This window comes from Panthera pardus, unplaced genomic scaffold (genome assembly GCF_024362965.1).
Source record: "Panthera pardus isolate Hobbes unplaced genomic scaffold, ASM2436296v1 HiC_scaffold_4, whole genome shotgun sequence".
Classification (NCBI taxonomy): domain Eukaryota; kingdom Metazoa; phylum Chordata; class Mammalia; order Carnivora; family Felidae; genus Panthera; species Panthera pardus.
The window spans coordinates 3,887,943-3,960,031 of record NW_026526969.1 but is presented as its reverse complement, the minus strand read 5'-3'; the positions used below and the strand labels follow the sequence as shown (position 1 = coordinate 3,960,031).

Below are 72,089 nucleotides of genomic sequence, written 5' to 3'. Positions count from 1 at the left end.
ACATACATACACAGTACTATCTTTATAGTAACTCCTTCACACTAGGGCTCCTCCCTTAGCTACTACCCCATCTCTCTGCCGCCCTTTAGAGTAAAGGCCACGGAAAAAGATGTGCAATAACTTCTCCATATCCTCTCTCCGCACTCACTCTTCAACCCACAATGCCACCAAAACATCCTAGCAAACATCTCCACTGCCCTGTCTTTCGATAAAGCCAGTGAATGTCTTTTGGTCCTTGTTTGATTTGACCTCTCTTCTTAAACTCCACCCTTACTGTCTCGTGATCTCCTTCCCTGGCCTTCTCGACAGACCCCATGCCCTGCTGGTCATTTTCTCTTCCCTGTCACTCTACAGATGTGCATCCATTCTTGTTTGTTCACAGCTTTGAATTTTGCCACAATGTGACTGCAACATTCAAATGTGTCTCTGCAGCCCTACCTCTCCCTCAGCTCCAGACTCATACCTCCAACTGCCTGTCCCACATCGCCATTTGAATGATGAAGAGAAAGCTCAAATCTAACTTGGCAAAAGGCAAACCACTTGTTCCTGCGTCCCACAAAAAGAAAAGCCTGCTCCGTGCTCAAGCTTCACCTCTTTGCTATGTGTTTATTATGTCTTCCTCAGTATAAGCTCCTTGAGGACATCTATCACTCTCCCTGGCCAAGTGAAGATACTCGGTTAGATGGATGGATGGATGGATAAGTGGTTGGATGGATGGATGGATGGATGGATGGATGGATGAATGGATGGATAAGTGGATGGATAAGTGGATGGATGGATGGATGGATGGATGGATGGATGGATGGATGGATAAGTGGATGGATGGATGGATGGATGGATGGATGGATGGATGGATGGATAAGTGGATGGATAAGTGGATGGATAAGTGGATGGATGGATGGATGGATGGATGGATGGATGGATAAGTGGATGGATAAGTGGATGGATAAGTGGATGGATGGATGGATGGATGGATGGATGGATGGATAAGTGGATGGATGGATGGATGGATGGATGGATGGATGGATGGATGGATAAGTGGATGGATAAGTGGGTGGATGGATGGATGGATGGATGGATGGATGGATGGATGGATAAGTGGACAGATAAGTGGATGGATGGATGGATGGATGGATGGATAGATAGGCATATGGATGGATGCTGACCTCACAAGACTCTATGTCAGTTTTCTCTTTACATGCTCTCCCTGAACATTCTCATCCACTCCACATTCAACTCTTGCTCTGGGCTGAGGGTCTCCAAATCTGTATCTCCAGTCCAGCTCTCTCTGGACCACAGGGATGCCTTCCATGCTCTTCAGCTGCCTTCTGGACATCTCCAATCAGATGCCTCACAGTGGATCAACCTCAAATGCCCAACTAAAACTAGCCCTCTTCTTAATCTCTTATCCAAATAAAGATTGCCATTATGCATTCAGGTACCAAGGCTGGGATTCTGGACATCAACCTTCACTCTTTCCTCTCAAACACTACCATGACCTTTGATCCAATGCCAGATCTATATACTACCTATATGTCGACACCACCCCCATCAGTCCTCACCAGGGACACGGCAACTGCTCCAGTGCCCTCTCCACCTCTGGCTGTGCCTAGTGCTCTCCACCTCCACCCTGAGTGGTATTTCTTCAACTCATATCTATGGTGTTACACTGCCATGAGGATGAATGAGGATGAAGTTCAAAGCCCTCAGTCTTTCATGATCCGCCTCACTATTCCCACAGGACATTGTACTCCCACTGTTTGGACTGCTTTCAGGTTCTTCAATGCACCACGCTGTCTCTTGCCTCTGAGCCTTTACCTTCTGCCTGAACTGTCATGGATCCACTGTCTTCTTTCCGCTCTCTTGCTTTTTCATGCAGGATTTATTGAGGGCGCCACTCCTGCCAGAGAGCCTTCCCTCATGTTCCATGCCATCCTCCAGGTCTAGATTGGGGACTTCTACCTGCTACCATCAAATCCCATGCCTCTTTTATTACCCCCAAAGCATTGCATCCTATTTGCCTTTTTACACGTCTGTGAGCTCTCTGAAGGCAGTGACAGCGTCTCAAACATCTCTAAATCCTCAATACTGAGAACAGAGCTGACACAGAAAAGGCATTCAAATATGTGTAGATTGATGGGTGGAACCTTGTGGGAGTACAGCATATATTTTGGAAAACCTAATAAGGGCTCCAGGCATTTTTGACAGGATAGAGTGATGAACTGGGTTTAACAAGATAAAATTTAATTGGAACAAATGTAAGGTTCTGCCCTTGGGTCCAAAAGGCACGTGTGCAGGAAGAGGGAACGGTGTGTCGTTGCGGTTTATGCGAAAAGCCTAGGGAGTTAGAGTTGTCAGTAAGCTCAGTGCGGGTCAATAGTGTGATCTGACTGCCAAAAAAATTAACACCATCTGAGTTCACACTAGACGCGCAGCTTCTAGAGTGAGAGAGGTGATGGGCGTATTCCCATCGCACCATGCTGTGGATCTGGGTTCGTTCTGAACTTCACGTACCAGGAGCCTGGCTGTAGCAGGTGCCGAGGCACAAGGTCAGGTTGGTGAAGGGACCTCAAGCAAAAGCCCAGTGAGAATGGAGGGAGGATCAGGGTCTGGGAGGCCTCCAGGAAGCATGTAGGCTCAGACTAGTTACCTCTAAGCACCCAAAGCCGCACGGCCTATTTAAGGAATTACTTTCTGACCCCATAGGACTGTCCACAATGGACAGCTAGGGAGTCTCCTTCCGATGGACGCATTGAAAATCCCACAGAATCATCTTTTCAAAGCACAGGCGTGGTTATGTCACACACACACACGTTCACCCTCACGCTCCCTGTATCCCACACTTTTCTGCCCTACTACCCAACCCCTACTCAAACCCTGGCTTGAAACCCCTACAAGCTTCCCAGTGTCCTTGGGATACAAAAATACGATCCTCCGTGCGGCCTCCGATGCTCTGCTCGTTGCTGGGCTCCTCTCCTCTCCCTTCTCCCCCCTATCTTTCTCCTTGCTCCCTCTTCCCCCTTCATACCCTGTCACCCGAATCTCCTGCCTCAAGACCCTAATCCAGGCAGTTCCTTTTGCCTGGAATGCTCTCCCCTCCCTTCTTTCACCTAGTTCTTGCCTCCGATCTTCATAGGTACAGGCTCTGCCCCTTCAGAGAGCAGATCATTGCCTTTATTCCAGGCTGTCTCAGCACCAGGTGACTCCCTGCTTCCAGCACTCCGGGCAGCCTCAGAATCTTGCATCGTAACATGCGTTACGTTGCTTGACGTCTCCCTTACTAGACCGTGAGCACCAGGAGGGGAGGTGCTGCCTCTGGGTTTGCTCCTCCTCTCTTGGCCTCCTGGGCACTGAACACAGTGTCTGGTGAGCACAAGAGCTCAGTCAAATATGTGCTAAGCGAGCAAACTAACGAACAGACGAGACAAGCAATACATTAATTATTTGGACAAATGCTGGGCGGCCATGAAAAGCTTCAGGTGGGCGGTTGGACTGATGGACCTTCAAGGCTCTTTAGAAGGCCAAAGTGCCTGATCGGCTCGATCAAAAACCGCAGCCACACTTGAAGGGACCTTCAGATGTTAGCATTCATTTCAGTTTACCAAGTGTCTGCTTCCCGTGAGTCTACCCTTCTGTTTCTGTTTCTTTGTTTCCTAAAGTAGGCTCTATGCCCAGCGTGAGCCTTCAACTCATGACCCTTAGGTCAAGAGTCTCATGCTCTGTGGACTGAGCCGACCAGGCGCCTCTCATCTGCCCTTTTGTAAGCCACTTCTTTAAAATCTTTTTTGAAGTTTATTTATTTATTTGGCGAGAGAGAGCGCGCGCGCCAGTGGAGGAGGGGCAGAGAAAGAGAGAATCCCAAGCAGGCTCCACGATGTCAGCACAGAGCCCCACGTATGGGCTCAAAGTCACGAATCGTAAGATCACGAGCTGAGCCGAGATCAAGAGTCAGACGCTGAACTGACTGAGCCACGCAGGTGCCCCTGGAAACCGGCTTTGATGCACTTGCCTGACACCACCTAATCATAAAGACCTTTGTGGGTTTGTCTCAATCCCTCTATGCAAGGAACTTAGAATCCATCCGGGGAGATTTCACAGTCTCCTTTGCACCCGCCCCGCACACCCCAACCTACAACCAGGTACAACACATTTATTTATACGATTTACTTGGCACTTCATTATGCCGTGTCTCACTGAGTCTTGTCTTTCGATTAGGAAAGTGTGCACGCGTTGTCACATCATACAGGTCAAACCCTACCGTAAAGAACTGTACGGGTGCTTTTTATTATACGGGCATTCTGTTGCATCAGAGGCTTCAAAGTAGGGAGACGACAGAGGCTCGGGACCATGAGATCCTAGCTTATGAAGTCACCCTGTTTTGTGAATTTGACCCGCACACGCTTTAATGAATTTTGAAACTATCCTCCTTCGGGCTGCCAATTACAGTCAATTTTCACTCATCTAAAAATCATAAACAGCAAATTAAATTGAACATCATTCATGTAATACTCCCCTGTGGGCTTTCCATTTTTCCCCTCCCCAAGTTCAGACCCTATTGAATGAGTAAGTATAAATGCCCAGGAAATTGTAACTTTACTTTTCTAGGCTGAACTTCATTTCTATCCCGAGCCCCCGTTCTCCCCTGTAGCCGAAAACGTGATCTTGCTAATGCACAGTGAACTCAGTTAAGTTAGTGTTCACCCCACCCCAGTTCCCGGACACGGTACTTGGGCTCCAGCACGTCACTCTCATCAGATTTACGAAGCCAGCCTTCAAGATGAAGCATTCTGCCAAACTCTCACGTGTGGTCAACCTTCCGTGCTGACCTCGGTTGAGGTGTCCCTGACCGGTGTCAGATGTGGCCTGGGTTAGGGCTCTGTTCCCCGGCAAGTAATTGTGGTCCCGACTTGCCGCGAGTTACAGCCGTGCTTCTCAAAGTCTGGTCCCCACACCAGCAGCACCGGCGTCCCTTGGGGACTTTGCTAGAACTACAGACCCTCAGGCTCCACTCCAGCCTACTGCGTCGGAACCTGCAATCTGTGAGCCAGCAAGCCTCCCAGGTGGTTCTCCCGCATGCTCAAGTTTGAGAACCTCTCCAAGGGAGTTTCTTGTCCTCGTCAACCATGAAGTCTGGAGGCTGGCCACTGCCAGCCACACTGAAGAAACACCATTAACACTCTGGTCCCCTGTAGGTGGAGGTGGCAGGGGAGTGGGGACAGCAATGGCTGCCGGGTCAGCCAACCATCGGTTTCTGCCCCAGAGCTGTTGTGCTCCGCACGCAGGACCCCCTCTGGGTGTGCCACCTGCCTTTGGAGTCCCAAAGCTCCTGCTCTTCTCACCTTGCTGGCTCAGGGCCACCAGGAACTTGGATTCTCGTCCTCCAGCCCAGATGCTACCTGCCATTATCCTTGCACGACGCCCTGGTAAGCTGTTCCTGCGAAGCAGCCGCCCCCTGCGGGCTCAGGTCCTCAAAGTCATCAGGAATGCTGTCACCCCTCTCCCTTTGGCAACGGGGCACAAGGACGGTTGCGGAGGAGCAGGGTGCAGTGCCAGCTTACCCTCCTGGCTGCTTTACAAACCACCTCCGCCACCCCAGGGACCAGGCGTCCCCTCTTTCACAGTCTCATCTTAAATAGACGGAACGAACCCTGGTACAGCATGAATTCTCCCACATCTCTCTGACATTCGCCAGGATTGCATCTTAAAAGCCGTGCGTTGGAAGTCTTTTTTTCTCTGACTCTGTTCTTGAAGCAATGGAAGCCTCAGACACAGGGGTCTGTAGGAGCTGGGGGTGGAGGGAGTGGTTCAGAAGAGAAGAGAGAGGGGGAGGGAGGGCGGGAGGTATTGAACACTTGACAGCATCCTGTCAAATCCGGAATGGCTTCATAAACAGTAGCTGCTGTTTTCAAAAAAACATCTTTGGAAGGGAATATTGTACAAATGTTGGAGTGTGTCGGTGGGGGGTGTCTCCCCTAACGCTGCGTCTACAATGTTCAAAATAGCAGTCTGCAAAGAAATCTCTCCCAAACCCCGTTATTTTGAGAGGACTCTAGCGGAGCGGAAGAAATAGTGGGGTAAGAATTGAAAGAATTGCATTTTCTATCCCGATCTGTCACCTCCTCGCCGGGCGCTCGTAGCCGAGTCACTGCGTCTCTTTGGATCTTGGGTTACAAAACCTATAAAATAGAAGTGAAGACACCTGTTCTGCCTGCCCGGTGTGTATTCTCATGCCCATTTTACAGATGCTGGTGGTAAAGGGTCAAAGGAACGAAGGCACACAAAAAAAATGACTTACAATAAAGCAGCGGTTATGCAAAGGAACGTGTATAGAAATGCCACGATGTTCCATCTCATAAAACAAAGGGGAGGTCATTATTTGCTTTGATAGGACCCATTTTTTTTTAACCACATTAAACTCCAATAGCATTTCAGATTCCCCCTGAGGTTTCTCTTCAGACGTTTCAAAGAGGCCAAAGCAATAAAGACAACAAAATGAAGAGGTTAAGGAAATAAATGAAAGACCACGGAAAAGTTGGTTTCCCACGTAACTCAGCAGGTTATTTTAGGGCAGGTGTCCGTACTGATTTTCTGCCCGCTTGATCTACCAATTACTGAAAGAGGCACGTTGACGTCTCCAGCTGCAACGGTGGATTTGTCTACCTCTTGTAGTTCTGTCGGCTTTGCCTCACGAATTTTGACGGGTTATTTGGTACATACACTTTTAAGATTGTTACATCCTCTTGGAGAATTGACCTCTTCATTGTGATGCCACGGCCCCCTTTACCCCTGGTAATTTTCCTTCTTCTGAAGTCTGCTTTCGTCGGAAATTAACATAGCTGCACCCGCTTTCTGCCCACTGGTGTGTTAATTCCGTGTATCTTTCCCGGTGCCTTTTTTTTTCCATTTACCTTTTTTAATGGAACTATAATCGATATACAATGTTTCACAACTTTCAGGTGTACAACGCGGTGATTCAATGATCCTATACGTTGCTCAAAGCTCACCGGGGTAAGTGTGGTCACCATCTGTCACCGTACAATGTTATGACAGTATTATTGTATTATATACTTTTCATCTCCGTGACTTATTTATTTTATAACTGGAAGTTCACATCTCTTCATCTGCTTCTCTTACTTCCCCCACTCCCCTCACCCATCTCTCCTCTGGCAACCTCTTCTCTATATTTAAGACTCTGTTTCATTTTTCTGTTTGTGTGTTTTGTTTTTTATATTTCACATATAGGGGAAATCACATGCATTTCTCTTTCTCTGGCTTATTTCCCTTAGCATTATACCTTCAAGGTCCATTCACGTTGTCACAAACACCTTTGTTTTTAACCTACCTGAGCCTTTATATTTAAAGTAGATTTGTTTTAAACAACATAATTGAGTCTTGGGGGGGGGGGTTTGTCCACTCTGGCAAAACTGTCTCTTTCTTTTTAATTTTTTTGATGTTTATTTATTTTTGAGAAAGAGAAAGAGAGAGACAGAGTATGAGCAGGGGAGGGGCAGAGAGAGAGGGAGACACAGAATCCGAAGCAGGCTCCAGGCTCCAATCTGTCAGCACAGAGCCCTACACAGGGCTCAAACTCACGAACTTCGAGATCACGACCTGAGCTGAAGTCAGATGCTTAACCAACTGAGACACCCAGGGGCCCCAAAACTGCCTCTCAGTTGGTGTATTTAGACCACTCATATTTTTTTCCAGCCAATGGACATTTTTATTTTCAAGGTTCTTGGAATCCATTGCCACATTTTTCCCCCAAAGAGTTTCACCAATTAATACACGCATCCACAATTCAATATGATAAGTGCCTGCCACCAGCCGGTCCCTGGGAATAAATAAATGTCAGGTCCTCGTGTAAATTCCAGTTTCTCCGCATCCTTGCCAGCGTTGGGTTTGTCTTTTCTTCTTTTCTTTTCTTTTCTCTTCTTTTTTTTTTTTTTTTAACATTTATTTATATTTGAGAGTCAGAGAGAGACAGAGTATGAGCAGGGGAGGGGCAGAGAGAGAGGGAGACACAGAATCCGGAGAAGGCTCCAGGCTTTCCTTGGAAAAAGAGTCTTTGTAGACATAATTAAGTAAAGGTAGACCATTCACATTTAAAGCGGTTATTGATAGAGTTGGGTTACTGCCCCACTTATAACGATTTTAGTGTTTACTAATCATCACATCTGTTTGGAGTTTTTCTTCCTTTTTTCCTGCCTTCTCTGGTTCACTTGAGCATTTAATATGATTTCGTCTTATCTGACTCTTCAGCCTATCAATTCTACTCTAAAATAAAAATTAGAGTGGCTTCCCTAGAGTTTCCCATATACATTTTTAACTATTCTAAACACCCCTTCAAATCACACTATACCACTTCTCAGGTAGTACAGGCACCTTGTCACAGAGTGTGCCCCAACTTGTCCCTCACGTCCCTTATGACATCGCTGGCATTCGCCTCCCTCCCCTGCGTGCTGTGCTCATCCCAGTGCTGGACTTCCTCACTCAGGCAAGTACACACTCAGCCTCCAGGAACTCTTCAAAATTGCCATTTAAGTGTCCCCGTTCGTGGCTCGCGTGACTGGAGGTTCAGATGGACAGGTCTTGACAATGACCCTCTGGGCTTGCCTTTCTCTCCAGAGTTCAAGGGGACAGTGTGCAACCTCAGTTCTCCGAGGGGTCCGGGAAAGTCATTGATTTTCAGCTTGTGCCACTTTTTCTTGTGGTAATGGACAAGAGTGGTGACTTCCAAGCTCCTCCAGTGTCGGGGCTGAGCTACGAGAAGCCTAGCAGATGATTCCACATTACAGAGGTGATAGCTGTGTTTGCTGGGGTTTTTTTTAAATTTTTTTTAATGTTTATTTATTTTTGAGAGAGAGAGACAGAGTGTGAGCAGGGGCAGGGGAGGGGCAGAGAGAGAGAGAGAGAGAGAAAGACAGAAGTCGAAGTGGGTTCAGGCTCTGAGCCGTCAGCACAGAGCCAGAAGCGGGGCTCAAACCCACGAGCCGTGAGATCATGACCTGAGCTGAAGTCGGACGCTGATCCGACTGAGCCACCCAGGCGCCCCGAGTTTGCTGGGGTTTTTTTTACAGCATCCAGCACTTTTAGCTCAGTCACGTGCCATCCAGCTGGCCAGTTCTGTACTAAAGCCAAAAGGCGGTTCCTAACTCAGATCGCTCCATGTTCCAATCTGATCTGAGGAGCCCCTTGGGCACAGTGTTACTTGCACGAGGCAAGAACGAGCACGCCCCTGCCCCGTGCTGGCTTACAATCTTAGCGACACTGCTGTGATTGTTCCAGGATGTGGCTGATGCTTTTCCGCGCACAAACGTCAATCGCCTACCGTCCATACGCAAGCAGGGACTGCAATGCAGGAGCAGAGAATCCCAGAGAATCGCTATTAATTACACTCTCATCCACCCAACAGCTCACCAGAATGAACCCGCTCTGTCCAGGAAAAAAAAAAAAAAAAATTTAATCAAGGATTTGATTATAACACGGCCTTTTAAAACCCTTAGCAAATTGTTGGTTTAAAAAAAAAAAAAAAAAGAATTCTCATTTTTCCAGAACTCTCTCAGTCTGAGCTCCCCTGCCCGGCAGCACCACACAATGAGAATGATGCTTGTGCTGATGATCCCACAGCACTACAGGATTCTGGAGAGCTTTTGAATCATCCAAGAAAGATTAGATTATGTTCAGTAGCGATTTAGCATTAAGTGCATCTTACTTAGACTGTGTTCCACATCGATGGGATCTGACGGTTCACGTGAGGCACAAGGTGACTCTCTTCTTGCCCAGAAGCCAATTCATTTTAGTTCAACTTGAATTACAAAGGTTTACTAAACACCTAACCGCACACCCTGCACCAAGGGTACCCGGGAAAGGTATTTTCCATCTATTTGGGGAGCTCACAATTTCACCGTGAAGGAAAAACAAACAAGCAAATAAAGAAACAAATGAACAAAACAGACCACACACACCTTATAACCCCAGGGCTCAGCGCATGCAAAAAAGGGATTGAATGAATGTTTACTCAATGACCCGGAGACAAAGCCTGCCTACAGGCACCCAGACCTGAGCAATCGGGGACTGTGATTGAGCTCAGCCACGGAGGATTCTGAGGAATCTGGCTGTCAAGAAAGCAGTCAAGAAAGCAACTAGCCACAGGGAAGGAGATGAGAACTTTCAGGGAATGGAAAGAAGCTCGGTATTTCGGGAATACGTGGGTGGAAAATGCCAGGAGATGATGCCAGAAAAGCAAATCACAGAGGGCCTTGAATGTCATGCTGGGAAATCTGGGTGGTTTCCCCGTAGGCCATAGGACGGCGGCAAGAGCTCTGAGCACTTGTGTTTGGGTCGGCGTGCTTTCGAAAGATCGCTCCAGAAGCACCCGGGAAGGCGGACTGGGGGAGAAGGGGCGATCAGAGACAACGGAGTCCAGCCGGAAAGCTACCGCACAAGTTTAAGCAAGAGATAAGGGACCGGGGTAACGGAAAACGGAAATAGGTACGAGGTTTGGGAGACAGTCTGCAGCCAAGAGCCAGTAGTGCTTGGCAACTAATTGCACGTGACAGGGACAAGGAGTTGAAGACGGCTCAGAAGAGTGTGCAGAAAGAGCTGTGTTCCCCACCCCCACCCCTACGTCCACACCGGGTGACTTAGCAGCTCCCACCAGGATCGAGGGGTGGAGTCTATTCCTCTACCCCTTGAAACCGGTTCTGGCTCCGCCCTGCTTGGGCCCCGAGCCAGAGCCAGGCTGATGTGGGGGAAGAAGACGCTGAAACCGGGTAACTCAGTGTGGGTTCCCCCAGCAACAGGCCTGCCACAGAGATTCAAACGTACATAATCCCCTGAGGGGGTGATCTCAGGAAGCACAGGTAGGAGAGCAGGAAGCCCGCAAAGGAAACGTCATCAGGCAACTCAAGCTTAATCCTGCCGAGCCACTTCGGGAGACACCTCAAGTCCCCCTGCCCCCGGGGGTGAAGGTCTGTGGGTGTTGCTTGGGGATTGCTGGGGAGGGCGGCCAGAAGTTCCTACGGTCTGCCTGACACATGGGTGGGGGGCGGGCAGCCTAGATGGGCCCCCGATGGGAAAACTCTCAGACAGCCACCCAGGGTGCTTTCATTTAGGGCCACCCTGCCCAGAAACGCCGCAGGCCACGGGAACGCGGGCAACAGCCAACCGTGTCTCTGGCACCAGGAAAACGAGGACAGGAGTTCAGACGGGGGAGCGGAGCAAGGAGGAGGACAGAAGGGTGGCCGGAGGAAGAAGATACACGGTCCGAAGAAGTAAGGTTGAACTCTGGCTCCATCTGGGGAGCGCATGCTGGCGTGAGCAGAGGAACCCGAGGGGTGGGGGGCCGTGAACCCCTCAAGGGGTGTGAGGCACACGTGTCCACACACGCACGCAGCAGAGTGGAGTCTGCCATTGGTCTCAGTGTCCTGAGTCCGCAGGCGTGGGCTTACCCACCTGCCTCCCCAGGCGCGTTCTCCCTGACCCCCGCTGTCCCAGCCCAACCCACGACTTGCCCTCATTGCCGATGTGCTGATCCGCAACGTGCTTCCGCCATGAGGACCAGACTCGTCTTGGTCATTCGGGCTGATATCACAGAACACCTTACACCCAGGGGCTTCGACAATAATTCCACGTGTCTCTCAGTTCTGAAGAACTGGAGAGTCCAAGATCGAGGTGGCAGCAGACCCAGGGTCTGGAGAGAGCACTGCTTTTTCTTTGTTTTCGGACAGACGTCTCCTCCTCGCAGCCTCAGGAGGCAGAGGGACCGATTTCCTGTCTCTTTCTCTTCTTCTAAAGGCCTTAATCCCATGACCGGGGGGGGGGGGGGGGGGGGGGCCACCTTCGTGACCTCATCTAACCTGTTAAAAAAACAAGATCCAACCAAGTAAATTTGAAGACTTGAATTGGCTTTATGAAGCGATTCATCAGTCGGGCCGCATCCCACCCAGCACAGCAAGTGGAGAGATGCTCCAAGCAGGTGTAGGAAACAGAGGGTTTGTAGAGGGCCAGACATTAGCAGCCAAAGAAAGGATCGCTTCATCGTCCTTTTAGAGGGAGAGGAATGCAAGGTGGTTTTTTTTTTAATGTTTACTTATTTTTGAGAGAAAGAGAGAGAGAGAGAGAGAGAGAGAGAAAGTGGGGGAGGGGCAGAAAGGAAGGGGAACAGAGGATCCCCAGTGGCTTCTGCCCTGACGGCCTTGAACCTGATGCGGAGCTCAAATTCACGAACCTCGAGATGATAACCTGAGTCGAAGTCGGATGTTCAACCGACTGAGTCGGGAATGTAGCATATTTGATCCTGCCGATGACCTCACAAGTGCAAGAAAATTTCAGATGGACTGCCAAAAAGTCTTATTCCTGGGGAGATTGGAGCTGTAATTAAGTCTCGGTTTGCTGTCGTGGAGGGTTAATGACTCCAATTTGGGCTTGTGTTTTCTTTTCTAACAGACCCTAATCTTACCTCCCAAAGGTCCTGCCTCCAAATGCCATCACCCTAGAGACTGGGGTTTCAACCTATGAATTTAGGGGACACACACTTCTAGTCCATAATAAGCCCTCTCCTTGAACACCAACCACCTTAGCTGGATCCCTCCCTCCTTACCTAACTCTTGCCAAACCCGTATTTCTGAAGTCAAGACGCTGCCCTGAAACGTTGGTGCCACTCAGACTCCTGCAGGTGCAATAAGTTCCTCTATAACCAAAGCCCCACAAAGTCACCCAACTTTGAGAAATGTCGCTCTCGGGAGATTCCTTCCGCAGCCACACGGGCCCTGCCTTTGGGGGTTTTTCCAGAAACTAGAGGCAGCTGGATGGAGCCAGAGTTTACCTGAGTCTCTTAGGCTCTGTCATTTGAGCAGCAGGCTCTCCCTCCCCCATCTCCACACCCTACTGGGACCAGTCCGGCTGTTGGGTTCACCACGTCTAACCTCCGACGGTCTCCACCGTGTCCGTCTCCAGTGTGGTCTAGCTGTGCGCTCCTTTGGTTCCTTGGTGCGCTCCTCCATTCCGCCCTGGGTCACCAGCACCCACCCTGTGCCGTGCCAGGCACCGCTTGGGATCCAGGAGCAAGAGGGCAGAAACCCCTGTCGTCTGGAAAAGGCAGTGCACTTTAGCAGACAACAGGGAGAATGCACACAACAGCACTTTCTCACCGCGAGAGCTCTGCAGCTGGCTCCGTGTAACTGCGTCAGGGTCCTTACCCAGCAAAATAAATAAATAAATAAATAAAAAATAGAAGCCTTTCTCCAACCCAGGATTGCAGGAGACAAAATGAGGGGGGAAACCAGACCTTGACTGGCTAACGCTTCCCAGCCCGGGAGGGGTTCCCGGCGACACGAGCTGGTAAAGGAGGAGGGTCCGGCTTCCCAGCGCCCGGAATCTGAGCACAGACGCACCAGTGGGAGGCTGCTTTCCCATGGAGAGGCTCTGGTGAAGTGTTCGCAGCATCAGAGAGCTCTCAAAATGCCCAGTGTGACAAGCATCCGGGTCTTATCTGAAGCGCCATGTGCTTGGCGTGAAGTCTGGCGGGGCCTGATTCACAGGAACCCCTGAGGGCGGTGGACAAGGGCGTTTACAGACCTACGTGCTCTTTTAATTGTTTTTTTCTTCTCTCCCCCGAAAAGCAGAAGCGAAGAGGTTTAGGGGGCCTCAGCCGGGCCCTTTCCCCATTCTCCTGGCACTCCCGCTGGTTCTGAAGCAGCCCTCGTCCCTGCCACTGTCCAGCAGCCAAAGTACGAGTACGAAGTACAAAGTACGAATTCACTTTCCTCATCCCTGGAAAGAGATGTCCACCTCAACGATTGAACAAAGGTTATTGAGTGGCAGTGGAGCTTGTTCCTGGAGAGCAGAGGAATTTGCAACCCGGGACATGCACGCTTGGGGAAACCAAGGCACGTTTGGAGAACAGAGCGGGAGAGCGTCCTTCCACAGAGGAAAGGAGGAGCTGGGAGGGAGGGGTTTGGAACAAAAGCTGATACAGGAGGGAAATGAGAGCTACAGGTGGTGACGGTTTCTCATTGGCTACCGGCTGCTGCAGGGCAGAGAGGAAACCCTTCTTCCTGCGGATCCAGGGAGGTGGCTGAGAGATCTCCCTTCCTGGCTTCCCCACTGCCTTGGGAACGAGGTTTCCTTCACATGCACACAGCGCCAAACACGGGTGCAATGATGGTCCGCCGGTCCTACCTTCCCTTGAAGATGCCTGCTGTGGCACAATGTCTGTCTGCACTGAAGGTCCCGCCACCAAAGACCCAAGTGGGACTTCTCTGACTGTAATAGCAAATGCGCTCCTAAGGCCCGGCCCTGCTCCAATCCCTTCTACACTGTAACTCATTTATTCCTCACCAACACCCAGCGAGGGCAGTGGGGGCACCTGCCCCGCTCACAGATGTGGGCAATGAAGTGCAGCTCAGTTCTGGGCTTGCCCAGTGTCACCAGCTAGCTAGCACGGTGGGCACCCTTCTGCTGTTCCTCATTCCCCATCAGGGGCTCTGTGCCCTGCACCCCGGGACAGCGAGTGCCAGGGCCCTCACCTTGGACTCTAGTTGCTATGGGTCTGAGGTCCGTGGAGGCCTCGCGGGATCCCCTTGCTGAGCCCACAGAGGTCCTGGGATGAAAGGAATTACGTTAAACGTCAGCATGTTTTTCTTGTTAGATCGTCCATGCTTGCCTTTCCACGCATGCCCATTTCAGTCTCTCCTTTTCCTTTCCAGACCCCAGGAGCCAGAAACAAACACACACATCGATGTAAATAACCATTGGTTTTATTGAACCCATCTGCTCTGGCTATTGGTTGAAATCACAGCTCTGGAGTGTTCGCCAAGCCCCCCTTGGGCATCAGGTTTAGCTGCTTTCCTCCCCGGGCACGTCCGCTGTGCTCCCTTCCAGAAGGACCCGCACTGCAGACGCTGTGGGCTCATTTTCTTGGTATCCTTAGAGCCCAAAGTCTACCCGTTTTCTCCTCACTAACAATTACGTTGTCTCTCTCTCCTCCCTCCTGTCACCCCAAAAAGCTGCCTCCTTCCTCCTAGTCCCGCAGACTGCCCAGCCCCATCGTTCTGTCCTTAGGTTTGAAGGTAGACAGAGCCAATGCAAGCTGGAGACACGGCCTCTGGTGCCCGCCAGCCTCACCCTGGCCCCCGTGCAGCTGTATGTTGCTTCTCCCCTTGAACTGAGCACCCTTCCCTTGTAAATAACTCTTAATTACAGCTCAACGTACCAGGCATTTGTTATGTGATAGACGCTGGACGCCTATGCAAGTTTTATTTTGTTTACCGTCATAACCACCTCCAGGAAACAGAGGCACGCATAGAGGTGAATCATCTACACAAGATCATACGGCTGGGAAGAAGAGGGGGCCCCTGGATCTGAACCCCGCAGTCTGGGTCTCGTGTGAAGCTTGTGTGGCTGATCCTTGGTCTTCTGGTTGCGTCGCCTTTCGCTTTCTGGGTTTTGGTGGGTTGTGTTGGCACCTTTTCCTTATTTTCTGTATCCCCAGTGTCGCTCATGATTTGACCCTATGTTACAGTCAGTGGCCTCATCCTTACTTCTTCTCTTCTGTCTCTTGCCCCCTACCTCCAATCAGTCGTCAAGTCTTGTGGATCCATTCCTTTCGGAAATATTTAGTGAGCACCTACTATGTGCCAAGCACACAGTAGGGGAACGTGATCGATGGGAGTCCCATGCAGGGGGTTCTTTCCAGTCGCTGTGCCTCTTACCCCTATATCTTCTACCCTCTGCCTTAGCCCTCATTCAGGCTGATTTGCACACTCATCGGTGGAATCGCCCCCCACCCCGCTCCCCGCTGTGCATTTTGCCTTTCTCTGCACGTGGCTGACAAATATATCTTACATAAGCCCACCTCAGAGCAGGTCTTAGCTAGCGCCTTCGCCTGGAGCTCAGACTCCAATATTCTCTACAAGATAGCATGCCAAATCCCCAGTTCTGGAGCTCTGGGCTCGCCTAGACCTGTTGGTTCCTACTTGTCCAAACATTCTCCCCGCTGCACTCCTGCATTCAGGGAAAAGACAGCATTCCTCGGCGGGCGACCCGCTCTGAGCCCTGCATTGAGTCACTTCGTGTGCTCCCATCGAAATGCACCTTCCCCTGACCTTCCAAATCAAAATCTCCGAAGGTGGGATCCAGGAACCTGCCTCTGAACCGTCTCCCTGGTGACCGGCATGCGGTCCACGGTCTGATACCCACTGGCCTAGGGGACAGTTCGGGAACTACACATCACCACTCCCCACGACCTGGCTGTCCTGCCAGGCCGGGGTTCACTCTGTTCCACACAAGGGACCCACATGCCAACCCTCCCACTAGGTCTTCATCTCCAAATCCTGCCCGTTCTTCAAGGCCCGTCTCAGGTTCTTCCTCTGATTCCCACCTGCCCCTCACCCCCTCTGAAATTGATCCCACTCTCTTCTTTTGCTATTGGAACCGTCAGAGGCTCTGGGTGTTTCCGTTGCATTTGCTATTTTTTAGTTGGTTTGTTTTTTAATTTTTAAAAAACATTTATTTATTTTTGAGAGACAGAGACAGAACGCAAGCAGGGGAGGAGCAGAGAGAGAGGGAGACACGGAATTCAAAGCCGGCTCCAGGCTCCGAGCTGCAAGCACAGAGCCCGACACGGGGCCCAAACCCACGGACCGCGAGCTCCTGACCTGAGCCAAAGTCGGCCACTCAACCAACCGAGCCACCCAGGTGCCCCTATGTTATTGTTATGTATGTGCCAGACTTAGCTCCAGGATAAGACTGTAAACGTTTCAAAGAGCTATCTCTTAATCACCTGACCAGGATGTCCCAACACAGCAGCCAATCTTTAAAAATGTCTCGGTATGTCACTCTTCTGCTCAAAACCCTCCAATGGCTCCTCGTGGCATTGGGAGTGAAAGTCACAACTCTTGTGACGCCCCTTAAGGCCCCATGTGGTTTGGTCCCCTTTACCTTTGTGACCTCCCCGCCCACCACTTGCCACCTGCCAGACCTCCAGCATGCTCCTGCCTCAGGGCCTTTGCACCGGCTGTTGAATCTGCCTAAATGCCCTAACTCGGTATAGCAGTGGCCTACTTCCCTACCTCCTTTTAGAATGCGGTCAAGTGTCACTTTCTCAAAGTGACTCCTACACTCTTGTTACTCTGCTGTACTTTATATTTTGTCCATTTGCTATAAGTGGATTCATTTAAGATATTGACTGCTTCTTCTCATCACCCTCCACTGCACTGCAGCTCCTGGTGAATGTTCATTCTGCTCACCGCCATATCCCATGCACCCACAACAGGGCCTGGCAAGAGAAGATGCTCAGTGAATATTTGTGGAATGAATGAATAAAATAATGAGTTGGAAGTCCTCAGCCCTGGCTTAATGCTTTGCTTACCATAGGTGTTTAATTATTGATTACTGATGGGAAGACTTCAATGCCGATCCAGTCCACTTTCTGGTGACAGCTGCCCAGGACAAACAGGTACAGACCTCAGTCTTTCCGCTTGCATTTTTCGGACCAAACCAGAGTCATGGATGGACATAGTCAGGAAGAAGGCACGTTCACGGCTTACTTGGCACCCTGTCCTCACGTCCATCCGAGCCAGGAGGTGGGCTTATTTGCCCTCTACCTGCCCCTGCTCTGGGGACAATTCTCACCGCAGGCAAGGACCCCAGCTTGCAGCCCTCAGGTTGATCTTGCTTCACGTCCCACTCTAACCTTAGCAACCGCACCTGTTGGTGGCTGGTCTTGACCTTTCGGCCCATTCTCTTGGAGCTGTCTCTTACCCTTTCCTCCAATCTTCAGCAGCTGCCTCCTGCTGCGCTGTCCCCAGAGCCCGGTTCGGGGCGTTAATTCCGGTCTTCTGGGTTCTGCTCCTGCCCTTCTTTCTTCTTTCCCAGTGCCTGACTCCTGATTCCATTTGCCTGGCCACTGGTGTCTGAAACACCAAGACCCACAGGTCAATGGCTCCCAAAGAGAACCACCAATCTGATTTTCAGTAGGCACCCTGCGCATGCTTTTGAAGTTCAGGACGCCATAGCTGCCTGTCCCATCCCAGGCTGGGGCAAGGGCAAGGATGCTGGCCTCCATGTTGCCCACAACTAGGCAGGTATCCAGGTCCTGCCTTTCTTCCTCCGTTTATAACCAACCAACCACTCGTCTGCTTTCCAGGCTCACCATTCCCTGGTATCCCTACCTCCCTGGTGTGCTCCTGCATCTAGAATCCCAGCCTTAGCTGGACCCCAGACCCCTTTGAGTTGGCCTCTCTTTTATTCTGAGTTCTACTGTTATTCGGCACCCAGCCTCTCACCACCGTGTGGACTTGGGTCCTGGGAAGCTGGAGGGAGGTGGGGAAGTGGAAAGCGGAGTGGCAGGCCTGGATGGGGCCCACTCCGTGTTTCCCACAAGCCCACGCCAAGAATCGGGACCGAGAACAAAGAGAGTTTTGTGCCCTGGTGGTGGGAATGCAAATCGGTGCAGGAATGGGGGTTCCTCAAAAAAAATTAAAGAGAGAATTACCATATGATCCAGTAATTCCGGTAATTTCCCGGAGAAAATTTCGAATTCGAAAAGATATACGTGCCGCCATGTTCATTGCAACGTCCTTTACACCAGCCAAGAGACGGAAAAAGCCCCCTGGGCTTGAATAAAGAAGGCCAAGGGGACACAAAGAGTCAGCGCTGGGGAAGAGAGGCAGAGAGAGGCCTGGCCCTCGGGGTCACGGTGCCACCTGCATGTATGAGTTTCCTGTTTGCTGCCATAACAAAAAGTACCACTAACGTAGTGGCTTAAGACAGCAAGTTTCTCATCTTACAAGTATAGAGATCAGAATTCTGAAATCAGTCTCACCGGCCCAAAGTCAAGGTGCTGGCAGAGCTCTGGTTCCTTCTGGAAGCTCCAAGGGGGAAATCGTTGTTGGTTTGGTTTGGTTTGTTCGTGTAGTGTATTCAGCCTCCCACATCTCCCCAGCTTCCAAAGCCCCCCTCACCGTACCATTGGGCCCGCTTATCCCTTCCTAGCTTTACCTGGGAAATCCGTGTCCAGGTGGACCCCCAGGTCGGAGGGGACACGAGGTCCCGGGGAATCTATCAGTGAAGGGACCCGTGAGCAGGGACCTCCTGCCCGGGTTTAAGAGAGTCTCCCACGGTCACTTGCATTCCCGCTTTGGAAAACCTTCTCTGGAAGTACTTCCTCTCCAGTCCCCTCTCTACACTGGTTTCATTACGTGTGACCTTGGCGCCATGAGAGGACTCGGGGGGCGGGGTTTCTAAGAGAAACGCAGAGCTGACCATCCTACGCGCGGTGACGCGTGCGTCCCGAGACTTGCGTGTATAGTATCAGATACTGTTTCAGTGCTTTATTTACATCAGTTTAACTCTCAGAATTGTGCGTGAGTAGGTACCCTTCTCCCCGCGTCACAGCTGAGACAACTGAGACACAGAGAGGTTAGGTAAGTTGCCAAACACGCAGAACTAACAGGTGGTGGAGGCCGGAACTCGAACCCAGGCCATCTGGTTGCACAGTCCCTGTTTTATGCACGGGGCTGTACCTCCTTTCCCGAGGACTTGACACAAAAAGATCACTCTGGGTGTGCTGGGCGGGGGGAGGCACGAAGAGGTGCACAGAGGATCATCACACGCGGTACGGTACTATATGATGGATACATGTCTTTGTACACTTGTCCGAACCCATAGAACACACACCGCCAAGACAACCTATGACGTGTCCACGGAGGGGCATCGATTGTAACAAACACACCACTCCAGGGGGGCATGTTGGTGATGGGGAGGCCAGGCACGGGGGAGGCCAGGGGGGTAAGTAGGAAAACCTCCACACCTTCCTGTTAATTTTGCTGTGAACCTAAGACTTCTTGAAAAAACAGAAACTTAAAAGAAGTCCAGGATGCGGAAATTAAATGACGCAGCCCTTCAGTTCCTAGATATTTACCCAAGAGAAGTAAAAACGCATGCCTACAGAAATACTCGAACACGAACGTTCTTAGCAACTTACCAACTTGGAGGGCGTGTCTGTACTTCTTCACGGTAGCCAAAAGCTAAAATCAGTGTGAACGTCCCGCTTAGGGGAGATGATCAACAAATCGCAGTCTATTCCTATAATGGGATATCAATAACAAAAAGAAACAGACTATTGATACACAGTAAAAAAAAAAAAAAAAAGAAGAAGAAGAAGAAGAAAAGAAAAGAAAAGGTACAATCTCAAAAACAAGCCTTCTGATTTGGTGGATCGTGGAGGGGTGAAGCGAGAGAACAGACGGCCGAATTAAGAGGGTCTTGTAGCGTCTAGGTAAGACATGTGGTGCCAGGCCCGCGGTGGTAACAGCGAAAACAGAGGAAAATGAATGGAATTAAGAGAGATTTGCGATCTGGAAGAAATCAAGGCTGATTCCTGGGTTTTGAGCTTGAGCAACAGAGTGGATGGTGATGCCTTTACTGAGAGAGGAGCAGTATTGGCGGGGCTGGTCCCCAAGCCCGGTATCCTTGCCCTTGGGTAGTCTCTGAGCCCGCGCCAACCCTCAGCCCCACTCTAGAGAAGGGCCAGCGCCCAGATGCCAAGGTTAGCCTGCGCTGGCGGGCCCATGCCAAGAACCACAAAAGCCTCATTTTATTTAAAACACGGGGCTTGGCAGAATTCCCTACCTAGACAGAGACAACCCATTACTTCATCTCGGGAGCTGCATTACAGCCTCTGTTTTCATGTATCTATTAGCCAGGCCTCTCAGCCGAAAACACAACCATTCCATCAATCACTCCCCCCACCCCCGCCCCTCGCCCAGAGGCAGCAGAGGCCGGGATCCCGCAGTGGACATCCGACATCCCAAGACGTTTGCAACTGGGACCAAGCCCCAAAGGCTTTCCTGTTTGTGCACAGGGGGCCTCGTTGCTTTATATTTTTAATTAAAAGCAGATTTTTATCAAACCCCCCAAAATCTATTGGGGGAACTGTAATTTTGCTTCCAATCTTCCTATTTAATACTCCCCTAATGCCCATAAAAAGCTTTGGAGTTTCAGCTCATGATTTGAATCTTTACAGATAATTAGCTAGTAGGGTGACTTGGAGAGAGAAGCAGGTATATATTTTCACAACTTGGTCGGGAGTGGGTGGGTGAACCGTGGGAGAAGCATCCCCAGGCAGTCTTGGGACATCTCCGCTCCCGAAACATAAACACGCAATTCATTTAAAGGCACGATCATTCAGGCTCCTTAATTGCTGCCATAAAAACCGCTTTCCCCTCTCACTTCTGAGGCACCTTATTCTAATGCCTCTTGGCTCTCCCCGCCTCGACTTCCCCCTGCACGACCCCCACCCAGCGTTTCACTGACCCTGCTCCCCGGCACCGTGGCTCCCCCCACTCGCCCCTCACTCCCCATGGACAGGCCTCTCCTGTGTCTCCCTGCCCTCCTGCTCCTCCCTCTTCTCCATTTCTCCCCCTTTCAGACCCGGCGACTATTGTCACCCCCTTCTCTGTGGGTCAGGAACTGTGTTTTCACATATGTACTTATAAGCCTTACAATAATCACAAGAAATAATAGCGTTACACACACACACAACCACACATGTACTCATTCACACTACACACACACACACACACACACACACACACACAAACACGCTTTGACATTTAAAGAATCTGAGGCTCCTAGAGGTTAGAAAATTTACTCAAGCCCATTCATTTCTACTTTATTTTTTCTCCTTTTCCACTTCTCCTTCACATATGATAGATAGATAGATAGATAGATACACAGAAGGACAGACAGACTGACAGAAGGGCAGACATTAGCATAGTTAGATAGTAAAAGAAGGGTAGGGGGACACACAAAGACATAGGTGATATAGAAATAGATGGATAGGTGGATGGATGATACATGGATGATGGATGGATGGATAAATTATAGACGGGTAGGTGAATGGACAGATGGATGGATGGGTAGATCTACTGAGCAGTTGATAGATGATAGATGGGTGGATGGGTGGATGGAAGGATGGATGGATGGATGGATAAATTATAGATGGGTAAGTGAATGGACAGATGGATGGATGGGTAGATCTACTGAGCAGTTGATAGATGATAGATGGGTGGATGGGTGCATGGAAGGTTGGATGGATGGATGGATGGATGGATAAATTACAGACGGGTAGGTGAATGGACAGATGGATGGATGAGTAGATCTACTGAGCAGTTGATAGATGATAGATGGGTGGATGGAAGGATGGATGGATGGATGTATGGATGGATAAATTATAGACGGGTAAGTGAATGGACAGATGGACGGATGGATAGATCTACTGAGCAGTTGATAGATGATAGATGGGTGGATGGGTGGATGGAAGGGTGGATGGATGGATGGATGGATGATAAATAGACAGGGGGAAGAAGTGGGACTTGAGCAGCTGGCAAAAAATTAACCAAATACCTCACTCCACCTTTTTGTCCATCTTCTCATGAAGCCCTCTCAGTAACGTTTCCCCCCTCCACCTTTCATCTCTGTGCTAGCTTACTGCTAGTTCAGTGAAAACTCCATGAGGTAGATTTTAAAGGCTGGAAACAAGAAAGTAACGAAGAGGCCACTTGCCTGCCCAGGTGTGAATCAGGACACATGAGATGGTGGGTGTGAAGGCTGTTTCTTGAAACACAGTAAGGCTCTCAAAGGTGGGAAGGTGTCAGAATCATCCATAACTGAACAGAGTTCAAGGGCCCAGGGAAGGTGGCTTATACCAGTGGTTTTCCACCTCACTGTGCATTTGAATCACCCAGATGGCTTCTCAAAATACAGACTGTTGATTCGATAAGTAGGGCCTGAGAAATCACATTTCCGGCAAGTTCCCAGACGCTGCTGCTGCTGGGCCAGGGACCTCCCTCGAAGGACCTTTGCTTCTCGAAAATTCTTTGCAGTGATCAAAGGTTAATTTGGCTGTTATGATGATGTTCCATCATGTCTCTTTTAATTAAACTGTGTAATCCGGCACATTTGAAAATGAAGGAAACAATGGTGGTTCGATTGTTTTCGAGGTCGAGTCAAGATTTCAGAAGATGACCGATTGGAAATGATCCACTGAACCCCCTACCCCCCGTGTTTTCTGACACCGTCTGGAACTCTCATCCCTGCCCGCCACGGTCCTAACCCCCCGGCCTCCTCGTCCTGCATGATCAGAGCAAAATCTTGTCTGTCTTGCTTTCCATTGGAACTCTGAGCTAAAACTCTGGAATTTGTGTGTGTGTGTGCGCGCGCCCGTGTGTCTGTACGTGTAGGTACATGTATATAGACTCACACAATGTAAAAACGTGTGTGAGTGCTGCGCCTGGTGAACGAATGAGCCGGTGAATGGATAGGTTGCCCTGTACAATAAGACTGCCATGAAATGGGCAGGAGAACGGGCTCAGAGATGACCCACCTGGGCTGGAGGCCCCGCTCCACCATAGAGACTGGCTGTGCCACTCAGGGCTCAGAGCCCTGAGCAGGAAATCTCTGATATACCATTGCTCCTTATCCTAACAAGACCCCCTTCCCCAGGCGGGGTCCCTTCTGTAAGTACATTTAGCTCCTCGACGGAAGGCATCTGGCCTCCCCAGCCCTGTGCTCATTGCTGGCACCAGCTCAGAAGAGCCCCAGTGAAGTGGAAAAGTCCTTCCAGCAGTATAAAAACTACTCGTATTGATCTCCCCCTTACCGTAGCCTCTCTCTCTCTCTCTCTCTCTCTCTCTCTCTCTCTCCCCATTCCTGGTGTTTCTTGCTCTTCTGATTTTACACACCCTCCTGTAGGCTTCACGCTTGACACGAGATCCCCTGGACTTTGCAAAGAGAGCGTGTGACCCTCCCCACTGTGTCACATTCAACATTGTTTCTCGCAGCCGGGAACCTAATTGACAAGGCCCAGCGCGTAATGAGAAAGGGGGTCCTTGGGTTCAAAAGTGATCAGGAATGTCAGGACAGGGACAGTGGAGCATGAAAGCACGTGCAGGACCCTTGACGTGTGGGCTCCTGGATAAGTTTCTGCACAGAGCAGAGAGACTCGGCATCCTACCCGCCGCCCCAGCTCTGGGGGAGTTCTGTCCTCATCTGACATTTTGTCTGTGGGATTACAGGGTGGCCCTTGAATTTATCTCCCTCCTGGGCGTTCTTCGGTTTCCTGTACAAGCGTTTCTTGCCCGCCAGTCCTGTGGGGTCCCTTTGAAGTAGCTTCTCAAGTGGCCCTCCCTGACCTGATAGAATACTCAAACAGGTGGCTAGAAGAAACCCCTCAGGGGACGGTTCGCATCCCCTTCCTTCCCCGCCTCGCCACAACCGCTGACTCCTGGCAGAAACGGTGTTCGTTCTCCCTCCAGAGCAGTGGGCGTCGTGAAATGGACTTGAACGGAGTTGCTCGCAGGTGCCCGCCGAGATGGGCATTTCCTCTTCCGGTGAAGGAAAACAGCAAAGTCTTGGGAACCACACCCCGATTCTCAAAATGGGTCAGCTCATTATCGGCAGGCATTCTCGGAGGCCTCAAGGGGAAAATAAGTCAAATACAAAACGGCTATTAACTTCCCCAAGTTGCAGACCAGCTGGGGAAATTAGGAAAACTAATAGAAAAATAAATCTTGCGACCCTGACACCGAGGCAACTCAAAAATGGAAAAGAGGAGATCAGTCACAGGGGAAGGGTCGTTTCCCTCGGACAGCATCTGTCTCGTGGGGCTGCATTCCGGATCCCCCTGGGGCAAGGTTAAGGAGAATTAAAGAGGGTTCTGGAATCGGGTTGCACCTTAAAATCAAGCAGAGAGCTTTAAAAAAATGTTTTTTAATGTTTTTATTTTTGAGAGAGGGAGAAAGCAGGCTCCGGGCTCTGAGCTGTCAGCACAGAGCCCGACGCGGGACTCGAACTCACCAACCTCATGAACCGAGAATCATGACCTGAGCCGAGGTTGGATGCTTAACGGATTGAGCCATTCAGGTGCCCCTCAAGTTGGGAGTTTTTTGTTTTTTTTTTTAACGTTTATTTATTTTTGAGACAGAGAGAGACAGAGCATGAACAGGGGAGGGTCAGAGAGAGAGGGAGACACAGAATCTGAAACAGGCTCCAGGCTCTGAGCGCTCAGCACAGAGCCTGACGCGGGGCTCGAACTCACAGACCGTGAGATCATGACCTGAGCCGAAGTCGGACGCTTAACCAACCAAGCCACCCAGGCGCCCCTCAAGTTGGGAGCTTTTAAACCAAAACTAAAGCAAACCTGAGCCCAGGCACTACCATGGGCAATTCAAAAGAATTCCTTCTCTGTGAAAAGTTACTTTTGTAGCTTTTTACATAGAACATTTTAATAAAATGCAACATACACAGAACACTATGCTCAAGGTTCACAAATCTCATCCAATTTTCACAATTAATTAATCGGTCAGGACCAATCTTGCCCTCCATCCTCTCTCCGCCCCCCAAAATACAATTCTTTTGAAGCAAATCCCAGATGCCAACTTCAGAATGTTCTCTTAAAGATGGTTCTGTAAAAAAAAATAATAATAACCACAATACCATATCACACCAAAAAAATTAGCAAACAAACTCTCTGTAATAGTAATTCCTCAGATAATCTGTCAAAATCTAATTTCTCATTTGATATACGTTTTAAACTTTAATGTTTATTCTTGAGAGAGAGAGAGAGAGAGAGAGAAAGTGAGGGAGGGGCAGAGAGAGAGGGAGACACAGAATCCAAAGCAGGCTCCAGGCTTCCAGCTGTCGGCCCAGAGCCCGACGCGGGGCTCGAACTCACGGACCGCGAGATCATGTCCTGAGCCAAAGTCGGACGCTTAACCGACTGAGCCACCCAGGCGCCCCTCCGTTTTGTTTTGTTTTGTTTTGTTTTGTTATTTTAGAGAGAGAGAGAGAGAGCATGAGCAGGGAGAGGGCAGAGGAAGAGAGAGAGAATCTTAAGCAGGCTCCACACTCAGCACGGAGCCTGGTGAGGGGCTCAATCCCACAACCCTGGGATCATGACTTGAGCTGAAATCAAGAGTCGAACATTCAACCGACTGAACCACACTGGCGCCCCTCCTTTTTTTTTTTTAAATGAAGAAATGAAGACAGGTGTCCTGTGCAGCTTCTCACCAGAAAACACGTTGTCCCCTCTTTTCTTAAATAAATGTAGAACACCACACTCTTTAGCTTTTTTTTTTCTTTAAAGAAACTTTGTGTCCAATGTGGGGCTTACATTCAAGATCCTGAGATCAAGCCACATGCTCTAGTGACTGAGCCAGCCCCACACCCCACACGCTCTTAGCTTTTTTCACTGATTCCTGGAGCTTGCTCTCCCTCCGCCCCCCACCCCCCACCCCTGCTCTACAGAGAGGCTCACTCCTTTCCACAGGTGCCTGATACCCTATCATGGGGATAGGCCACGGATCATTCTGGGCTATTTCTAGTTTTTTGCTAGTACAAATAGAGCTGAAGTATGGAAACTTATATGTATGACTTTTATTTTCTGCCTCCCTGGTGGATCTGACGGGTAGCCAGGGTTGAGAACTTCTGATCTAGAGAGAAAAGCAGGTTGTTAAGAGACCTAAGTTTGGGTCCCAGCTCTGCCCTTAACGTCCCTCTTGGAAAAGCTGGATAGAAAGATCTGGATAAAATATCTGGATAATAAGCTACCCCACAGAAGGTGGAGAGAGTTTAACGAGCTAACGCGGGCGAGGTGCTTAAATTCACTCTCAGCACATTTTAAGAGGTTCGTGTGGCCGCTGTTGTTGCTGTGAATCTTTAAATGTCTGATACGGCTTCCCTGCCCGGTTCCTCGGCGGTCCCGACCCCCTCAGGATGTCGGCACAACAAACTCAGATCATCGCCGCGAAATTTCTTGAAACAGCTCTAATCTCCCGAGGATGCAGAGAAGGGGTATTGTCTTCATCACCACGATCCCCGAGGGGGAGGGGCCACGGGGCAAGCGGTCACTTCAGTGTGGTGACACCCTCGTGTCTGGAGTTGCCCACCCAAGGCTCCCTGACCCAACCGAGTCAGTGAGACGACCTGTCAATTCACTCAAACCAGTAATTTCATCGATTTTTTATTTTCTACTAAATTGACAGACTGAGTACATTGACCACATCGACTGGCTGTTTGGATATCATTTAGACCCAGCTTGAGTGGAGCTAATCGCGAGGAGGGAAATGATTATTATTGACATTGCCGCAATGAATCAGACACCCCGCAAGCTGGGACCCTCCCTGTGTCTACCTCTTCCTGTTGTTGCCGGGTCCAGGCCCGGAGAACAAACCCACTGCACCGCATTACAGAGGAGATCAAAACAGAGGGCAGAGGGGGAGCGGGGGCTTTGAAAAGGAGTGATCGATACAGAAGTGTGCATTATCATTACTACCCAGTTCTACACGTGTGGCAGAGCTAACAGAGCCAAGGGGAGTTAGAGGCTCCCCCAGGAGGGTGAAGGATGAATGGCCCCCAATCCCTGGAACTGGTGAGTGTTACTTAACTTGGAAAAAGGGACCTTGAAGATGTGATTAAATTAAAGATCCTGAGAGGGGGAGATTTTCCTGGACCGCGTCGGTAGGCCCAACGTACCCACCGCCGTCCCCATAGGAGGGAGACCGGGAGGGGATGTGGCCACGGAAGGGCAGCAGAGTGGGTGACGATGGGAGCGAGCGGGTGCGGGGACGGGAGAACGCCCAGAGGCCCGCAGTGCAGACAGACTCCGGAAACTGGCAAAGGCAAGCACAGGGATTTTCCTCTAGAGACTCTGGAAGGAACCAGCTTTGCCAATGCCTCGATGTGGGCCCGGTGACACCAGTTTGGGGCTTCTGGCTTCCAGAACTGTGAGAGAGCCCTTGGGAACCAACACGCTCACACCGGTGGTCTCCTAGCTGCGATCCTCAGGGTGGGAGGGGCACCGAAGGACTAAAATGGATCCAAATCCATTGTTCTCGACGTGGGTTCCATGTAAGATTGCACGGGGGGGGGGGGGGGGGGGGGGCGTAGACAGCAACCTGAAACAGAGGAAGTTGATAGCTGCGCATCCGAAGCACAGAAAACACTTGGCTCAGTGCCTGGCACATCGTGAAAATAAGACGCGGTCGTGAAAGTGGTTGTGGTAGTTATCACCCTGCTCCGATTCCTTCGTTTCCCCGGTGACAAACCTCTGCTCAGTGCTGTTGAGTGACTCATCCAACGGCATCCAGCTCTTAGCAGGAGGATCAGTAATAATAGAACCCGGGTCTGTACAATCGCGGCGACTACTTCAGCCGGGACCCTGGATCTCCCCCCGCAATGGTTAATGCCACCAGCTGCCTTACGTCACCGTGGCCTTAACTGTCGCATTACAATACCGTGCCTTACGTTAAAATCAAACTTCCGGGGGGGCCTGGGTGGCTCCGTCGGTTGAGCGTCCGACTTCGGCTCAGGTCATGATCTCTCGGTCCGTGAGTTCGAGCCCCGTGTCCCGCTCTGTGCTGACCGCTCAGAGTCTGGAGTCTGCTTCCGATTCTGTGTCCCCTCTCTCTGCCCCTCCCCCGCTCATGCTCTCTCTCTGTGTCTCAAAAATGAATAAACGTTAAAAAAATTTTTTTAAACTTCCGCATAAAGGCTGTTTTTATCTTATGCTTTATTTTAAGCTTCTTTATTTATTTTGAGAGGGGGTAGGGGCAGCTAGAGATAGGGAGAGAGCGAACTCCAAGCAGGCTCCACGCTGTCAGCACAGAGCCCAACACGGGGCTCGAACTCACGATCGTGAGGTCAAGAGTCGGGCGCTTAACCGACATAACCGCCGCCCAGGCGCCCCGATTTTATGCCTTGTGTTTCCGAAGCCATTGCCAACTTCCAAGGGAGGGGGCCGGCCAGTCCGGGAGCTCTGTGTGCCGCCCATCACCTTGGCGGGCCCAGGTGCCATTGGGTGATGTCGGATCAGAAAAGGGGGGCTGCGTCTGGTCCTCCCCCGCCTCTGTCCCCAGCAGCCGGAGACATGAACTCGGCTCTGCCTGCTGAGCAGATTGTCGAGGAGATGGCGGGGCGGGGCCGGGGCATGGGGACAGGGACAGCGAGGCAGCGGCAGAAGCAGCTGCTGGCTCATTAAGGGCACTCGAGTGAAATCTGGGCCACACGGGCCCAGCCATATGCTCACGCGCGAACCACAGCTGTCTGCCGCCGGGTCTGCTCGCAACAGCAGCAGCAGAGGCGACACGTTCGCCCAGCTTCTGGAGGCGATTCTCCTGCTGCTCAGTGGCTGCTCTGACGTCCCACCGAGGAGGCGGCCCCTGGGCCGGCCGTCAGGCAAGAGGAATAGGGCTTGCAGCCAGGGCCAGTCCTGTGAAATTGCACTGCAGGAGAAGGAGAAGAGGGAAAGGACAGGTGAGCCAGTGGCACACAGCCCGTGGTCACGGCCACACCCAGCGCTCTCCGTGACCTCGCCTACAGAGGCGTGGCTTCTTTTCTAAATAAAGCTCCTCCCCTGCGTTCGCTCGAGGTTCTCGGCCACCTCGTCCCTACTCAGCCCTCCAAGGCTTCTTCCCATGCTTCCAGTCCGCCCAAACGGGATGAGGTAGTCGCTGGCCCCTTGGAACACGAGCTTCACGAGGGAGGCGGCTTTGAGCATCTTTTCAGTGCTCTGTCCCCATTCCCCGTGGGCCTGGAACACGGCGGGCCTTGGAAATACCTGTGAAGGAATGAGCGCCACTCATTCAATACGTGCTGGGTACTGAACACCGTGCCAGGTGGCGACTGGTGCGCGAATTTTGCCCGGTTTCTATACCTCTTTGTGTCTAACCCTCACTTACAGGATGTCCATAAGTCTAAAAACGAAGACAAATCTCCACAATGCCCTCAAGGATGTCTCCGACGGGTTAAAATAGAAAATAACAAGATTTCCAGACTTTAAGAACACCCTGGAGGCGCCTGGGTGACTCCGTCGGTTACGCTTCCGAACTTCGGCTCAGGTCACGATCTCCAGGTTTGTGAGTTCGAGCCCCGCGTCGGGCTCTGTGCCGACAGCTCGGAGCCTGGAGCCTGCTTCGGATTCTGTGTCTCCCTCTCTGTCTGCCCCTCTCCCTGCTCGCGTTCTGTCTGTGTCAGTCTCTCAAAAATGAATAAATGTTAAAAAAAAAACTATTTTTTAAAGAACACCCTAGAAAGCATTGGGTTAATAACACGTTTGTTGTTAACACTGGGTATCGACTATACTTCGATAAAATGTGAAAATCAAATGAGAGACTGTGGGTAAAACACGGAGCCCAGTCGCTGACCCAGAGTACAGCTCGGCGGTTAGCGGTTATTCTTATGTTGCTATTTTTACAAAGATTAATAAAACAGCACTCAGTGTAGGAGACAAACAAGCAAACAGTTACCGTCCAAAGTGAGAGGGGCTGTCACAGAAGTAAGGACAAGGCCCCGTGTGGCCCCAGACTCTCTCTCTTAAAACGTATCTAGAACCACAACCTTTGCACATCATATCCACTGGGCCTATTCTAGTCCAGGCCACCCACATTCTCAGATTATTTCAGTGGCCCTCCCGACTCTTCTCTCTTCCCCCCCACCCCACGCCCTCCCCCCACCCCTACAGTCTATTCTCAACCCAGCAGCCAGGGATCCTGCTAGAATGTAAGTCGGCCCTTGTCACTCCTCTGTTCAAAATCTCCAGTGCCCGCCCCCCCCCCCCCCCAACCCTCTCCAAGTGAAAACCAAAGTTACGGGGCAGCCGGGTGGCTCAGTCAGTTTGAGCATCTGACTCTTGACTTCGGCTCGGGTCATGAGCCCAGGGTTGTGGGATTATACCCAGCGTGGAGCCTGCTTGGGATTCTCTCTCTCCCACTGCCCCTCTCCCCTGCTCACTCTCTCTCTCTCTCTCAAAATAAAAATAAAAAACAGAGTTACTACTGCCATGCCATGATGATTAATTTTACATGTCAGCCGGGCCACAGGGTTTGGTCAAACCCATGTCAGCTGGGCCCAGACGTTTAGTCAAACCATATTCTCAGTATGTCTGTGAGGGCGTTTCTGGATGAGATTAACACTGAATCAGTAGACCGAGTCGAACAGATGGCCCTCTCTAATGAGGGTGGGCCTTGTCCAATCAGTTGAAGACATGAATGGAACCAAAAGACTGAATAAGAGGGAACTCTATCTGCCACACTGACTTGAGCTAGGATGTTGGTCTTTTTCTGCTTGGGATTGGCTTGGGTTTCCAGCTTGCAGATGGCAGATCGCAGGACTCCGTAGCCACCGTAACTGTGTGAGGCAATTCTTCACAATTCTTTTAGTTATATATGTATTACCTATATTTATATTATACTACTATATATATTAATCTCTTCCGGTGTAGATACAGATACAGATCCTAATGGCTCTGTTTCTCTGGAGGACCATGCCTAATACACCTAGAGGCCATGGGTGGTCCGCCAGCTGCCCCAACCCCAACCCCCTCCCTTGTACCACCGTTCCTCTCTCTCCTTTCCCCCCTCTCTCCTTCTGTTCCAGCCGTGTTGTCTTGTTGCCCCCCAAACATGAGAAGCCCTCTTCCTAGAATGTTCTTCCCTCCAGGATACGAGTGCCTCACACTTTCACTTCTTTCTGCCAACTATTAGATGACTATGAAGCTTTCCCAGATGCACGTACCTGAAATAGTGCACACACACACACACACACACGCCTTTCCACTTTATTTCCCTTAAATTGCTTTAATTTTCTCTATAGCATTTATCAATATCTGCCATACTGCATGTTTACTCCATTTTTTTAAGTTTACTTATTTATTTTGAGAGAGACAGAGAGAGCCTGCAAGGCAGAGAGGGGCAGACGGAGTGGGAGAGACAGAATCCCAAGCAGGGAATCTTCCCCTGAGAGCGCAGAGCCTGACGTGGGGCTCGAGCCCCATGAGATCATGAGATCATGGCCTGAGCCGCAATCAAGAATCAGATGCTTAACCGACTGAGCCCCCGAGGCTCCGCAGCGTTTACTTGTTCTATTTGTTTAATGTCTATCCATGTGTCTCTTCCAACTAGAATATAAATTCCTTGAAAGTAGCAAGTTTGCTATACTCCCAAAACCTTGACGACTACCCAGCATCTAGTACCTAGTAATGCCTTATGCCTATTTGTCGATTGGATTAATGAGTAGATGAAAGTTTTAAGTTTGACTTTAGAAGGAGAGAAAGGCATTCTACGTAGATGTCAATAAAGGACATATAGACAATCGGTAGAAGATTAGGGTTTGCTGAGTGCTGCTTACGAACTAGGCAACAAAGAATTCAGGGGTTTGCCCTCTAACAAGGACCCAGAGGACAGACTCTCCATGCTGCAGATTAAAGGCTGATCTTTATGCTTTTACAGCCTGCAGAGCAAAGAGCATATGTGACATTCTGGTCTATAAATTAAGGAGCCCAACCAGGATATAAGCTTGAGGTGAGTGAGTAGCCCTGTGAAGGGCCAAGCCTGTCCTCAAAAAACAGCTCTGGGTCAGCTCCAGCACCGAGATAAATTAGAGACAGAAGCCCTAAAGTTCAATGCCAATGAGAACAGCTGCGATAATTTTTCATTGGAAATAGCCCACCAGAGCCATAAAACCTCAATGAAGAGATCAAACAGAGAAGGTCTAGTTTTAAGCAATGTGACATCCCAGTAACATCTCCAAGAGAAGCTGGGGGGTAAAGTATTGCCCCAAGTAAGTAAAGGGGCGGTCCCGCGATAGACGGCTGTCAGAAGAAAGGCGAGAAAGTTCAAGTTGTGGTGCACCTCGTGCACTGGAAGAAAGGGACAAGGGGCTGGAGCCGGGGAGAGGTGGCTCCAGGCTGCGCTAGAGTAGCAACGAAATGCACGACCCAGCGCTCGCTAACTTCCGCCAGCCGTGACACGGGGGATTAACCGCTCTACCCTGTCCCCCAGGGTAACAAGAGTCCAGTGAGAAAAGTTTGCATTAGACACTTAGAGAATGATAAGCCCCACGTAAGTGTGAAATAATAGCAAGAAGCCATCAGCAAGGAGTGTCGCGTGAGATGTCCCACGGATGTAAGTTAGGTGGGAGACAAGACCAACTTCTGCCACAGCTTGCCCCCCTCAGCCACAAAAGGGCTTCCTGCCCGCCTGCCTGCCTCTTCCGCCCATCCTAGTGTTGTTTCAATCGACACTACATTGTCAAGCCGGGCATGGACAGCAAGACGTCTCCTGGAGCCCTGTTGACAGGTGCAACGAGCCATCACAGACTTTAAACATCATGCATGTTTGAAATGACGTATGTTCCAGGTTATTTATCACGGCATTGTTTATAACAACAACAACAACAAAGATTGATAGAGGTTCCCCGGGCAGCTCGGTCGGTGAAGCGTCCGACTTCGGCTCAGGTCGTGATGTCACGGTTGGAGAGTTTGAGCCCCACATCAGGCTCCGTGCTGACAGCTCGGAGCCTGGAGCCTGCTTCGGATTCTGCGTCTCCCTCTCTCTCTCTCTGCCCTTCCCCCGTTCGCACTCTGTCTCTCTCTCTCTCAGAGATAAATAAACATTAAAGAAAAAAAAGATTGATAACAGTTTCAGGGTGGATTTCAGCAAATCAAGATACCGCCAAAGGATGGAATTCTGGGCAACAATTTGTAAACTCCAAGAAGCTTTTTGTGTACTGAAGTGACATCATTGCCAAAACAGATGAAGTTTAAAAAAAGAACAGAATGGTAGGTTTGTTACTATTTGTGTAAGAAAGGGAGAGGAAAGGAAGATATGAGAGGGGTTACTTAGATTGCACAGAATATCTCTGAACGTATACCCACGAGCCAAATAATATTGTTGCCTCCAGGGAGAAGAACTAGGCAATGGAGGGGTGAATGAATGAGAAAAGAGAGTGGGCAATTGACTATTCACTCTACGTCCCCATGCCTTTTGAGTTTTGTCCAACATGAATGCATTTCCTAAAAAATTAAATTAGAAATAAAAGGCCAATATAAAATACATTAGACGTGCTCATTTGTGGAAAAATTCAAACACAGCAAAGTATACAGAGAAAATAAGCATGACTTCATAGTCTCATCACTGAAGATGAACATGACTTCTTTGGAAATGATCATTATTGATGTTTGATATATTTCTTCCCAGTTGGTTTTTTTCTTTGCATATTTTGCATAACTGAGATCAGTTGGCCTATAGATTTCTATCCTACCCTAACATAATAGCATAAGCATTTTCTCTCAACACTAAAATGTTAACAGAAGGATTGTTTCAGTGAATGATCTCTCCTCTGTCATATGCACGTACCATGACTTAACCAGCACCCTTAAACATTTAAGTAGTTTTCAATTTTTGGTCATCATTTTTGGGAATTGATCTCTGTGTCTCTGATTGCATCCATAAGCCGAATCCCTAAAAATAGATTTGCTGGATGAAAGGGTATGAATATTTTTCAGTTTCTGTAATATAGATTGCCAGAGTCCCTCCAGGAACCTTGTATATGACAGCGCCCTTTGCACGGTGACCCAGGACCACTTGCCGTCACGGTAAGATGCCAGAACTTCAAGAAAGATGCCCTTCTTTCTCCAGCTTTGGATCAGAAATCAATACGAAAGGACGACCTCTCTGAGAGCCTGCAGACGTAAATTATACAAGTTTGCTGCTTGTTTTCTAAAACCGTCTTTTCTGGATTCCTGAGGAAGATAACCAGACTTGGTAGATATTCGTAAAGAATAACACTCCTCCGAGCATTTTTGGAAATATTTGCTGAGAGAAAACCTTATTTCATAAGACAACTTTCTCTACTTACAATCAGGCACCCCCAGCTTTAATTTAAGCCACACAACTGTGAGCCAAAAGAATTACCAACGGTACGTGGATTTCAAGTTGGTTTGAGAAGCAAAACTTCTGGTATGAATGTGGCGACCACTTTGCCTCGTTTTACTTCTTCCCCCACTAGGAATCACACAAAAGCAAAAGGAGAATTATCAACTGTGCGACTAGTTTCCACGGAATTCAGAGACGGAGATCATCCAAATTCCAAAGCACATGGAAGGGCCCCCAGGTTGGCTGAGACTGGGCTATGAATTGGGGGGAGCGAAAAATAAGAAGCAGTGGGGTGACAGGAGAGCCCAGTGGGGACAAATTTCAGAAAGTGCCACTTAATTGGTGCGGTCAGAAGGTAAGGGCTGCTTCCAGGGACTCGGGGAACAGAGCTGGTGACTTAGGCCCTCCGGGCCCCAGCTGGCGCACGGCAGCAGAGAGGAGGCAAGACGCACAGAGAGTCACGGGCTGGGCCATGGCCAGGTGGAGATCTGTCTCTGGGGAGCAGAAGAGGAAGCATCAGGCGCTGCCTGGGCCCCTCCCCACACACGACCTTCTAGCAAACAGCTGACTCAGAAAACCCAGCCTACGCTGTGATGAATTACATGATGAGGGACAACGGTGGGACTAGTGGGGGTAGTCATTGCTGGATTAAGGATACGGATGCAGCCGACCCTTGAACAACACAGGTTTGAACTGCATGGGTCCACGTATATGAGAAATTTTGCACAGTAGATTCAGTACAATACTTTAAATGTATTTTCTCCTCCTTATGACTTTCTCGATAACATTTTCTCCTCTCTAGCTTACTTTATTGGCAGAATACAGCATATGATACATGTAACGTACAAAACGTGTGTTCATCGACTGTTTACGTTAGTGGTAAGGCTTCCTTCCGGTCAACGGTAGATTTTTAGTAGTTAATTTTGGTTTGGTTTTGGTTTGTTTTTAAGTCTATTTATCCATTTTTGAGAGGGGGAGAGAGAGAGAGAGAGAAAGAGAGAGAGCTAGTGGGGGAGGAGCAGAGAGAAAAGGAGAGAATCCCAAGCAGGTTCCGTACTGTCAGTGCAGAGCCTGACACGGGGCTCAATCTCACAAACCGTGAGATCATGACCTGAGCCAAAATCAAGAGTTGGACGCTTAACCGACAACCACCCAGGCGCCCCTGGTAGTTAAGTTTGTGAAGAGTTTAAAGTTATATGTGGATTTTCGACTGCCTAACTCCTACATTGTTCAATGGTCAAGGTGGCAGTTATAGTATGTATAACATCATATAGATTATAGCTAAAAACAACAACAACATAGTAATATAATAATACAAATATAATATATTTAAATAATAATATAAGTATAATAAATAAATATTAATAATAAAAAATGTATATATAATAAATGAATATAAATATAATACTAATAATATAAATAATTCAGCACCCACACAGAGACTCCATAAGAACAACTGTGGGCAAAAGGCAGAAAAATCATCGATTTCTAAAATTTCTCAATGAAATGTGGCTGGCAAAACTCAGGAGAGAAGCAGGGGGGAAAAAATGGAACAAACATCACAGAAGTGAAAACGAAACACCGAGGGACAAAAGAAGACACTGCAGAAAACATAAAAAGGGACGTGGAGACAGATTTGCAAAACTGGAAGAAAAGCCACAAAATAAAATAGGGAGACGCAGCCCGGGAAAGGTACGAGTACAGATGTAAAAGACAGGCAGAGGAGAGCCGATATTAGATGCCCTTAATAAAAAATAAAGTGAGCCAGCGCGATGAAGGAGAACAAATATTTAACAATACAAGTCAGGAAAATTGTCCCAAAAGAAAAGGCCTGACACTGCCTGTTGAAGAGGAACACCGTGGTCAGGGAAATCGACCCGGGAGAGTCAACACCGAGGCATCTCCTGGCATAGCCGTTGGACTAAATTTAAAGGTAAAGAATCCTTTGCTCTGGCATTTAAAAGTTCGATTACAAGAGGAAAAAAGAAAAACAAACAAACAACAGGCTGACTGCAGATTTCTCCCCAGCAACAGTCAACCCTTGATGACACCGGAGAAAGGCCTAGAACGCCCCAGGGATTCGACCCCTGAGCCAAGAATTTTCTGTTTATCCAAATTACCTTGCAAGTATAACAAACGACCCTGGACAAACAGTTGTGAACCTGCACAACCCAAGGATCGCTGGCCCACAGCCCTTCTTGAGGAAACTTCTAGAGGATAAACTGTAGCCGTGTAAGAAATCTCTAAGGCTCCAGAGCAAAAGAATTGGCCAGGTCCTCCACATGCGTGAGCTCAGAGCGAAAAAATGAAACACACACACGGATTTGGGTGACAGAAGACAATGTGAGTGTCACATGCCCTGACAAGCTAGGAACGAGGCAGGGTAACAACAAAGTGGGCGAGAGAGGCCCAAAAAGGAAATAGGTCTGCTATTTGCCTCATGGGTAACAGAGGACAGAGGGAGAATATTACATAAAGCTGCCAAATCAAGTAATTGAGGTGGAGGAGAGGTAATAAAAGCCTGTTGACAGTTCAAATATAAACTGCAAGAAAGATATTGTTATTGACCAAATTTAGAAGAAGACTGAATTAAGGAAAAGGAAGGAAAGACAAAGGGATAGGAAACATTTTAGGTTTATAACTGTACATACTAGGAAACCATTAGATGCTGTGTAGAAAAATCGGGACTAAGAGAATTAGATAAAGCTATAATTAATTTTGCGAAAGTAACAACTGGAAAAGTACCAACCCTCTTAAATATCAGAAGTACACACACACACACACACACACACACAGCAAAGATCACAGAGTGAAACACTTAAGAAGAAGCAATTATAGATCCTCGAGAAGGACACATAAAATATGAAAAACTAAACCCAGGCAGGCATATCAGTATGCAAATGAGCCTCAATTATTTTTAAAAATAAAAGTTTTTCAGGCCATATCGCAAAGAAAATCCAAACTCCAGGCTCTAAAGAGACATATGGAAAACAAAGCAATTTTTAAAAATAAAAGCCTGGACAAAGGTATGCCAGGCAACTACACGCAAAATGAAAGCTGGGTTTATGATATTAATATTAGACAAAGTGGCAGTGAGACAAAAAAGTATTTAATGATACAGAGAAGGGCCCTTTTAAATGCTAAAGGGTGCAACTCGCAATTAAGATAAAACAGTTATGAATATTTATATATCCGATTACCTAGCAGCAATATTCCTAAAGCAGAAATTACCCAGACATATAGAAAAATAAACAAAAACCTGCCAGCTGCAGAAGACTTTAACTTCATTCTCTCAGTCCGTGGTAGGGCAAGTCAGCAAAACAGAACATAAATCTCTGGCCCTTCACACCCAACCCAGCCACCTCTGGGATGTATCCTTCAGACATCCTTATATGCACACAAAACAACACGGGCACAGGCCATTTATTTCAGCATCGGTTTGCAAAAAAAAAAAGCACGGCTCTCTTTTCACCGATAAGGGACCAGTTAGATATGATGGTATAACAATTCGGCGAGCTGTCCCACAGAGAGAAAAAACAGAAAAGAGAAAGGATGAGGCTCTGCACGTATTCATGGAAAGAACTCCGATATATGTTTATTTCAAGTTAAAAAGAGAAATCAGGAAAGTACTGGAAAGTGTGTGTGGTTCACTGCAAACCACACACACACATATACATATACATACAGGAGGCTGGGTATAAGCATGACTGCATTACCCATGTATTTAAAACCCACAAAATCAGGGGCGCCTCGGTGGCTCGGTCGGTTGAGCGTCCGACTTCAGCTCAGGTCATGATCTCATGGTTCCTGAGTCCAAGCCCCTCATCAGGCTCCGTGCTGACAGTGCAGAGCCTGCTTGGAATTCTCTCTCTCCCTCTCCCTCTGTTCCTCCACTTGTCTCTCTCTCTCTCTCTTTCTCTGTCTCTCTCTCAAAATAAATAAATAAACTTAAAAAAACAAACAAACACAAAATCATATGTGCAGAAGGGCCCTCGCCATTGCTCCTATCTGCTACTAGATAAAGATTCAGATCTGGTTCCGTGGTCCTTCAGTTCACGTGAAAATCAACACAACAGACCTTCTGCTTTGTTTACACACGTTTATCAGTCCCCTTCGCAACATGAATCTGGGCCCAATTAAACAACCCATAGCAAAACAGCCTGTGGCATCCCCCTAACCAAGTCACTACAGAGCCAAGTCTTATACTCGAAGCCTCTGATCCGGGCTGGCCGATGTGGCAATGGCTTGAGCTGTGACTCACTCCAACTGAGATGTGCCGCGAGCGTAAAATACACCCCAAAGTTCAGGGGCTTTGGATGGGAAGAAAGAGCGTAAAACATCTCGTTAATTTTGGACATTGCTTACATGTTGAAATAATATTCTAGGTCTTTGGGGTTAAATAAAGGACGTTATTAAAATTCATTTCCCCCATTCTTTTTTACTTTCTTAAGTGGGCTACTGGAACATTTACCATTACATAAGTGGTTCCGTGGACAGCACTGCTTTTGTGGGGGAAACGTCAGCAAACAAGCCGAAGGAGTGAGCCGATGCTGGAGTAAGAAGGAACCCTAGAAATCTCACTGACTGTGACAGTGTTTTTTTCTCAGCCATAATGCGTGTGCAACGCGATCAGCAGGGGAATCTGTTGCTGTCATCGGCGCAGTACCCAGGCTGACAGAGGCTTCATCCCGGCTCATAAGCTCCTCGTCAGTGGGACCACGGGAAGGGAACACGGTGAATCGCGCGTTGGCTCTCAAAGCGTCCTCTTGGAAGGAGGACACACATCATCAGTGGTCACATTTCATCGGTCAAAGGGAAGCCCTTGGAAATGCCTGATTTCACGGTGGGCGGGAGAAGAAAGGTGGAAATACACACACAACAGCGGTAAGTGACCATGACCTCTCACCGAACGTCCTGTACAAGGCTAAAGCTGGTGTCGAATTGCCCACACGTGTTGACCCCAAATGACTTGATACTAACTATCTTTCAAACTTCCGAAGGGTTGACTTCCATTCAGAAGGAACCCGATTTGGGGGAACACACGATGAAACGAAGCCCTGCTAACTCATCTCTTTTGACCTGCTGATGTCACCACTTAAATATTCAACCCGCTCGACCGTAAAGAGACCCATTGCCGAGTTCAGCAGCCCGTTTTATAAGAATTGATGCTGATGGGGCACCTGAGTGGTTCAGTCGGTTAGGCGTCTGACTCCCGGTTTCAGCTCAGGTCATGATCCCACAGTTGCGTGAGTTCGAGCCCCGAGTCGGGCTCCGCCCCGACAATCAGCGCAGAGCCTGCTTGGGATTCTCTCTCTCTCCCTCTCTCTCTGCCCCTCTCCTACTCGCGCTGTCTCTAGCTCTCTCAAAATAAAGAAATAACATTTGTAAAAAAAGAATCTATGCTGAGCCAAATCTGCTTCGTGCTTTGTACTCTCATTCAGAGCTACGCAGAATATATTTCCTCAATCTGTCACCAAACAGCTTGCAGATATCTGGAGACCTCTACGGCTTCAGAAGCTCTCCAGGCTACCTATTTCAACGGCTCCTCATGTAAAATGGTGCCATATCTCCTCATCGCCTTGCTTCTTTACTAGAACGCTGTATTCTTCGGCCAAACATACCACCTCCTTCACCGACAGGAAGCCACGCATTTAGGTCCACCGCTATGTGGTTTGTCTGGGCTCAGCCATGTCACAGCCAAAGAGAAGCTTTCGATGGGATTGCGGGGGTCTTCTCAGATCATGTGACCTTCCCCTCTGTCAAAAGGGTGGGCACATCCACACCGGGGACCCGCCTTCCGCCTGGGCCCCAGAGAAAGGAAATGCAAGGAGCAGAGACCCGCAGACCCACAGCGGTCCACCTAAAACATAAGCAAGAAGTTACTATCTGCTTCTGTAAGCCACTGAGATGTGAGGCTGTTTATCGCACGGGCAGAGCAGGCCAATCCAGAAATAACCCCAAAGCGGCAGTTTTAGGAAAGGTGGGATTTTTACGAATCCTGCCCCACTGACAGGAGATTTTCTTCCAAATGATGCTTCACAGTGCGATACCTAATTTTATTTATTTCGTGAATATTTACATAGCAGTGACTATAAGCCCAGAACTATTCCAAGCATTTTACGCAAATTCATTTACACGATCATCAGTTGCCTTCCCTTCTTATCCCTGTTCACAGGTGAGAATACTGAGGCAGAGAGAGTTCAAGGTCACACGGCAGGTAAGCACCAGATCAGAGTTCAAACCCAGGCTATCCCGCTGCAGAGCCCACGTCCTTGACCGCTATGTTATGCAACTATCATAACCATTAACGTTTGTTGGGCTTTGTGACACTAAGCACATCCAATCCTATGTGATTCCCCTAACACCTCCAGGAAGCGGGGAAAACGAAGACTCAGAGATGCAAAGTCACTGACCCAAGGTTACCCAGTGACTTGATGGCAGTAAAGTCCATGCTCTATAAAGACGAGGCTTTTTCTATAGAGAAGGAACCTCCGAATACTAATGGAGTCAATCAGTTGAAGTCTTCCCGTTCAGATCTGGCGGGAAGCACAGATGTTATCAACCAAATCTTACCACCTCTATTATTTCCAAGACTTCCCTTCGTGCTTATCACTGTCACCGTCGCTGAAACATATTTGCTGCCAGGAAAGGGATGGTGCTGGGCTCCCTTGCCCCCGTTATGCTAATGAGGGTGAAAGATGAAATGAACACCCCCCCCCCCCCGTGGGTAGGGAGGCATCCGGCACCCCGGTCGGGAGGCTGTGGTTTTCACAAGACTGTGCAGCAGCGGGCTGCCCCAGACAGTAGCAGGAACAGAAAACACAATCTTCCCATCCTCCTCCTGTGTCATTATCGCCAGGGAGGGCCTCGGCATTAGAGGAACGGTGTGAAATGGACAATTCACACATCTTCAGTTTCTCAACAACGTCGGTGCCCGCGGCTGCCACCGCTGCCTTGAAATCTTCTCACAACAAGAAAAGTATTAGACACGGACCAGTGGGGAAGCTCGTGGAAACAGGCATGTGCCCATGTGCGCGCGCGCGCACACACGCGCACACGCACGCACACGCACGCATACTGCCTACACCCCTTTCTCTACTCCCCGGAAATGGCAAGGAATATGGGGGCGGGGGGGGGGGGAAGGGGTGGGGAAGGAGGCAGCAAACATTCGAGGAAGGGCTCCTCTTTCCTTGCCGGGATCATCAGGAGAGCAGGGGACGTCTGCAGCCCCAGGTAACAGGCCGATGGCCTCAGGGGAATCTCCCTTCTCCAGACTCTGCCTTCAGAGTCAGACCACTTCTGGAACCAGGCCCCGTGGTACAAGGCCCTCACAGACCTTGTCTGGTACCCTGGCCCCCTGCAGACAGCATACAGCCAGGGAGAACAAAATCCCGCCTTGATCCCTGCCTGAGCAGCCCTCCTGGAGCCTGCTGGTCCCAGGAGAAGGCTCAGCCCCTCCCACACCTCTGAGCCACTCTGGCCTTTAATTAGGAACAATTACAGAGCTCAAAGTTCCATACTCTGAGCGTTGAGACTTCAGGCAGTTCTGCCTAAATCCTAAAACAGAGCTGCTTCTCCACTGGCACCCATATTAGGGTTCTCCAGAGAAATAGAACCAATTATATATATATATATATATATATATATATATATATATATATACACATCTCAAATATATATATATGTATATATATATCTCAAATATATATATATATTTGATGTATATATATATATCTCAAATATATATATATATATTTGATGTATATATATATCCATCAAATATATATATATTTGATGTATATATATATAAAATATATATATATTTGAGATATATATATATAAAATTGGCAGGCAGGCAGGAAGCAAAAAGGGCTAATTCCTCCTTCCTCTGCCTTTTGGTTCTATACACAGGCCCTTGACGGATCAGACGACGCCCACCCGTGTTGGGGAAGGCAATCTGTTTTATGGAGTCTGCCCATTCCAGTGCTAATCTCATCCAGAAACATCCTCACAGACATACCCAGAGATCGTGTTTAATCTGGACACCCTTGGCCCCGTCAGGTTGATATATCATATTAGCCATGACGGCACCTCTAGCCCAGGCCACAACACCCTGTTCGATAAACTGCCTGTAACACCAGTTCCTCCAGGAAAGAGACCCGCCATGTTTTGGCCGGTGTCTCCTTTCGAGGCCGAGTTCATTGTCATAGAAATCCACCTGATTGCTTCTTGCTCAGTCACTGCCTGCCTGCCTGTCGCTGTCATCGCGTTCGGTCCTGTTCTAACACATTTCATACTCTAATAAAATTTTGAGGCTGTATGTCCCCCCACCAAACCCTACAGTCTCTGGAGCAAGGACCGTGTAAGTTCTGTGTCTTATTCATCTGGGTATCCCTAACAACCAGCCTCCCCGGAGGAGGCCCCCAGTCAGTAGTGGTTGAATGGACCTCGTTCACCAGCCATGGTGGTCTGGCACTCCCAGCTGGATGGTTAAGATGCAAAGGGCTGGAAGGCTCAGATCAGCCCGGGCGAGTTACCATCAGAAGCCAAAAGACACTCTCGCCTCACAAAGCCCAGCTGAAAGAGACTCTAAGTTTTGCCATTTGCGGTCCCTGTTGCTATGGGAATAGAATGCCTCGTATGTGGGGTATCCATGTAAGAGGAATGTGTCTTCCAAGCATGACCTTGAGTGGCATTCCCACATCTGGCAGCACCAGAGGCCACTATAGGAGCCCTGGAGTCTACAAAAGGGGGCACACACCTCCTCTGCCCTTCTCTTTATCCCCTCCCCCTCCGTCTGTCCCCCTCTTCTCTCTCTCCCTTCCTCTTAAGCCCAAACACTCAGATAACCAACTGGCTTCTCAGAATCTCCTCTCCTAAAGATCAGTGTCTCATCTGTGCAAAGGCGGGTAACTAAATACCCCCCCCCCGCCCAGGTCACGGGGACACTTCGGGCAATTTTGTCTGCTCCGTAACGGCGGGGTCCACGTTAACGCAGCCCCTCTCACTGGCTGTGGCCTGGATGGCGGACAGGGGTAGAAAAGAAAGGAAGCAAACATTGACTGAGCAATTACTCCGCGTCACTCTGTCCAGGGAGGGGCTCTTCCTCAATTTGCTGAGCCGTGCCAGTCAGGAGGCATTACTACCTCCGTCTTTATAGATCAAGCAGTTGAGGCCTACTGATCTCCAGGAGCAATTAAGGTGTGAACCCAAGACTCGAGCGTGACTTAGATTCTCTGTATCCCCCTCGGGTCCCTGAGTTTCGTCTCACGGATAATGAGGGATCAGCAACTCCAGTACTTTCCCCTTCTAATCCACCTTCAGGGCTTCAAGCAGGTTGCCTTCCGTTGAACCGTTGACTCCCCTCCCTCCTTCCCTCTGTATCACGGAGATACTCAAAGGGTTGGGAGGGCAACAAGCGAGGGGGAAGAAATCAGCCACCCCGCATCGTAGGTCCCTTGGTCCTCGTTCGTTGGCCGGTGTGGGCTCATGTTTCCCACCTACCGGCCACGTCGGGAAGCTCTGATGTGCCCTCTGTGCGATTTGGGGGACACTGCCTCCCCAGCCCCATTCTCTCGTTCTGGTCCCTGTTTCCACTCTGCCCTACGTGAAGGCAGTGATTCTCAGAGTGCGGTTCCGAGGCAGCCGCTTCAGCCTCACGGAAGAACTTGCTAGAAATATAGTTTCAGGCCCCTCCCTGGCCCCACTGAATCAGCAACGCTGAGGGTGGGGCCACCCACCAGCAAACTGTCTTTTTACAAGTGCCCCAGGTGACCCCCCAGCACTCCCACGTTTGCAAACCCCTGATTTTAAAGGCTGTTCTCCCGCCCTACGAACACGGTACCTCTTTCCAGCCCACCCTCCACCCCCTTTATTTCCCGTAGGACCCAATTTGAGAAGGGTGGCATTTCAGTGGCAGGTGAGATTTAAACACTGCTAAAACTGACATTTTTCCTCATTTCCAGCTCTGTCAGATACCTGATTGCAATTTTATAATACTCCAGAGGCCCCCCCCCCCTCAGAAAAGACCAATGCGAAATAAGAGCAGATTATTTTAAAATGCCTGTTGGCACATTGATGCCACTGGCCGGTTTATACTGACTAATTAATCCTGATTTGACCTGAATTAATGCCTGATCCATGTAAAATGATGGAGATTTGCTGGCATGCAGTAAATTCGAGAATTAAGACCCAAAGGCATGCGGGAGAGGATTCGGCATCAGACAACCGTGAGGAGTAAAGTCCTTCTTCAACGGGTGCGTTCTTTGAGGTCCAGTATTTCTCCCTTTCTCCTCCCCACCCCCATGCCTCCTTCGAGGAGAAAAAAAATTGCCAAGACTCGAGCATATTGTCTCCCCGTCTCCCCAATAAAGGTAAACTGACAGGGCTTTCAATGAAAGGCTCTGCATGATCGGAATTAAATGTCAAATACGATTTTCTGTTGGCAATTCAAAGCGTTGGTGTCAAAACCGTAACTGACAGCACGACTGCAGATTAGTATCTGTCTGGAATGGTGGCGTCACAGTGCGGGGAAGGTTTATGATTTAGTAGATTAACACACCTCACGCTACCACTTAAGAGAGAATTTGTTCAAGCCGGAGCCGATTAGATTGTGACTGCCGATGAGCGGGAGAGCCCCTCCCCCGAAGCTCGGTCGGGCGCTTGATGGCTCCCCTTGCCCCCTGTGGGGGTCTGCCATCGTTACGGGTGACAGGCAGCAGAGGTGAGTGGGCCACAGTCTGCCAGCAGCCAGGCTGTCTCAGGAGCCACCCGTGACGTGTGCTGGCGATGTCTCAGGGAAAATGGAGTTCTTATTGATCCAACCAATATGAAAGGGCCTTCCAGGTTGGAGATTTGATTTATTTAGCTTCTGCTCCTCACGTGGGATGGAGGGAGGAAGCGGGGGTGGGGGGCTGGGGGGTGGGGGCTTCCTGGCAAGTCATTGAATCACGCCCTCCACCGCTAGGTTTCTTCCAGCGCTAGGGAACGCATGGAGAGCAGGGCCCAGAGCGGTCAGCAGTCTTGCCCAAGATGGCAGAGCTTGGGAGGAGGGAGAGAGGTGGTTGGTTCGTCTGGCTCGAGGCTCCCAAAGTGACGGACACTGTCTTAGGCACTCTTATCTCCAACGTCTTGAGCGACAGTCACAAAGACTTAGCTATTCAGAGGCAAGTGCACTCCGGACATGGGCGAGGGCTAGATCCCGACCTGTCCGCTCAGCGTTCTCTGCGACATCTTACGAAGAAGTATCCCTAGAGCAGATACTCCACCCGAAAAGGGGATAAAAGGGCTTTGGAAACCATGCTTCCATCTTGCACACACTGCACGTCATTTCTGCCGAGTGACAGTCCATAGGACCCAGATAATAAAATAAAGAAAATGGATGCTCTGTGTCTTGACCGGCCGTAAATCGTAAGCGGTCTTCCGCAAGCCTGATTTAAGAGTTTCATCTCGCACCGACCATGTTTGCTCTTTCTTTTTTCTTCCCCCCTCTTGTCCCCACTCCTGGGGAAGAGGGAGGAACGGTGAAAGCCGTCAGTTCAGAGCAGCATTTATATTATCCAACAGCGGCAGGATGTGACAGCATAGGAGACTCACAAGATAATGTTGAGACTCTGGTTTTAGAATGTTTACTCTCTTCTGGGTGAACTCTGACATCCAAACGCATTAATGCGGTGCCATTTGCAACTCTCATGCCAATCTCTATCCTTGTAAGTATCAGAATTTTAATGCCTGCTTCCCTGTTTGAGTTATGGTAATTTATTGTAATAGTGTATTTTGACCTTTTCAGTATTTTGTATTTTTATTGGATAGCTGTTTCACCTCTTCCCTCGAGGGTTAGCCAGGCTGAAAATGAGAGAGAATGGTAAGACCAACCAATCAAAATACAGAATATTAAAAAGGTCAACACACAAGAGCAAACTACTAATTTGGCAAACACACAAGCTCAAAGAGAATAAAGGCTCCAAACAGCATGGTGGCCAGAGCAAGAATAAGGGGGCGGGAGGAAGCTAAGGGGGTCCTCTCAACCTATAACCGAGCAGTTAGTTCAACCACTGAGTGTAAACTCGTCCGTCCTCCCAACCAAAGGAGAGGAGAAAGCCAGTGTATCCTCCAAAGGGTGTAAACACCATTTCTGTTTCCGCCTGGTCAATGCAGATGGCAAAGAGAGGCGGTGGGGTTGAAAGGTCCGAGCCCAGAGATGCCAGGAGACCTTCAAAGAAAATGTGGAATAACCAAAGGACGCCCCAAGGACACCATGTTTAACCCCCTACCTACACGCCGATGAATGTGTCCAGAGTCTGGGATGGGTGTTTATCTCTTTCTTTTTGGAGACTCTCCAGGGAGGGAAGTCCTCAACCTCCCCCATGGACTCTTTCTAGTTGCACTAAACTAAAGAATAATAACAAGCATAGCTGACTATCAAGGTTAATAGGATGATTAAAAATGCAAAGCATACTAACTCAAGTGGACATCCAGGTCTAGTCTACCAGAGGCCATGGCCATCCAGTAACCAGGAAACACACTGAACCAATTACCAGGGTGTGGCCCCTCACCCGCTGAAACTCACACTGTTGTTAGCAAAACACAGCAACATACACAGAAGGTGTTCGATATCCCGGGATGATTGGCACCAGAAAAGGGACCCTTGAAGGGAATCCAGGTGAAACAGGGACCAAAACTCTCAGGGTAAAGAGGGAAACGATTTTGACTGCCCTTTCATCTCGAAAAATAAGATGAAAATTTATGAAGAGGTCATTTTGTTTTGTTTTCTATTTAATAAAATGGAGGTTAAAATTCTAATCATATTCTCAAAGTACAAAGGATTAAGGGTTGACTGGGAAGTCGGGGCACAACTCTCTCAGCAAAATTTTATGTTAATGTAGATACATCGCCCTTCACAGCACCTTGGGAACAATCACAAAAATCACACCTTTTATGAAATATTCAGAGGACTATTTTATAAATATTCAGGGCACTAATATGCGTGCCCCCTCTAAATTCTTTTATAGTCCAGCTTTTCTCTGCCTTAACAGCTCGATCTATGATTCAGTTGGCTGATTTCCTAGTATTCAGTTGTAATCTGGGAGATCCTTGTTTGTTGACATTTTCAAGCAACCTGAACCATCCCACTAGATCACGTCCGTCAAGCTCATGAAATCCTGTGTTGTTTACAAAATTTGCAATTTCCACTTGCTTTTGATTTACACTGTGCTGACAAAACATCTGAAAATCGTCTGCAAAACTGGCCAAACATTGATGTCATACAGGTTTGTGTTACACAGAGTTATGTTTGAGTTGGGTCTAATTTTTAAAGTCTGCCAAGTGAATATTTGATGGCTGTTAATTCCCTGTGTGAATTTTTAACGACAGGTACTCTCACAATGAAAAACTCAGGCGCGTGGAGCCCAGGTTTATCTAAGCGCAAACCAGAATATTTTCGACCTAAAACACTCCGTAACAGACACGAAGGAAAGGGACTGCTGAAGTATATCCAACCATTAATACTTTGTAGTCTGACTCTTAGGTATGGCGGGCCCAGCAGGTTACGTCGTAGGAGAAGAATTTTGGGGTTAGAAACACTATATAGATTTGCAATGGCTGTTCTTTAAGAATATTTAATACGTATCATACTCAGATTACACTGTTAAATTAAAAAACGCTCTCTCAAAAAATACATGCTGCACATGATCCCTGTTTTTAGAAAAACTATCCTTTATTAAACATTTACTGGGTACCACGAACGGTACTTTGCACTTTATATGCCTTATATTATTTAATTCTCGTAACAGCCCGGGAGAAAGGCATCGATACCTACAAGTTATAGGTAATGAAATAAGACCCAGAAATCAAGCAACTTGTCCGAGATGAAATGTGTAATTAGTGGCAAAGACTCAGTCCTGACCCCAGGCTCAGACTCTTAACCTACTCCGTCACAGTACATAGGAAAGGCTTCTAGAAAAATGAAGCTACTGGGTAAGATCGTGAATGCCTGTATTCGCTTCTTTGTAGTTTGCCACATTTTCCACGTTTTCTAAATTAAAAGTGATTGATCTATACTCAGAGAAAAGAAAGCTAGTTTTTATTGTAACAAGTTAAAGTTCGAGGAGCATCTCGGTGGCTCAGTCAGTTGACCATCTGACTCTCGATTTCAGCTCAGGGCAGGATCTCACGGGCCATGAGATCAAGCCCTGCATCGGACTCAACACAGAGCCTGTTTAGGATTCTTTCTCTCTCTCTCTCTCTCTGCCCCTTCCCATGCTCATGTTCTCTCTCTCTCTCTCTCTCAAAGTAAGTGTATAAACTTTAAAAAAGAAAAAGGTAAAGTTAGAGACTAGAAATCACCATGTTGCTTGTAGCTAAAAGGCAGAGCTTTGTAGAGAAACAGGGAAGGAAGTCTGGCTCAGTTACAGCTTGAGGGAAGTCTCCCAGCTGGCAAGCAGCCTTCAGATGGAGAGTTTGGCACATCCTGTAAGTGCCACTGACATAGACACTGCCCACTTGACCTACTGAGCAGCTTAAAAGAAGTGGCGTGTGTGACAGAAAAGAACATTGACCAGTCAGAGCCGGAGACAAGGACGTCTCCCACATCCTATGGAGACCCATAGGACTGCCTGTCCCCTCGCCCCACGGGCCCCACCTACAGCCCAATCCTCCCTCTGCTGTGAGGCCGACTCTGTCCCAGGTCAGAGCACTGAGCCCCACAGGAGGATTGCTAACCTCTCCAAGACTTCAGCCCCCCAAGAATGGGGCCCTGCCTTCCCGCGGGCCTCGGCGACTGCCTGCGGCTGTCCCAGCTACCTGGGCGTCCTGAAGACACCCGTGCGCCAGCAAGGCCCAGCCCCGCTCCAGCTGGGGCTCACAGCACAGCCAGCCATACCTTCAGGGACCTCACCGACACCGCCAACCTGATGCGTGAGCCGTCCTTGTTGTTGGCCACCACAGCCTTTCAGCCAAGCTCTGCATTCACGGTCACAGTCTGTTCCCAAGTCTTTAACCCGGGCTTTGCACGGTGCGCTACAGGGAGCTGAGATTCTGTTCTCTCTGCTGCCAGAGGGGCAGGTGGACCCTGGACCCTGCCTCTCTCTCAAGCAAACGGAGTGTACCAGGGCATGCACGATTGGGGCAGCATGGACTTCGAGCCGCCCTGGTGGGTTTTCTTTGTCCCCACACACCATCCTCTTCCCTCTCCGACCTCCTGAGCTCCTGCTTTCTCCCCGGTAGCTGAAAAAATTATAATGGCGTTGCTTGTTTACGGTGTATCAGGCGCTCTTACGATTGCTTTACATCTAGATAGCAATGACATGAATTACAAGTTCTCTGGGCCTCTTTTGCTTCCCCTGAAAAGCGGGGCAGTTTAAGGAGACCCTCTCCAGTCTTCTCTGGGAGCTCCCGGAATGAGGGGCCAGAATTACCACGGCCTCGTCGCCTTACATGGTTTGAGAGTACGGCACCTTTCAAGGAAAGGAGATCAATGTAGAAATACAGAGGAACGCTTTCTCTAGGATGCAGTGTTCAAGCCCTTAACCTGACCTTGAAGAAAGAAAAAAATGTGTTGGGATTTCTAGTAGAAGTGGAATAATCGGAGGAGGAGTTGGCATCCCGCTAGAGGAAGCACGTTCATGGCGAAGTGGCATCCAAGAGCTTGGGATGGAATCGTGGAAGATGGGCCAGTTGGAAAATCAAGTCCAACAGGAAGAAAACAGCTTCCAGGGAGTTACAATCCCAGACCCAGGTTCAGCAACATGACTGGGCCTCTCCACACAGCACTAACCAAGAGCTAATATATAGTATTTATTCGAGAAAGATGGTTCCAGGGTAAGGAATGAGATTTAGTTACCATAACACACATTACTTCTTGGAGCTCCCAGTTCCCCTATGAGAAAAGCCATTTTTCTTTTTCAATATACGTCTGATGTTTGCAATCCGTAGGGCTATTGTCAAATGGTTTCCACTTACTTGAAAAGACAATTTCTCTGCCTTGAGGTTTTACCTATCAGATCTTGGTGCTGGTATCCGTTCCTGTGGCATTACACCAGCTACGGAATTACGCACAGGGACGACAAACATCACCTGTCATCCTCGCCCAGAAGTGGCTCGACATACCATATCCCACTTCGCAAATCTGGGTAAAAAACTATCGTCCAAAGCAACATGAAAATCAAGAGTCCTCTCTCTCTGAGGATCCATGGAGCCTCCCCTCTTTTTTCCAGGCTAAATAATCTGTAATTATTACCTCTTTCTCTCTTTGGTGTGATAGATCATCAAATCAACTTTTGTTCTAGGAATTTTTTTTTTTCCAGCTAATTGATAACCTCCCGCCTCACAGGTACCGGGCTTGGCAATAAGGGTCTTTTTCTTTATACTAAGATAGCACCTTGCTCTAAAGAGGTCTAAGCATTTGCAAATACCGACTCATTATTTATTGCAGGTATTTCACGGAGTTCGATCGTTCTAAGTTACAGAAAAAGTAAAATCAATAACTGTTTCTTATGTAATTACTGTCCATGCAGAGCCTATGCATTTCCGTGCATTAGTCATACTCCAATTATGGTCCGAAGTCACTACTGACCAACCAAGAACTGGTAGTATAATTATGGGAGGGTCAGAAACCCTGGGGGGCTGTGAGCTTGTACCACGAATCTCCGCTTTCTCATTTGAAAAATGACCAAGTTGTGGCTCTCTTAAGTCAGCAATATTAGGCTGTTATTCTATGCCGTGTGGGCAATCTGCTCCATAAGACCTACATCAGGCACGGGGAAGACACACACACGTCCTCTCTGCAGAGAGCTGGTTGCTGTCTTTCTCTTGCCCCTCTGAATCAAAGCCAATTCCTGTCTTGATTCCTCTAGGCAGACTTATCTGACTCCTCTGGTTCGCATTGAACTTGCCTCAAATGAACCCTGGTCCTATTTTAAAAGTGTACTCCAGCAGGGAGCATATACTGCCATGTATTTTTCTGAGTGCTCTTCACAGCCCGTCCAACAAACTAAATTGTGAGCACTTAACGGAAGTGCTTATGTGTTCAAGCCCCGATCCCCCAAATCAGACCACAAACACAGTAGGCAAGAAATCCTTTGTTACTTTTCTGTTTAGGTTACTAGTAATAAATTATGAAAGAGACCCTTTCTGAAAATCTAGGGGCCCAGAATATACAATAATGCCAATGGGCTCTCACTTACAACCATGCAACTTATGTCCAAGCCAAGACCTATTTTTAGTCTCCTTTCCCCATTCCATTGTCTCCTTCCTGCTCTCTCCCTCCACTTCCCTCTAAGTATGCTGGCATTACCACTATGATGCTCCTCTTTGAAACTCCTCCTTAACACCTCCCTGCATGAACAAGCAAGGGGCATGTGGTGTGACCAAAAGGATATGAAATTTCAGACCAATACTTCCAGCTGTGATGGAAGAAAAACTCATCACACAATGAAAATCGGGGTTGGAGGGAAAGAGCTCTTTCCCCTTCTCATCAAGAAGATGCCAGATCACTGGCTATTCCTGGGGACTATATCTTACTCCAGACCTGATGGAAAGGCGAGAAGGGACAGAAGGAATGAGTCCTACCTATTTTATCAGTAAAGGGTATCTAGAGAATTCTGCCTCTGGCAATCTGGTGTGCCAAGATACTCTGAAACAGCCTTTTACCACCAAGCTAGTCAGATGTTGGAAGAATTACAATAAAAGTAAGTGCATTGCTGAGCTCACAAGAAAATAAGGAAAATCCCCAAGGGCAAGAAGAAGAAGGAGGAGGAGGAGGAGGAGGAAAAGGAGAAGGAGAAGGAGAAGTTGTTCTGTAACATCAGACTTCCAAGCAAATACTAGAGTTGAATTGCCTTGGGAAAATGTTGATTCCAAGAATCTAGAATTTTGGAAATGAGCAACCACTCCTAAGGGCATAAGAGCATCTCACTGTCCACGCAAAGCAAAGAAGGGGAACCTAAGAATCCTGCATTTACCAGAGGATCCAAGGGCCACACCCTAAGTGAAAGGGATACAAAGATGTTAACAGCACATTTCACAAGCTAGACCGAAAGGATGAACATTGTTCTCTAGAACACACGGAATATTTACCAAAAAATAAATATGTACCAGCCCACAAACAACCCTCAAAGTATTTTTAAGAATTGGGTATCCTGTAAACCGTATTTGCATACTATCTATATTCTTTTGCTACAGTACAATTGAGATAGAAATCAATTTTTGAATTAACTTAAAATAATAATAAATCGGAAATTTTAAAAACATGTTTCTCCATAACTCATGAATCAGCATAGAAATCATAATAGAAATGTTTAAATATTTATAATTAAATAAAATGAAAATACCATCTATCAAAACTTGTGGCATACAGATAAAGGAGTAGGTAGAAAGAATTTATATTCAAATTCTGACATCAAAAAGGCAAGGCTAAAAATTAGCGAGTTAAACTTCCAACTTAAGAACTTGGGTGGAGTAGGGGGTTGGCAGATAAGAATACACATCTAAATAAAGGAGAAGAAAGGGATAACAAACACAAAGGAAGAAAGGACAGACATTAATGCAACAGAAAACACAGACAAGTAGAAGGAATGAACAAATCCAAGAGTTGATTGTGTGAAAATATCAATAAAGGGGTGCCTGGGTGGCTCAGTCGGTTAAGCGTCCAACTTCAGCTCAGGTCATGATCTCACTGATTGTAGGTTCAAGCCCCGCATCGGGCTCTGTGCTGACAGCTCAGAGCCTGGAGCCTGCTTTGCATTCTGTGTCTCCCTCTCTCTCTCTACCCCTCCCCAACTCGTGCTCTGTCTCTGTCTCTCAAAAATAAATAAATAAACATTTTAAAAAGTTAAAAAAAGAAAAAAGGAAAGATCAATAAGATACACAAATTTCTAATGAGGCAGAAAGAGAGAAGTCACAAAGAAATAATAGAAGAAATTTTTTAAATGACATAACTAAAGATAGAGTACAAGTTAAAAAGGATAATACGAGACTATTATGGAAAACTAAATTGGGTTAAATTAGCATGATTCCAGAAAAGCAAAACTAATTCAATATGTAAAAACCCATTTATGTTCATCTTTCTTCCTTCATTCATTCACATCAATTCAGAGCAATTACAGTCTCACTGTAACGTCACATAGTTATCTCTTTTCTTTCCTTTCCTTCTGGGTCCACTCAACCCCAGCCAAAGGAACTGCATTTGGGGCCTGGATTTCTTTTCCACAGACTGAGAAATTTCCCACGGGAACATTAAACACCTTCACAATGTGGTATCCCAACCTCTTGAATGTCTAAACTTTCCAGAATCTCAGGGAATCATAAGGAAACAAATATAATCGCGTGGGGCCCATTTCCAGAATATTGAGAAAAATCACTTACTCTCCAAACCAAATGCAACCATTAACTTACAATCTTAACATCAATTCCCAAGCAGATGTAATGTTTCCTGAACCCAACATCTCATCGAATCTATATCCAGGCTGTTACCACCAATCATCCGTAAGGAGCTCGTATTAGTTTGATCAAAACAACACCAACAAACCAGAAAAATGTGAAGGAGGAGCCAGAAAATCCCATGGGGTTCACCTGTGATGGAAACATGCCAGTCAGTCAGCCATGCCAGGTGTCCAAAGCCCAGCACCTACAAAGGTAATACTCATTTGAAGGAAGCGTCTCATCAAGACCCCAGATTGGCCCTATCCCGACAAAATACCTCTTGGAAAGTGAATAAAGGACCAACCTACCACATCCTTCCTCAAGACCTTTCTTTTAAGGTTCACCCAGTAAAGCTTATTTCTCTCAACAGTTTGTGCAGGATTCCTTCCTTTCCCTCCCCAGCCCTGCATTCGTGGTGCCGTAAATTTCCCTGAAGGGGGCTTAGCAGCAGCTCCCTTCCGTCAAAATCTGTGGCCTCGTATCCTTCCCTAAACCCAGGGGCACACTATACCCTTCTCTCTGTACTTCTCCAAATCTGAAGGCTCTCAAGGCTTGCTTGCTTGTACAACATTTCAGTTTCTGTGGCAACTACCTCTTCCTTCCATTCTGGAATGCCTCAGCTTTGCCTCATAATGTCATCCTCCAGGGAGAACATCCCCCTTAGTTTCCATATCTGTCCCAGCTGGAGTCACCCACTTAAAAACTTTCCCCTTTTAAAAATTTATTTATTTAAATGCAAATTTAAATACATTGTTTAACATACAATGTATTCTTGGTTTCAGGAGTAGAACCCAGACTCCCACTGCTTGAACCCGCCTACTATGTATTTCTAGGAACGTCATCGCTGAACGGGAAAAAAAAAAAATCAAGAACAAAAACAAACACAAAACTAAACAAAAACAGGACAATAAAGTGAAATTGGAATCTGTTAATACTAAATCATGCCGCGGTCCAAATACTAAAGGCATTTTACACCAGAAGACTGCCGATTTTAAAGTGAGCTTTTTCAAGAACCCAGAAGTTTCCATCCCTGCCAAGCCCAGATTCCTACTAATCAAAATCAAGGCACAAACTCTCTCTTTGAGTTTTGCTAATGAAAACCAGAGCTCCTCTTCACAATGCAAGTTTCTTCTGGAGGCTAAACCAAAACCCCCAACTTCTGTGCGTAAACTCACCTCCGTCTGCTGGACAACAAATGTTGGTTAACGTCAAAGGTAAATGGACCGGACCCGGAAACCTTGGCCAGCACTGACCATGGCTGCCTTCATCCCCATCCCTACTGTATTCCCAGGGGAGCCCAGGGCTGAGGATTTAGCTTCAAAGCTCCATTTGGTCAAAAGCCTGGTGATCTAGGCTGAGCCCCACATGGAATTCGAAAGGTCGTCTAGTCTGTCTACCTGAAGGTGTCCTGTGGAGCCCTGAGCGGCAGTGTTCCGCGCCCCTTCGCAGACATGGCACATGGAACAGGCCAGGGAGGGGCCCCACTTGGCCTTTGTTTGTTCGTTTGTTTGTTGAGAGAGAGAGAGCACGGGCATGGGTAGAACAGAGGGGCAGAGAAAGAGAGAGAGAGAGAGAGAGAGAGAGAGAGAGAATCTTAAGCAGGCTCCACACTCATCACAGAGCCCCACTCATCCCACGACATTGGGATCGTGACTTGTGCTGAAATCAAGAGTCAGTGCGTGACCAACTGAGCCACCCAGGCGCACCTCCCCGCCCCCGAACTTGGCTTTTTTAAGGGCCGAGCTGCTTCTCAGCCTGGCCCTCCAAGCATCGAAACAGCAAAAGTAATGGAATAAAGCCTCTGACAGCCTTCCCCTCTCAGGAGTTCCAAGGAAATAGAGATGAGATTACGGCCACGAGAATCTGTCCAGCTGACGATTGGTGCCAGGGGTGACAGGCTGCTGTTTACTGATTCATGGCGTGGTAAGTAGCACAAGGAGACAGCACGGAGAGCAGAAAGCTGTCTATATTCCTGGAGCCGTGTTCTTCCGATGCAGCCACTTGAATCAAGCCACATGCACCACGGGCTGACTCTGATCCTCAGTAACAACTGTTTAAAAGCAGACAGAGGCAAGGCTTCCGGATTTGTTGACTCGTGTTGTTCTTGGGGAAGCAGGGGGAGTTAAGGGTTCTGTTTCCAGTATTTCCCATGGGAGGCGGTTTCCAAAGGGACACAAATCATTCACTGGAGGCAGGATACGTTACTAGTAGTTTGGGGTTCGCGGCAACCCACGCCCGGGCCTTCCAAGAGGTCTAAACAGAAGGCATCTTTTTTTTTTTTTTTTAACTCATATCCGCCAAAAACGAATGCTTCCTCCTGGCTTGTAAGAACTAACAGTACTCAGGTGTAATGATCACATATCCTGAAAGATTGCTAAATGCTCCGGGAGCACAGGAGGAATTTTTAACAGAGAAATTCCGGGAAAGGACCTTGACACTGATAAGAGAAGCAGGGCTGGAAACCTGGGCTCGGGTCGTAGTGTTGGCCTTCACAGACTCATGCATTTGTCCAACAGGTTTTATGTGCCCGGGCTGCTCTAGGTTCTAAGGACGGAGCGAGGAAAAGTCCTTCCTCAGAGCACAGGGTGCTTCTGCAGGTAGGACTGGCCTTGTGGGGGCTCCAAGTTGTGTGCAAACCATGCCCGTCCCCATTCTAACTGCTCCGTCAGAAAAGAAGAAAGACATCTATTCTTCTTGTGGTCAAGAGACCATCGGTTCCTATTCTGGAAGCACCCAAAACTAAAGACAGCCACATTTCAAATTAGCAGAGAAGCCTTGGTTCGACTATTGCCGTCCTGGATGATTGCTCTCTGCAGCAGCCCCAGCAAGGCAACAGCGACCGGTGCTTAAATACCCCCAGTGACAGGGAGCTTGCTCCTTTATTAGAAGCTCTTCTCGAGTGACCTGTGACCCTCAGGACGCTGAAGTTGAGCTCAGTTTGGCGTCCTTGCTGCTTTCAATCATCGGGTTCCCCCTTGGGAACCATGCAGACCAGGACTGATCCCTCTTCCCCAAGACACCGAACACATGTCCGGAGCCCTCCCTCCTGGCCAGAGACCATCCGCTCTCTGATCCGTTCACCACACAACAAGGGCCAGCTACTGAGGCTCACTGTGTGCCATTGCGGTTGCCAGATACCTCTGTGTTAACTGCCGTGTCCATCCTATGAGGACGGTATACCCATTTTATAGATGGGAAAACCAAGGCTCAGAGAGGTTAACTACTTTGCCCAGAATTACTCAGCTAGTACGGCAGAATATGGACTCAAAGCCATGGCCTTCTGACTCCAAAATTCACCTCGAGGGCTCTCTATCCTGGTGGTTCTCTTAAACTTCAGTTTGTCCGTACAATTTGTAGGTCTGCCCACGGTCCGTCTCCCTCTAAAAGCACACCCACGCTTGCCTTCGCACGTCTGTCTCGGTGTTCACTGTTCCCTTACAGCATGAAGTTATTAGTGGGTAAAGGACTAGTAGAATTATAAAATGGGTATTTATAATAACCCACTGTGCCCCACAGATGTAAAACAAAGACTTTCACTTGACCTATGTCACCCCCTTTGATTCCACTCAACAAATTTTGGATGGTCCCCACATCACACACCAAACTAGGCACAAGAAATACAAAGATGATCGTAAAAGCTGGCCATCCCTCTCAAGGGAGACAAGAAAGTAAATGAGTAATCATAAGACATGAGAGTCTCTGGATGAAGAGCCCTAGGGTCCTGGTAGAGGGAAGAGTAAGTCCTGCGAGGTGCTGGAACATGGGAGCGAAAGTTAGGGAAGAGTTTGCAGGTGAGGAGACCATCCTGCGTGCTCGCTCTCAAGGAACAGAGCTTTTTAACTAAGAAGTTGAGGGTTGAGAGGGCGGGAGTCCAGGCTCATTCCAGAATAAGCAAAGCCATTATCACGAAGTGGCCTCGTGTCACCCAGGGACACAAAATTTTCCAGTAAGACCAATGTATCAGATATACTAGGGGGAAGGTGGGATAGAATGTGAGTTGTTGGGACGGGATAGACATACTAAGCCTTGGCATTTAGACTGAGCAGATAGCTATCAAGAAAGAATATTTTTGGGGCACCTGGGTGGCGGAGTCGGTTGAGAGTCCGACTTCGGCTCAGGTCACGATCTCGCAGTTTGTGGGTTCGAGCCCCACATCGGGCTCTGTGCTGACAGCTCGGAGCCTGGAGCCTGCTTCGGATTCTGTGTCTCCCTCTCTCTCTGCCCCGCCCCCACTCACGCTCTGTATCTCTCTCTCAAAAATGGATAAAAATTTAAAAAAACAAAAATAAGAAAAGAAAAGAATATTTCTATGTTAGAAGCCAATCTATGCCTTACAAAGATATCTCTGATGACTTTGTTGTGAATTGTAGAACCCCCTGTGCTTGCCATAATGCCAACCGAGATCACGCTTACTCTTTTCCAGCCGTGTTACGTAGTTCACTCTCAACTAACACTCCTTTTCACATATGGCGCTGTCAGCCTATGTCTCTCCAGCCGTAAGCAGTTGAACCTGTGCTTGGGACCTCACGTTTACCCAACGTATTGATTTTGTTAAAATCAGACCCCGCACCCTCTCATTGGCACCCTTCGGGATATTGATTTTTATCTCCGTCATGCTTACTAGGCTGCCAGCTTCAAGTTGTACATTCATTTAATAAACCTCTTTCCAAATGTTCATGCAAATCACAGATTAAAAGGAAAAAAAAATCATAAGGCAAGGGCAAAGCTCCAAAGCATGTCACTAGACACTTTCCACCGGATTAACATTTACTTTTAAATCAGTCCCTTTAAAAATAAAAGCTCTTTAATCAGTAGCTGCTCCACTCACGTGTCCTTTCTCTTGCCAAACGCCGTGCTGTCAGCATTCTGGATGAAGTTAATCGCGCAGAACTTGCTCGTGGTGAGCCCACGCTGGCTGTTAGGTCTGTGGTTTCCTCTCCTAGGTGCTCACACGCCAGCCCTTTGATCTTCCACCAGGCTTTCTGGAAGCTTCTTCAGTTGCAGACCCCATCTTCTTTCTTGGTTGGAAATCTGAACTCCATTTGTTGGTCTCCAGTTTTCCAAACCACTTAGGTTTTCCGTGGTTCACAAAGACCACCCATAGCAGTTTGGGTGATCTGATCTGACGAGTTTCTTTCAGTAACATGGGCTATAATTTTCCGGCCTGGAATGCCACAAGTGTCCGTTTCGTCATCTAGAAAAAGGAGACTATAACAGCATTACCCCGTACAGTGGTTTGCTAATTAAATGGCATCATGCACTTAAAGGGCCGCTGTCTAGCGCGTAGGAAACGTTCCCCCCAAATTTGTAACAAGCCACCACATCGTTTCCTCCTGACAGCACCTCCAGTTTGATTGGCCTAAAAACCCACCTCTTCCAGAAGCTGCATTTGCTCCTAAATTTCCTAAATCTTTACACGATGTCACTATTCTTACAGTCACTGAAGCCTGACACTCAAAAGCGTCTTTGATCACCACTTGCCTTCTCGCCCACTTCAATCGATGTTAAGTCTGGTAGATTTCATCCCTGCAATGCTACAGACGCCAACCCCTTACTTCCATCCCATGGTCACTGTGACGGGCCGAACGTCCGTGTCGCCTCAAAGCACATGCACTGAAGCCCTTAATGCCCAGTGTGACTTATTTGGAGACAGGTCCTGTGAGATGATAAAGGAATGATGAGGTCATAACGGCGGGGCCCCAATCCAACAGGGCTGTTGTTTGTGTAAGAAGAGGAAGAGACCCCAGAGATCTCTCTCTCCACCACGTCAAGGCACAGTGAGAAAACGGTCATCTACAAGGCAGAAGGATCTTCACCGACAATCAAAGTGGCCAACACCCTTGGCCAGTCTGAGACTTGTCAGCCTCCAGAACGGCGAGAACTAAACTTTTGGTGTTCAAGCCACTCTGGCTGTGGTTTTGTTATAGCATCCCAGGCAGACGAAGACAGCTACCATGTTCAGGTCTCCTCTACTCCTTACGTGCTTTGCACCAACGGCCTCCTGACTCTCGCCCCAACTCCCACCTTTCCCCACTCCATCCAAGTACCAACCAGGCCCGACCCTGCTTAGCTTCTGAGATCAGGCGAGATCGGGCACGTTGAGGGTGGTATGGCCGTAGACTACCTTTCTCTACTCCAACTCACCTCTCCCACTACTCCCAGCCTCCCAATACTTCCTGACTTCTGCCCCTACATCACCAGAAACTTCCCATTGTTTGCCAAACTGAGCATAAATTCACCAGCACTTTCGAGGTATCCCAGGTAAGCTTCGTATATAAGCCCTCTTTATGATCCCACTCTAACCCTGGGAACTCCTGTTCCTCGATCCTGATATGCCCTCTGCTCTAGCCAAACAAAACTTCTCACAGTCCCTAAGAACATCGTCGATCATTTGCATTTTTTGACTGATCTCTGCACCCAAACAGAAAGACTGACTGACTTAATAGTGACATAAACAAGTAAGAGTTTATTATTTTCATATAGCAAGTCCAGAGATGGGAAGTTACTTCTCTTGGTTTTGTGGCTCAATAATGTCACCAGAGATCAGCAATTTTTTTTCTTTCCTCAAGATGCAACTATGGCTGCCACGGCTCCGGACACCAAATCTGTGTTCAACGCATGAATACAAGAGAAGGAGAAGAGAAGAAACAAGGCAATCAAGCCAGTCCCGTTTAGTAGAAAAAGTCAAAACATTCCCAGAGTCCCCGTAGATTCCCATATCAACTCATTGGCCAGGGTACTATCACATGGTTACCCTTCCTTGCAAGAGAGCCTGGAAAAGTGAATATTTCATCTGAGCAAGGTATGCATGACAATACCCACAACAATATTGGGACGCTGTTAGCAAAAAATTAGAAGGCAGTCGATAACTGAGTGGGTGACTAGTCTAGCCACAGTACCTGGCACTCGTGTGACGTGGGAGAATTTTTGTCTTTATTTCTCTTCACACACCTACCAAACTCTCCTGTACATACTTTGTGTTCAATAGGCTGATTGTGTTGCCAGTTTATGATTGCCTACAAATGGTTCTACATTCATTAAGTATCCGCTGGTCTCAGGTATATTGGGGAAAAACAAGAGTAAAAGAAATTAATATTTGTCCTCAAGTCAGACAAAGTGCCTGCTGCTGAATTACTTCCCCAAAACACAGTCGTTTTGAGGGTCCATTCATTTCACACCCTCGGCACCAACACTGACCTCTGCTCGGCGACACCTTTCTTCGTGGGAGAGTATACATAATAACCCTCGACCAGGAGCTTGGCCGAATTGCTCTGACGTCTGCATTTTTCTGGCTTGACTGGACAAGATTTTCCTATAGATGAGTCGAGAAAACTTTGCTATGAAGCAATATAATGAAACATTGTTGCAAAAAGAACATTGAAAGGGAGGCGGCAGCCATCAGATATGATGCTACAGAATAACTAATGATATATAAGTAAATATTTGAGTAAATCCGGATTATCAAGGAGTGCACAGTTTACATATCTATAATCACTGATAAGATACATTATGTGCAGGGGTGTTTACATACAGATAGTGATGGGTCTGGAATAGAAAGAAGGATGAAAATAAAAGCAAAGAGGGTTTTAAAAAAATTTTTAATGTTTATTCATTTTTGAGACAGAGAGACACAGAGTGCAAGTGGGGGAGGGGGCAGAGAGAGAGGGAGACACAGATTCTGAAGCAGGCTCCAGGCTCTGAGCCGTCAGCACAGAGCCTGACGCGGGGCTCGAACCCACAAACTGCGAGATCATGACCTGAGTCAAAGCTGACGCTTAACCAGCTGAGCTACCCAGGTGCCCCAACAAAGAGAGGTCTTAAAAATATATTTACCCAGGGGCGCCTGGGTGGCTCAGTCGGTTGAGCATCCGACTTCGGCTCAGGTCATGATCTCACAGTCTGTGAGTTCGAGCCCCGCATCAGGCTCTGGTGCTGACGGCTCAGAGCCTGGAGCCTGCTTCCGATTCTGTGTCTCCCTCTCTCTCTGCCCCTTCCCCGCTCATGCTCTGTCTCTCTCTGTCTCAAAAATAAATAAAAAACATTAAGAAAAAAAAATTTTTTTTAAATATATATATATTTACCCAAATCTTCCTAGCGGTGATCTCTGGGCACTACATTATAATTGGCTTTCTGGTTTTGCTTGTCGCTATCTCCCAGATGTTCTCAAACGAATCTGCTTTGCTTTTATAATAAAAAGAAAAAGCGGTTGTTTTTGCTTTTCTTAACTTTTGGGAGTTTTAGGAGGCCAAGCAGCCTTCAGACGCTTCAAGCGATGATCTGAATTTGATTCGATGAGACAAGGGCTAGTGAACTTAAGTGGCCACAAATTCGCGAGAGCCTCTGTTGATGACCTCAAACCATTTGCAGCGCAGGAACGAGTCACGAATTTGCATTTGCAGCTTTAGAAACACCAGGAGCAAAATATAAAGGCAGCGTGAACCTGGAAGTCGGTGGTGCGCCACAGAAACTAATCTTCCACGGAGGTCTGCTTAGGCGTTTCATGTCTTCAGAGACTCCCATTCACTGCCAAGTGTGACCCCAAACAATGAAGCCATTCAGCAGGGAGGAAGGATCTTCAGTGCCGTGAATGCTGCCACCTGTACTTTGAGCCTCCTTGACGAAATCAACGCTGGAAAGCTCATTGCTCCTCTTGCTTTTGTTTCAGTCATGGAAAGGCTTTACACAGGATGGACTCACCTCAATTCGATGACAATGCCCATGACATTCAAGTGATCCCTCTTTTACGTGCAGTGCTGAGCCAAGTGTCTGCTTTATCTCACGATGCGCATGACAAAGCAGAAAAGGCTGGGAAGCCTGGACAGGCTGAGCCAATGGCACCTTTGCTGCTGGATGTGGTGTCGCTCCCAAAATTAACCCCCCGGAAATCTCAGCAAAAGCATGCCCTGCCCTTTGGAAGCCTCCGGTTTTGACAGGTCACTCTTTCCATTTATGAGGTGCCGGGATTACGACTCACGTGACAGGTGGCTACAAAATAAGGACACTGGCCTGAAGGCATGCTGTTGCTTTTTAAACTAAAAAAACACATGGTGCAGGGGTTAAAACAATACTTCTGACCTGGAATATACAACGACGGAGCCCAAGTAGTCAGAAAAAAGATCCTGAAGGTATAAAATACAACTGATTATCTCAGTTTCTGGCTGCATTAGACGTGTTCTGAGCTCTAGATTTTCTTCCAGGTGGTCCTGCCTGGAGCCTAAGACAGGGAAGAGGAGGCAGGGGTTCAAGATACACGCTCGATCCATAAATAAATACGGTGCATTGGGTTGTACATCTCTGGAAAGTGAACTTTCCGGGAGGACGAGGGTCTTAATGCTATGGAAAGGTCAACTACACAAAGATTGTTGTCGACTCAGCGCTTACTAGCCCCTTTGAAGGTCTCTCGACTTAAGCATCCCTTGAGAAAAGCATTTCCCAGAATCCCCTTCCCCAGATGGTGCTGAGTTAGAGTTTCCCAAGGAAGGACAATCGTTGGAAGAGAGATTTGGAAGCCCATTATTTTCTGAGGGCAGATGAATCAGGACAGAAGGTCAGACAGGAGACTCCCAGAAGCTTCCCAGAGGACTCTTTTGAACCCCCCATTTTGATACGCCAGGCTAAAACCATTGACTGTGGATTACCACCAACTTCAGTTCCCTATGTCTTCCAACATCTAAATAAATCTCTAAATCCTACACTAAAATTATTTGTACCCAGAGCACAGAGGGCTTTTTAGGCAGTGACGCTACTCTGTACGATACGATAGCGGTGTTTACACATTATCGTACATTTGCCAAAACCTATAGATCGTACAAGACCAAGAGTGAACCCTAATATAAACTGCAGACGTTAGGGGCTCCTGGGTGACTCAGTCGGTTAAGCATCTGACTCGATTTCAGCTCAGGTCACGGTCTCGCGGTTCATGAGTTCGAGCCCCGCATCAGGCTCTGTGCCTGAAGCCCGCTTCGGATTCTGTGTCTCCCTCTCTCTCCGTTCCTCCCCTGCTCATACTCTGTCTCGGTTTCTCAAAAATAAATAAAAGTTTAAACAAAAATTTAAACTGCAGACGTTGGGTGACAATGATATGTCAGTGTAGGTTCACCGATTGTAACAAATGTACCACTCTGGTGCGGGGTATGGGAGCCTGTGGGGGCGGGAGACAGGGGATATGTGGGAACTCGCTGTACTTTCTGCTCAATTTTGCTTTGAACCAAAAATTGCTCTTAAAAAAAAAAAAAGCCTATATTTAAAAAAATTCTTTGTGCCCAGGATGCATAGAATAGCTTCTGTTTTCCTCACCAAACCTGATGAACCCACAGATTTGCTCATTGAAGTAGATGGAAATCTTAGGCAGAAGCATTTGAAGACCATAATACAGGTGGAAACCAGACTGTGAATTTAAATATGAAGCATAAATCAGAGTTGTTACTGCATTCTCTCTAAATTTATAAAATTGCATTTTTTTTTTATTGTTTTTACGGTTCCGATATTTTCCCCTTTTATCGCGTCACGTTATGCTGGGCTATGTGATGGTACTGTTTTACGTCATTTTTTGGCATTCAGGTGGATCTCTCTCTCCACGTCCCTCCACATTCAAATCTTGCTGAGCGTGTACGAAAGCGCTCAACACGGGTCCTGGCTCACAGTAGGAGCTCAATCAGTGTTCATTTCCTGTGTTATTAGGCATCTGTCCTTTACCTGTGCTAAGGGATCATCTCTGCCTTCAAGGAATTTGCAATCGTCTTAAGAAGACAATACAGAGAGAACAGATGAATAACAGAAATCCTAATAGTTGAATGTAGCAATTTAAGAAACATCCCACGGTTATGCGTGGTTATAACTGCCAAAGAGATGATCCTGGCAAAAAAAACAACAGAGTTAAGAGGTGGCACCGACATTCTTGAATGTGTATCGTCTTGGAAAACCTTGTGCGCTTTGGAAGACCAGCCAGTGAGAGCGAGCCAAGGAGATGGAAAACTGCATTTCCTTCCCAGCATTCTGCTCCAGAATCTTTTATATCCAGTAGGATTCTCCAGGTTGAGCGGAGCCAGATATCTAAGTGGATTAATTGTTATTTATAATAACATTTTGAACCATGAAGCACGGGTGACCTCCCATCACCCGCTCTCCACTAAATTGTGCAACTGTAACAAACAAATAAATGGGATTTGCCTCCCTGCCAAGGATGTGCTGCAGTCATCCATCCGCCACGGTCATCAATTAAAGGATTAAATAATGAATGAACTGGCAGAGTTCAACTATAATCTTCAGACCCAAACTCCAAAGATGCTCCGTGAACAGCAGTATGGGATTTATGGATTTCATGTTCCTTCCCCTCGCTCCACGAGGGTGCACACGGCCACGAGCACCCTTGTGCACGGTCACCAACATGCACAGATAAGCACGAACACACACACACATTTGCACACCACCACCACCCCCATACGCACACACACTCTTGCCCGTGGCTTCTCTTGCCACTTGCGTGGTTTTCTTCAATTAGGTAATGAACTTATTAATCATGGAAGGAAATGCATTTATCTTGGAGGGAAGTTGCTTTAATCCTTTGGTTTAGACCAGGATTGCGCTGGTCACCTTGGCCAGCAGTCCCTAGCTGGAGCGAAGCCAGGAGAGGAAGACAGGCACTCAGAAAACATCAAGCCAGCAGACGTCAGCTTGACATGAGAGACAGTGCCTTGGAAGAGGGGCTGTGTGGCACCCAGAGGCTTCCAGCTGCCCCGGAACAGCCACCTGGGATGCATTTGCTCCAAAGGCTGGTAAAGCCATAAGTATGCATGAGTTCAGCAGAGATCTAAAGACACGAAACCCATCCATAATGTGATACTGAGAGCTTGTTAGAGATATTGATTAATCATAGCGGTAATTTACATTTATAAATCCTTTACAACGGGACAGGCACTGTGCCAAATACTTGCCATGGATTATCTCACGTTAAGCCTCACAATAACCCTGCAATGTAAACACGGTGATTAACCTGGTCTTTGAAATGAGAAACTCGGTGCTCAGAGAAGTTGAAGCAACATCACATAGCTTGTATGTAAAGTCGAGTTGAGGTCCAAACCAGTCAGATGGATTCCAGAGCTCGCTTCGTATCACACCACATGCCTAACTCCCCTCATTGCTTTAGCATTCCTAAACTTCTGAGACTCATCGCATAGAGGAGAACACCCATTACCATATTCTCCCCAAACTCTCCCTTAATAACATAATGAGAAACAGGCTAAGTATATACACACGCACATATACACGTGCACACACACATACATGTGCAGCAAGGGGGTGACCGCTGCGCACACACATACACACGCACACAAATAAGTGTGTGCACATGCATCCATATGCACACACGTAGCCCAGGAAGGTGACTGAGGGCAATGCAGAGGGCACCCTTAACTCTCTCTCTCTCTCTGCCCACCAGGCAGGATGAGCAGATTGAATCGAGCTTCCGAGCACAGTCTCTTGAAGCATCCCTACTGTCCCCCACACCGTGACAGGAGTCTCAGAGGCTTGTTACCACCCTAACAGTAGACAGGTGACATCATCTGGGAGTCCCCAGCATCTTACCAACCTGAAAGTTCATGACACAACGTACGCAGGCTACATACAGCCCACAAGCGGGCAGAGAGCGCCCATCGGAGCCCACGGATGAGTCACCCGCCCTCAGCAGCCTGTCTCGGAGCTAGCCCAAGGGAACAACGCTTGGCAAACACACAGCAGGGGCCTGTTAGCGAAGATAAAGCCGATCCACTGAAGCCAGGTCGACGCTGCCACGTACCCCCCGGCCCATGCGTTTCCACCCCGGCACCAGGACAAACAAGATCATCCGACTGATCCGCCCCCTTCCCTATCGTCCCTGACAACCGTGCTCCTACGACATCAGTCCTGCCGGATTTTCTGTGGCTGCCAGTACTGGCTGAGGCTGGCGCCACGCAGAGGGGTACGGAAGGGAACTCTGTGTCTTTTTAGGAATGATCGCGGCTCCCCAGGCCCAGGGGCAACCGTGTTGTCTCCGGCCCCTTGAGGAGCTTGCCTTTGTCTTCCAAAGGCACATGTGGCATCTGGAAACATTCCTGTGCCTTGAAAGCCACCTGCTCCCTGATGGAGGCTGCCCGCACACTAAGGCTACGCTTCCCTCTGTCGTTTTCTAAAGAGCAGAGTCTCCTCTAGTCTCCAAATAAACTTCTCTCCCAAACACAAACGCTGACATCCAAATGTCTGGTTTCTCGGGGCCTCTTATCTCAATTCACTCGCTGGGGAAGCCGAGTCCGGTGCGGTGTTTTATCAAAGTCCCCGCACCTCCCCGAGACACCAGCTGAAAGGAACACAGCCTGGCTGAGGTCAAGAGAACCAAGGAGAGAGGCAGCCCCCTCTGAGAAATTACGCAGTCCACCGCGGAGGAGACTATGGGACAAGTTGACATCTGTGCCAATGCTAAGCATGCAGCTGGGCAGAGATGAGCCTGGCCTTGAGGCGAGAAAGGTAGGACTGGGTCTCCCTTCCAATGTTGTGATGTCAATCTCCACGCTTCAAACAAAAAAAGAGACTGTATTTTTTAAAATTCTAGGTCTCTGCTGATGTTAAGGAAGGATGGGACACTCTGCCTTAAGGACACAAGTCCGGCTAGGGCCATTGTCTCTTGAATGGAGACAAGAGCAACAACGCCCGAGATTCAGATGTCCTTGGCACATCACTTCTCTGCCAGGGAAGCCTTGCGGGAGCTCCAGCTCCGGCAAGAGGGCATTACCTGGACAGAGGAGCCACAGGGACATCTCGGCTCTGTGCTGTGACCCCTCACCACTCCCTGGTTTGCCAACAATGCTCAGTATTTCCTCGCGACTCACATTCTCTTTTTAGAGAACGACTCCCTAACCCCACCCCCACCCCCACCCAGAGCCCGCAAGGGTCCTACTCGTCACAGCCAGGACTGGACATCGGATTCAAAACCACTCTCTGGGCCCCAACTAGTTCAACTGTAGTCTTCAAGAGGGACGCCTGGGTGGCTCAGTCAAACATCTGGTTCTTGGTTTGGGCTCAGGTTGTGATCTCACGGTTCATGAGTTCAAGCCCTGAGTCTGCTCTGCCCTAGATAGCACGGAGCCTGCTTGGGATTCTCTCTTTCCCTCCTGCTCTCTCTCTCTCTCTCTCAAAATAAATAAACTTAAAAAAAAAAAAAAAAGAAGAAGCTGTACTCTTCAAGAGAATTTATCTTAAAGATCCAGAGCTTCAGATAAGCAGCCAACCCTGGACACCAAGACAGTGGTCATGGATGCAAGTTCCAACTTTGCCACACGTTAGCTATGCAGCTCTGGGCGATTACTTTAACTACTCCATGCAATCGGATGCCTTGAGGTTCCCCGATCTCCTGACTAGAGAGACCCTCTTTCTTCAATTAGCACGTGTCAGACTTTCTGTTCCTGGCAAGCAAACGATGCTCAGTTAGGTCTCAGAGTCTCCTCCACCATCCGTGCCACGTGGAATTAGCTTGGCCTCCCGTCAACCGGGGCCACCGTCACCGCACCCCCTTGGGGACGACGGGCTGTCCGCGAAGCTCTGATGTCCTATGACTCCTCTTTCTCCAGGGCTCTCCCTCACTGCTCCGCCCACAGGCTTCCCCTTGCCGTCTGTGCTCCCGGTTGCAATCTCTCCCTGGTACATTAGGACCAATTTGAACATAGTAAGTGAACGGAAAAACAGAAAAGTAGCTGGCTTCAAGTCAGTGTGCAGTCTGGATCATTTCTGTGGAAATAGCAAGGGCAGTGAGAAAAGCCCACTGAGTTCTGAGATTAGCAGTGAGTCCTCAGTGATGGTATCCATCTTTCCAGGTTTTACCGCAGTTTATAAGTCTACCCACATGGCCCCCAGTTTACACAAATTGGCCCCAAGGCAGTGACTCAAACTCAAGACACACAACGGCAAGACGGGGCTGTCACTAGGGGGATGACCTCACCACGTCCTTCCAGCCACTGCCAAAAACCATCATCCTAGGGACACAAAGTCATCCTGGTCACCAATGACAACCTTAGACGGGAAGAGAACCAGTGTGGAAGAAACTCAGGCCCGTCAGCTACTAAATACGTCAAACAACGATTTGATTTTGCTCACGATTTTGTGAGTCAGGAATCTGCAGGGGGCGTGGGTGGGCAGTTCACACTTGGGACCTTTTACACCATTGGGTCAGATGTCAGGTGCATGTGGCCATGAGGACTTGACTAGACTGGATGTCCTACATGGCTCACACAGAGGGCTGCTACTCCACGCTGCTGTCAGCTGGTTGCTTAACAGGGTCTGTAGACGTGGTCCTCCCTGTGTAGTTGGACCTCTTCTGTGGTGGTTGTCTTCCCCAGAATAAGTGGCTCAAGATACCAGGCAGAGGCTAGGTGGTTCATATACCCTAGCCGCAGAAGCCGCTCGGCATCATTTCCGCCATATTCCGTTGGCCGAAACAGTCACAAGATTCACCCAGATTGGAGGAGAGGAGACATAGACACCCAGTGGGAAAAGTATCCAAGAATCTGGAGACAGTTTTTAATGGCCATTATGTGATTATCCCCAGTGTGAAACTGGGAGGTTACGACGATGACTAAATTGTCAAAAAACACATCCCTAAAAATGAATGGAATGGGAATTCAAAGCCAACCTTGTCTGGTTCCAAACCAAGAACCCCTTTGGTGGGGTCACAAGTGCCCAGTGAACTGGACAGTCCTACATTCTTTGCCTTCCAATCCAAGCAGGAGAGGGGAATATATATGCATTCTATTTACAGAAATAACAGAGATTTTAGAAACCCCTCTTCTTTCTTTCTTCCTTCCTTCCTTCCTTCTTCTTCTTCTTTTTTTTAATGTAAGCACCAACAGGCCACCTGACTGCCTTGCCTCCCTCAATTATTCCAACAGTTAAACTCTGCCACCCCCACCTCCATGTTGCCCCCCGCCCAGGGCTGTGGAACTTAAGACGTAAGGAGGTGATGTCACCATGCTGAGGGCCAGAACAGAAGAGAGCTCTCCAACCTGTCACCACTCTACCAGTAAATGGTGTCTTCCCAAAGGCTGAAGCCATATCGCTCTCTTGCTCTGAAAGGATGGACGGAGCTATTGAACTGAAAGCTCTAATGCATGCAAGGTCCTGGGGTTTGAGAGCCGAAGGGTCACTCTGACTCCTCCAATTGTTCATTTTGAAGACACTCCTCAGAGATATTTCCTGCTTGTCCATCTGGAATGACGAGCAATGATAAGCACAGACGTTATGGGTATCAAACATGAACACCTACATCATCTGAACTGCTCGTTGGAAAGAGTTGTCATTTCCAAATGATCCTTCAGGTGACCGTAACAGATTATAGACTTAATTGCATCCTGTTCATAGCCACAGAATGTTTCAGCTGAGTGGCTTCTGTTGCCAACGGTTCCCCCTCGAGGAGGAAGGAGTTCACGCCCTCCCGTGCCTCTGGCCAGTCCGAAGACCAGGTGGTACTGAAAAAGCCCTCCAGCAGAGCAGCTGAGCACTGGTTTTGAAGTCTTATAGCTCTGCATTCAAATCCTCCTCCTGCCCCTGAATCCGGCCAAAACTCAGCCTCTTCACGCCTCGGGTAGCTGACTATCAGATGTAGATTAGAAAAGCATTTTCCTCATTTGGGTTACTGGGAGATCACGTTAAGTGACACTAAATGGCGTGAGCTTCACACAATAACTACCACCTGGTAAGCACCGAACAGACGTTAGCTATTACGATTATACCAGAAATAACTAGAACGTTTGGGGGTAATGCTGAAGCCCAAGCTGGAAGGAAAGAGGATGAGTCAGGCTTCAGGGGCCTCACGGCAGTTCTAGGCAGTCAAGGAGACAAATCCCACGAGATCAAGCAAGGGAAAGAAGATGCACAAAATCATGCAGGATCTGGCGCTTGGAAAGATTAGAGTCAACAGAAACCACAGATAAGCAAACGCCCTCTAGTATCGTGCCAGAGGCTCTTGTGGCTCTCAAAAAATGTTCCGAAACATCGGACAACCCAACATCCACATCCAGAAAGAAAGACTTGTGAGGTCAAAGAGTAGCTGGTGTCTGTAATACAGGCAGATACAGACATTGAGGAGAAGTATCATTTACTGAGCACCTACTATGTGCAAAGTGTGGCATAGCCACTTCTGCAGACATTATACCATGGACGCCTCACGCTACACGGAAGAACTGGAACCCTTGCCTCTTTTTGTTTAAAGGTAAAGAAGTCAAGGCTCGGAGACGTTAACGTACTCAAGGTCATGAGTCAGGACGCGGAGGCACTGGAGTCTGAAACCCAGCTAACTCTGAAATTGCCATTTTTTTTACTCACTCCATCTTGAAGTTTCAGAGAAGACGAGCAGGTGCTGAAGGGCTTCGAGAGATGGCTGGCCCCTCTGCGGTGAGGAAGCGTAGAAGATTGTCCTAAGGTCCCGTGTCACAACTGAAAGATCAGCCTCTCATGTTTTCCTTCAAAATCCCATTGTCTGATCCCAGTTGCCGTTTCCTGCCAGAAAAGCAAAAACATGAGGGTTCGACTCTGAATCCGTAGTTTCCTGACCTTTGCACTTACTTCCTCCGCAACCGTGATTTTCCACTTCCAGTCGAGCTCGTGAAGGAGTGGCCGGGCCTTCCCTTAAGCGGTTTGTTCTGAGGAGGCACTGGATTGGCGGTGCCCGAAACAGAGGCCCCGGTCAAGGAAGAAGGAAGGTTGCCAACTGGGCAAGAGGCCTTAACGAACGGAAACGCGATTACAAAGCGTTCCTCCAGATCAGAATTTGCATACAATGAAATACACACTGAGGGAACCCATTGAATAATGAAAGCTCGGTCACAGGCGTGATGTAGAAGTGGCCTTAACACAAGGCGTCTTTATCGCCGTGCTCGCAAGTCAGTCGTGATTTTTCGTTTCCAAAAGTGAGGGGCGCCTGGGTGGCTCAGTCGGTTA

The 72,089-nt window shown here is 48.3% G+C and overlaps 1 long non-coding RNA gene across 1 annotated transcript; it reads right to left on the bottom strand.

Annotated features, from left to right (window-relative positions):
* Window positions 1-17,602: 17,602 nt before the first annotated feature.
* Window positions 17,603-71,756, bottom strand: LOC128774741 (uncharacterized). The gene is made up of 3 exons (XR_008419185.1): window positions 71,475-71,756; window positions 19,988-20,088; window positions 17,603-17,915 (listed from the first exon to the last, which is right to left on the bottom strand). It is a non-coding gene; the product is annotated as an uncharacterized LOC128774741 (long non-coding RNA).
* Window positions 71,757-72,089: the final 333 nt, after the last annotated feature.